The sequence below is a fragment of the Emydura macquarii genome, unplaced genomic scaffold (genome assembly GCF_026122565.2).
Source record: "Emydura macquarii macquarii isolate MOO-44397 ecotype Brisbane River unplaced genomic scaffold, CSIRO-AGI_Emac_v2 contig_1253, whole genome shotgun sequence".
Lineage (NCBI taxonomy): Eukaryota > Metazoa > Chordata > Testudines > Chelidae > Emydura > Emydura macquarii.
In genome coordinates this window covers 4,307,478-4,368,425 of record NW_027131390.1, presented here as the reverse complement: position 1 = coordinate 4,368,425, position 60,948 = coordinate 4,307,478, and the positions used below count along the sequence as shown (strand labels likewise).

The 60,948-nt window shown below is 41.0% G+C and overlaps 2 protein-coding genes and 2 non-coding genes across 4 annotated transcripts; 3 read left to right on the top strand and 1 right to left on the bottom strand.

Annotated features, from left to right (window-relative positions):
* Positions 1-654: 654 nt before the first annotated feature.
* LOC137153043 (P2R1A-PPP2R2A-interacting phosphatase regulator 1-like) lies at positions 655-37,681 on the bottom strand. The gene is given in 11 exon segments (XM_067548031.1): positions 655-5,002; positions 10,828-10,924; positions 12,364-12,428; positions 14,129-14,217; positions 14,896-14,988; positions 15,527-15,581; positions 15,662-15,705; positions 19,067-19,123; positions 30,914-30,992; positions 37,187-37,393; positions 37,395-37,681. Coding segments are annotated over 11 exon segments (1,194 nt in total). The 5' UTR covers positions 37,652-37,681; the 3' UTR covers positions 655-4,851.
* Positions 37,682-41,109: 3,428 nt separating this feature from the next.
* LOC137153041 (PABIR family member 2-like) lies at positions 41,110-56,368 on the top strand. The gene is given in 11 exon segments (XM_067548030.1): positions 41,110-41,489; positions 41,491-41,664; positions 42,985-43,063; positions 44,559-44,615; positions 45,044-45,087; positions 45,168-45,222; positions 45,434-45,535; positions 46,987-47,075; positions 47,848-47,912; positions 52,250-52,346; positions 53,571-56,368. Coding segments are annotated over 11 exon segments (1,293 nt in total). The 3' UTR covers positions 53,722-56,368.
* On the top strand, positions 50,680-50,810 carry LOC137154273 (small nucleolar RNA U109). The gene has a single exon (XR_010920193.1). It is a non-coding gene; the product is annotated as a small nucleolar RNA U109 (small nucleolar RNA).
* On the top strand, positions 53,348-53,492 carry LOC137154272 (small nucleolar RNA U109). The gene has a single exon (XR_010920191.1). It is a non-coding gene; the product is annotated as a small nucleolar RNA U109 (small nucleolar RNA).
* Positions 56,369-60,948: the final 4,580 nt, after the last annotated feature.

Below are 60,948 nucleotides of genomic sequence, written 5' to 3'. Positions count from 1 at the left end.
AAGAGTGTCAGCTATCCTCTTTATGTCGTCTTGAAATTGCCAAAAATCATTGGCCATGGATGGTGGCAGAAGCATAATCATCTTGTCTGGAGACAAGATGAAATAGGTATTTGAGGGGTGGCCTCTTTATCCACCCTGACCTGCTGCTCCTCAGACATCACTTCATGTGGACGGGAGGTGGCTGGTTGGAGAGGATAGGACTGTGCAACTCTAGGCTCCCTATGAGATGGGACCATTGGGCTGGTGAATTGCTGCTGATAGGCGGCCCAGCGGTCCCAGTATGGCCACTGGGAGCAAGGGGGACATAGGGGAGTGGGGATGACAAGCAGGGTTGGTCCCACAACCCTTGTTAACAAGTGAAATCTACCCTGTGACTGTCAAAGAAAATGTTCCTGAAAGGATATGTTGGAGAACTCTGAACCTAAATAGAAGAGACCGACTAGAAGTCTCATTCATCCTCCTCAATATCATCCAATGCAAAAACACCTCCAGAAAAGGGTGGAGAGTTCTGTGGTACCAGAGGATGGTGGTGGTCTGGAGATCAGAGTCTCAGTAACAGAGAGATGCCTGAATACCCAGGAGGAGTGGGGGACTCTAGTTCGTCTGTTACAGTTTGGATCTTACGCAAAATACCACGCTACCAGCCAATTCCTTATAACTAAAACTGAAGGTTTATTATAAAAAGAAAAACAAAAAGAGAGATGTTAAATGGTCAAAGCAATCAGATACATACAAATGACTTCAAAGTCCAGATTCTCAGCAGAATTGTGGAGTTTGCAGGCTTGTACTGTTCCCTCTGGAGTATATCCAGTATTTGGATGGGTCTCAGTCCTGTTTCACAGCTTCATCAGTTGTAGATGAGGTAGGAAGCAGGAATAAAGACAAGATAACGATGGTTCAGCTGCCTTTTATAGATTCTGCCATGAGATTTGTACTTCGTCTCAAAAATGGCATGGAAAAGCCTCACAGTCCCCTGTCCACGTGCATGTTCCTACATGTTCTGGTGATTCATAAGGTGCAGCCCCTGGGTTCTTTCACTGGATTCATTGTACATTTGAGTTCCCTTCATGGGCCATTAAGCAGGCTTAGTGCTGCTGCCATCCTGTCTAGGGGTGTCACCCAGAAACACAGCACAAGTTTGAAATACAAATATACCAGACATATTTAGAACTCATAATACAAAAGTGATACATACATATAAACATGCTTATCAATCTTAGCAAATTATAACCTTTCCAATGGTACGTGACGTAGCATATCTTGTAAGATTCATTGTAATTTTGCAATATTGAGATCAATAACATTATAAGTGATCACTTATATTCCAGACAGCGTCACAGGATGTTGTACAAGTCCAGAGACAGATAAACGGGGGGCAGGGGAGTCTGCTGAACTGGCTCAGAAGCTGGTAAATAAAGCTTTCTGAAGGGAGAGAAGAACAAAACAATCCTCTTACTACTTACCTCTAACTAACTATAAGAACACTAACAACTTACTTTACTACCTGAACCTAACGAACAACTGCAGGAAAGCAGAATATAAGATAGCTGAGGCATGCTCAATGCAGACACGCTAAGGCTCCATCTCAGGCAAAGGCAGTTGAGAAGGAATTGAGGGCGGTTTGCCCCCCCCCCTCCACTATATAGCTTTGGTGTCCAGCATGAGGAGATATAGGGAGCATATGCAGTCCAAATAGACACTAAAAGGAAATCTCCAATCAAGGCCTTGTGAGGCACATGTGCATCTGAAGTGGGAGCACCCATAGGGTCAATACTCTCAGACGCAGCTTTGTTCCTATTGCTAAAAATAAAATTTTAAGAAGGCTGTGATTACAGTTTGCCACTGGTCACAGACTCCTGAAAGCCGGAACTCCAGGTGTCCAAACTCAGTTGCAGCTGCAGCATACTGCTACCCCAGGCCCAGACTATGAGTGGGAGAATTACACTTTTGGGTAAGTAAAGGCACGAGTCCTGACACCTGAGAGAGTGCATTCGGAGACCAGAAATAGGAAACAGGTGCACCTATCCCTAGAACGATGATATCAGTCAAATCAAGCTTTAAAATTCACAACGTTCATCAGTATTGATATTTACATAGAGAATTAGTAAAAGGCAAGTGCAACACAATATGGGTTGACATCACTATTAACACCAACTTAAGCCATGTAACACCATTATATGTGGATATGTAAATCAGCACATAATCACCTTATTTTCTGAATTTGAAGCATGGTTGTGCTCCAGATCTTAATCCTTCATTTAAAGGGGAAAAATTATCCTCTCTGTTTCTCCAAGGTACGTTGCAGCTAGCTGATGGCATGAACAGTGAGGAATCTAAGCACCTCTTTCTGCACCAATTTGAAATGATTTCTGCTTTTCCACAAAGTGGGGCAGGGGAGGAGCACACAGAGAAGGGGAGATTTCTCTCTTCTTCAGTACCAAAAGTATTAACTACCTTTTGAATGCCAAACCACAAAGGCTTCCCTACTCCTTCTTGGAAGCCAAAGGCCTGTGTCTATTACCCAGCTGTTGAAGCTTCTAGAATGAGTTATGCATTTTCAGTACAAACATCTATAGCACACTGAACATGGATAATTTTGGGACAGCATACCCATGCATTTTATTTAATATCTAAATAAGTTCAAGGAAGAGACTGTGCTTTTGCATTCCTTCTAATCACTAGAACCTAGTTTGTTTTTAAACGTACTTAAATCTGTCAAGAACTTCCAGTCTGCTGTGTGGGAATGTTTCAGAAACTAGGAGAAAGTGTTGTAGAATTTAGGTCCAGCTTGCCACCAACAGGATGGAGCATTGGTTGAAATAAGCACTTTGACTGAAGGAAACAAAAACATCAAATGCTCCCCATGTGAAAGTAACAGAAAAATATGGTTAAAATCCTGGACACAGTGCATGATCCAGAAGAAATAACAGCTTTGCTTATTTTTTTCAGTTCTGTTTATTGGCACTTATTTGGAAAACCAGCATAAATATTTAACAGAGAAGAGACAGGTTAACCCACATACAATACAACTATTGTAATTACCCTTCTTCTGTTCATGCATCTTTTAAAAGGGCTGGCAATCAGATATTGCGGCCCATTTATGAAAAATGAGATAAGCAAGATAAAAATCTATAATTTTGCCCTCACCACAGAAGTATGAATGCACAGTAAGTCTTTGGCATATGGCTGAGATTATAAAATATAGCTATGCTGTATTAAAGCAAGCAAGCAGATGTTAAACACAATTTTGTCTGTCTGCCGTTGGGAAAGAACTGAATGAGTCTCTGAACTTTATGAAAACTGATTTGTGGAGTAAGGAAGCTAACCTGACAATTGCAATAATTTAGATAAACAGAGAGAGTCAACAATAAACCACATTCACAGTGTTTGAGTTAAGAGTGAGACTGCCACATAGATCCCATATCTCCATATTATACAGGAGAATTAAGGCCTTAGTCCTCACTCATCCCAGGTCTTCACATCTTCAGCTTCCTAACCTTGTATGCTGCTGCCTGTCAGTTTTGTCTCTGTGAAAGAGCCATATGACAGGGTACAGAACTACCATCACATCTTGTTTTAGGAAAGACTCACTACATTCAGCGCCCTGCATTACAGTTTTAATATTTGGGAAGGAAACGCTTTGCTTCATTAAGCTCTTGGGGGTTGGCAGACTTTTCCTTCTATCTTGGGTTGCTATCATGGTGCTTCTGTGCTTACTAGCTTCTTCCAAATCTATTATAGGAATTCTCCAACCTCTCTACATTGATAGATTCTACACTTTTGATCAATAACTTTTTAACTTTATAACCGCAGAAATTTCTTCATGCTATAATATTGAGGAAGTGAAGGCTTCTGCTATTGGGCTGCTATTACTATACAAGAGATTAAAACACTGTATATGGTCACATAGTAGAGTTATATGTTCATGGATTATCACTTCAGTCTTGATATACTCACTCAGGGTCCCGCCTTAGTTTCCTTTCTCTGCAACTAAAACCAAGTGTTAAGACTCTACTGCCTGTTGTTGTCTTATCTAAAGCATTTAATGTAGGGATTTTAGCATTTCATGCACTGTCCCTTCCAACACACTATTAAAGTTCTGTGGGAAAACAGTGCTAAGAGAGTGCCTATGCCTCTAGATAGTCATAAAGGGGAAAAAAAGGAAGCTGGTGATTTTGTTCCATGTTAAATCTGTATTTAGTCACACCAGCAATTATGGTTATAAATAAAATGCGACACATAAACATACGGACAATTCATCCATTCTGGCTCTTTTCACATCCAATCAGAACATAAAACTGATCAACAGCCGAACACATTAGGACTTAGGCACCAATTATATTTTGATACCCCCATTTACATTTAAAAACAGCAAATTAAATATCCAAAGCTTGTGGAGTAAAATGAATATTAATACATTGATCAGTTGATTAAGTGTGATAAAAAATGATAGAATCTGATAAAGGCAGCTATGTTACCTAGATCAGCATCATTACAAACTACTCACAACTGAAAAAATGTAGTTTAAAATGCCTTGTAGAGTAATATATGTCTTTGTAATTTATTATGCCAATCAAGATGATCTATTGTAAGTTGATAACACGTATGCAGATATTCACATATTAAAGAGAACGTTTGCAGTTTAAACACTAACTGTATTTAGTAAATGTCATACAAATCACTATAAACTTCCTCAAGGAACTATTATGGAAGTTTTCTAGAAATAAAGACATTTCTGGAAGTTCCTATGAGGAACAGGATCAGATACGAAACTCAGTCACATATTGTAGAACGTTGTCTTATTGCTCTTCAGCTTGGCCGTTTGCCACCCATCAGAGGAGTAATAAAGTCTCAATTTGTGGGTAACTTAGCTGTAAGATCTATGGGCTTAAATTGAGATCTGGAATTGGAAAATGAGGCTGGAGAATCTCTGGTGGTGCCAACTTCAGCTGGTGAAGAGCCAGCACTGCTTTGATTGCCATCAAGCGCACCTGAAGTCAGACTGAAAAAAAGTGGAATGTAACAGAAAGATATGAAAAACACAAGAGCAGTATTTTGGGGGCAATGCATTTTTTTAAATAGGTTTATTTGTAATCATCTCAACACCTTTGACAGATATATTTGAAACACCTAGCTTTAAACATACACTTACCTGTCTTTTAAAGAGACCTAACTCTAGACCAGTGGTTCCCAACTTTTTTGGCTCGAGGGACACTGATATTTTTTCAACCCTGAAGGGCCACCAGTCTCTGCCAGCAGGGCCCGAAGGAGTTCAGAAAAGAGGCTCCACGCTGATCTCCCGTTTCCCTGGCTGCAGCAGGAAAACTGCACGCATCCTGTAGCCCCATGCGCTCCACCTGGGGCCCTAGGCAATGGCTCCCTTCCGCAGCCAGGGGACGAGAGATCAGTGCTCCCCTCCCTCTGGCTCCAGCAGGGACTCTACCATGTAGGAACCCAGGCAGAGTGCTTTGTTCTCTGCTGGAGCCTGGGGAAGGAAGCACTGATCTCCCATCCCCTTGGCTGGAGCAAGAAGCCTGCACCGGTTTTGTAGCCACCAGGAAACACGCTCCGCCTAGCTCCTTAGGCAGCAGCTCCCTTCTGTAGCCACCAGGAGGGGAGCTGCAGCCACTATGAAAGCCCCCGCGGGCCACTTTTTGCCCCTGGGCCACAGGTTGCAAACCACTGCTCTAGACTCTAATTTTACCTGATGGCAAGTAAATAGGGTTTCATGGGACTTTATTGCAGCTTGAATTCAAAAAAGAAAAGACAGTTACTTACCTTGTAACTGTTGTTCTTTGAGATGTGTTGCTCATGTCCACTCCATTGTAGGTACGTGCGCGCCCTGTGCACGGTTACTGGAAAACTTTTCCCCATAGCAGATCCCATAGAGCTGGCTTCGGCGCCCCCTGGAGTCCCATGCACATGGTGCGGTATATGAGGTGCTGCCAGCCCTACGCCCCCTTCAGTTCCTTCTTGCCATCAACTCCGACAGCGGGGACAGGGGGCGGGTCATGGAATGGACATGAGCAACACATCTTGAAGAACAACAGTTACAAGGTAAGTAACCATCTTTTCTTCTTCAAGTGCTTGCTCATGTCCATTCCATTGTAGGTGACTTGCGAGCAGTACCTTGGAGACGGGTTTGGAGTTCATAGGTTGGCTGACTGCAACATCACCCTACCGAATTTGGCAGCATCCCTAGCCTGTTGCACAATAGTATAGTGGGACGTAAAGGTATGAACTGACGACCTCTCTCCTCCTGTAGGTCCCGAAGCGCTGAGCCGGGAATCTGGGCTGCTACTGCTGCTGGCTCTGCTGGGGCCGAAACTGCCTCCTGGAAGCTTGCGGCATGTACAGACCCAACGAGCGCAGAGTTGCCCATGAGTCCTTAAGTTCATGGAGCTTTGCATCCATCTACTCCGAGAAGAGGGCAGCCCTGTTGAACGGTAGGTCCTGTATGGACTGCTGCACCTCCTGGGAGAGACCGGACGACTGGAGTCACGAGCAACGGTGCATGGAGATCCCAGAGGCCATTGCCCTTGCCGCCGAGTCAGCCGCATCTGAGGCAGCCTGTAAGGCCGCTCTGGCCACTGTCCCGCCCTCCTCCAAAACTGTGGAGAAGTTTTAGGCCTGATCCGGAGGTATGGCCTCCCCAAAATGCTTGAGAGAGTCCCACAAGTTGTAATTATACCTCCCTAATAACGCCTGTTGGTTGGCGATGCAAAACTGGAGGCTGGCAGTAGAATACATTTTTCTCCCTAACAAGTCTTGCTGTCTTTTTTTAGGAGTTGAGCCAGGCTGACCCTGCCTCTCCCTTTCATTTGCTGCCTCCACCACTAGGGAGTTTGGTGCAGGGTGGGTGAACAAGTATTTGAACCCTTTCGCAGGAACATAATACTTTTTCTCCACCCTCTTCGAGATCAGGGGCAGAGAGGATGGAGTTTGCCAAACGCCCTTGGCCAATTTTAGGACCCCTTCATGCACCAGCAGGGCAACCTGGGACAGTGCCACCACTGCCATTATGTTAAACAGGTCATCCATCTGCTCCTGCTGCTCTTGTGCCTCTAGTCCGAGGTTGGAGATCACCCTTTTTAGGAGCTCCTGGTGCACCCAAAAGTCATCCGGGGAGCAAATGGGTTTGCCACTAGTGCCCTGTCTGGGGGGGAAGAGGATGACTAACCTGGTGCCGGAGGAACCAGCACTTCTGCTCAGTGTGTGGGAGCCCCCTGCAGATGTACCCTCCATAGGTTCTGACCCCTCCCCTGACTCGGAGCAATGGGCCTCCGCCGGCGGTGCTGGGGCCCCCGATTGCTTCCCTGAGGAGACAAGGGAGTAGGGTCCTGAGGTCATCTGTACCCCCCAGAGGTTCCAGTACTGCCACTGGGATGGCCATTGGCCCTGAGGCCACCCTGAAGGGGCTGGGCAGAGACCTTGCCCTTGTCCCTCAGGTCGGGGAGGCTGGGTAGGGGGAGCCACTGGGTCCTTTTCCCCCTGGAATCACCGGATCCTCCTGCCGGTGACCAGCGTCGCCCAGAGCTCGACTGTCTCCGTCTCCCAGTACCAAAGGGCGAGGGAGCGGCATCTGTGCCTCCTATCCTGACGCTCCCTTGACTGATATCTTAGGAACGAGGAGTATGATTCTGGTGAGCGGCGGCATTGCTGCCTGGACCGACTCGGTGAGGAAGGCCGCCTGTGGTAAGAAGAGGAGTGGGAGCAGCGTCTGGGCCACTGGGAGCCTCTCGGTACTGAAGTCTGCGGTTGGTGGGGTTCTTCCCTGGATGAGTACTGCGATGCCGGCGACTGGGTTCTGCGCCACCCATGTGCGGGTGAACTCATCGGTGCCGGTGACTGAGAACAGTGCCGGGCTCCAGACAGAGTGTCTGCTCAATACCAAGCGGGACTTGCATCGACTCGTCAATGCCGCTGCTCTCTGTGCCAGCGATTCCAAGTGACGCTTCAGGCTGTCTGGGCTCCTCCCCGGAGACCGCCTTGGTGCCGGGAAACGCCCCAGGGCATCGGCCTCTTGGTGGGATCAATCTCCTCTGCAGTGACCCATTTTGCAGAGAGGTGTGTCGGGGTTCCGGTGAGGTATGCAGCCACTGGGGGGGACCCATTGGAGGTTTTCCCCTCGATGTGGGTGCCCTATCCCTCACCCTTTCCGTCCGGGCCAACAAGGTGCGTGGGACAGGCAGGGCCAACAGGTCGGCCGCCGCCTGAAGCATCTCTGGTGTCGACAGCACCGCAAGGTGAAGAAGTCCCCTTCCACACTCTGGAGTCGGGGGGCGCTCTGCGGAGGGGCTCACTGTCCCGGGCGAAACCTGCTCCAGCAGGGGTTGCTTGGCACACTGGCTCTGAGCTGCCCCGGAGCTCAGTCCCACGTCTTTAGCCTTCTTCTGCGTGGGGGAGCGGTCGTCTGCTGAGCACCATTTTCTGGGCTTCTTCCTTTGTGGTGAAGAGGAAGCCCGGTGCTGTGATGGAGCTGGTGCCAGCGAAACACTCTGCACCGACCAAATACCGAAAGGGAGCGGGATGGCTCCAACGCCGGTCTCCAACGCCACCTCCATTAACAAGGCCTTCAGACAGATATCTTGGTCCTTTTGAGTCCTCGATCTGAACGCCTTGCAGATGCGACACTAGTCCTTCTGATGAGATTCCCCAAGGCACTTTAAACAGTCCTCTTGCGGGTCGCTAAGAAAGGCCTTCCTGCAGGATTTACAAGGCTTAAAGCCTGGAGATCGGGGCATACCCCGACATCGGGTGGACGTCCCTAACAGGACTACCTTATCTACTACAATAGTAACTACCTAAACAACTACTTAACAAGTACTTATAAAACAAAAGGCTATAGCAGGGATGTCAAACTAACTTCCAATGTCGGGCCACATTCCAATAAAATGAACTTACAGTGGGGGCCATACCCTCACTGCATCTTATCCTGAGCTGCGTCCTTCCTTTCGGCGGCAGCTTGAGGCATCTGACTTCCCCGCCACTGAGAAAACTCACGGCATCCTGACTTTCGGTGGCAGCTTCTGAGGTATTGCCGGGTGGCAGTCGCCAAATGCAGAACAAAAAGGTTGTCGGGCTGTATCCGGACATCAGGGGAAGGACCAAAAAGCTGGGCTACAGCTAAGAGGCACTTGCAGAAGCAAGCAAGAACACAGTTTCAGTAACCGTCAGTGGTGGAAAGAAGGAACTAAGGGGGCATATGACTGGCAGCACCTCATATACCGCACCATGCGCGCGGGACTCCAGGGGGAGCCAAAGCCGGCCCTACAGGATCTGCTATGGGGAAAGGTTTTCTGGTAACCATGCACAGGGCGTGCATGCACTTACAATGGAATGGACATGAGAAAGCACTCGAAGAAGATAATATATATATTTTAAATGACATTAAACAAGCTTTATGGAAAAATAACTGAAATATTGATTGCTTTAAGATATTAGGAACAGGTATATTGTTAATACAAAGCAGTCTTATTTCCTCAAAGCAATTATCTGCATTTTAATTAATCAAAATGAGATATTTTAATTCTTACTAATTCTCAGATGTTTAAAATATCAGTTTTGATTAGCTATTAAGTGGCTTTAAAAACAAATATTAGTTATCTTTTAAAACAGTTTTATATTTCATATAAAAATACAAAAAGATCTACAATAATTTTGCTCCCCAGCCAAACCACAATATTTTGTCAAGTAGTTAACTCATTCAATTGACTCAAATAATTGCTTCTAGATTAGAAATGGTCAGGCAGCGGAACATATGCAAATAAAGAAATAAAGTTTGCAATGAATCAGTCAGTCAACTCTATCATCATTTTTATCTTCTATTACAGGAATTCTCAAACTGGGTGCCCTGAGAACAACATACTGCCAGCAGACTCAGTGGCAATGGCAACTTATACCTCACAACATGTGGTACTAGTAAGATCCTACTTAACTTGCAATACTGCAGATTCTGTAATATTAAGCTTCTACTGCAATTTTGACAGCAGGAGGCCCGGCCGCGCCAGGGCTCACAGCAGAAGCAGCAGATGGCCAAGAGCAGAAAATCGCGGAAAAATAATAATGAACTTTATTACCACAAATAATAAGATCCATTTTTTTTTTTCCTGCAATTTTCCATGGCTTGTCCACAACTCAGCCACAATTGTTTGACAATCACATCGCTATTCAAGTAGGGCTTTAGGTATAAGGCAAAAAAGTGCGCTAAAACTTATCTACTGATTACATGTTTTACAGTATATATCATAGCAAAATTATAACTATGTATGGTTATTACTGTTATTTTCTTCTCTAAAAGAAAATTCAAAATAAAAAACTCCTCACTCTTTTTACTTTAAACCGGATGTTCAATATAATTTGCTGCATAATTCATTTTCTCTATCTCAGCACAATCACTGTTCATTAGCAAAGAGATCAGACTAGCATTCACCATATGTAACTAAGAGCAACAGAGTGTAAAAAAATTGGTATTAATATGCAAAATTAAAATGCAAATGATCTTAAGACCTGAAGCTATTTGCTCCAAAATAGCCAATCAAAAGGTCTCTTCTCAAAACATGCATAATTCCCCATAAATGCTAAGCATATCAATAGGAGAACAGAAGTAATTTATATTCTGTGAGAAGTCCTTAAATTATAGTCACTGGTACCAAATATCCAGTGTGTTTGCAATACTTACCTGGAAAATGCTGCAAAAATGCAAGGCTTATTATATATTACACTGTATGACTTTGAGCGTGCTCACCCATGCTTGAAGTCTAGAAAAAAATACTGAAAACATTTGCACAGTTTCTGAAGAAAGTTACCAGGCATAGTAATGCTTACCATGCACCAAGGTCCGTCAGATGTGAAACTTCAGGAGAAAGCATGCTAGTAGTTCCTTGAAAAAATCTCTTTGGCTCATCTTCAGTATCCATTTCACCTTTAACAAAACCATTCAAATCAGATTCATATTATGTGCTAAACAGTTAAAGCACAACTCAGTTCAGTTTTAGAAGAGTCATTAGCACAGCCACTTTAGATAAACTTCCATCTTAGATCTGACATAAATGAACATAATAGATTATGACACATTTATGCACATTCTTAATATTCAGATCTTCCCCCTTCTCTAAAATACATATTAATTTCAATTTCCAAATACACCTCAAAAATGCTTTACTATGCCACGGTAAAATTATTAACCTAAATATAATGAAACATAATATAACCTCAAAAGATAACATTAGCAAAGAGACACAGACAATGATATTTTGAAATGCCCAGAGGATTAAAACTGTCAACCCCATTAATAATTATTAATTTGAATGTGTAACTACTACAGATATATGCAAATATTAAAATATTTACTTGCTTAGTTTCATTAACTGATTTAGCAAGTGCTTTGAAAATCAGTGAAAAACCATCCTCCATTCAATTATCCATTAGGTTATTGTTCTGAGATTCTCTCCTCAACACCCCCCCAAGTAATTTATAAAACTCCCTCAATAACAATAATTATTTTTTCATTGAACTCCATTTTGAAATATCTGCAGTTCAAAGGGGCAGAGAAAAATGAAAAGGGAAGGTATCCCAGCAGCAACTTCCAAATCACAGATTCTCTCAGAGAGGCAGATGAATCTTAAGCGTGTTTCACACACAACCCGACCCACCACATTCCCTTCCTTCTATGGAACAATATAGCTCAATTATAAGTACTTTAAACATGACTCAATGAGCCAAAATGTTTAAATGGGGGCTAAGAGATGCAAGTGTAGGTATACAGATTGAAGCACAGCTTCCAATACTTAAACAATTTCTAAATAAAATTACAATACGAAGTGGCCATGCTTTTTCTGGACATCTGGATGTTGATTTTTGAGGCCTGTAGTGAATCAGAATGCAGAGATTTGAATACCTGTTTGCAATCACTGTCTATGGTTACCAAGAAAACAGTGTGGCTACCAAGAAAACTATATGCTTGTGATCTTATCTCCACAGCATCTCCATGCTTCAATTAGCTGGGACCTTTCTATAAATGAATTTAAGTATACCAAAAATTCCTTAATATTTTTAGATTAAATGTTTCACTGGTTTCTTACCAAATATGTAATCGCACATCAGTGGATGGGTATCAGGCCAGAGTGACCATTTTAATTATAGATGTATTCTATGTTTAATTTCTCAACTATTGTACTTTCTCAGCCCAAACTCAGAACCATTTCTTTACAGCATTTCTAATACCTTTTGCTAAAACTCAATTGTTTCCTAGCAAATATTAGTCCAAAAAAAAAAAAAAAAAAAACCTATCAAAAAAGCTATATGAACTATTGTAAAGTTAACAGTTATGTCTAGAATTCTAGTTAGAAACACATGCTGTACCTTTTCTTTTCATTGGCCCAAGAACACTTGGGCGAATGCAGTGGATAGGACTCTGACTTCTCCTGCTAAAAGAATGCAGACAGTGTATTGGTACATCATCAGTGGCATAAATAGCATGGAAAACAACTGCAAATGAGGAACCAAAGATGTTCAGTGCAAGTTTCCCTGTTTAAGGCAAATACCAACATGAAGGGCAGTAGACAATAAGACAGGATAGCCCCAACAACGAACTCTTTTAAAAGACAAACACAAGACATGACTGACCCTTAAAAATTTAACCAAAGAATACTATACAGAAAGCCTGGATCACATATTGAAGTCTTCAAAAAGCGTTCCCAACATTTCCTCTAATACTGTAATCTATACAAGCAAGCTAAGTTTCTTTATAATGTGCTTTTAGCGCTTGCATCCAACTTAAATCCGTGAGCACCCAAATCTGGTCAGGTTCTAAAAACATTTTTTATGAGTACTCCAACTGAAGGTGGGTCCACGAGAAACCCTAAGTAAACCCATCCCTCTAAACACAAACCTAACAGGATTCTCTGTCCTTTGTGAGTCTGTAGATTAGTAGCGGGACTAGTTAGATTCACCATCTGTTTGCATTATGTTGCTTGACAAAACACTGAGGGCCAAAATATTTTGTCTTGCAAAGACTGGTGAAGACTCTGAATGGCTCAGGAATTTCAGGACAGAATGGCAACCCTGGCAACTGTTAAAGAAAATTAAAAATGTTGAAGGGTCCTGCAGTACCCGTCACTTCTGCCAGAAATACAAAGTCACTTATAGCAACAGATATGGCAGGTCAGTTTTCACCTGCACTCAGAACCACACTCGCCGCAGCAGAGCCTGAACAGTGTCCTCCAGCAGCTTGACCACTCACAAAAGTTATCCTATTTCTGGCAACATTAAATTAAAGCAGAAGAAAGACAGTAATAATAAATGTCTCTTATAGGCTGAACAACTTAAAGTGATTCTGTTTTCAGCAAGCTCACAGGCCACATTTTTAAGGGTCACTCGAGGCTAACACACCACCTTCCCTTGAGTCATGCTAATGAGAGTTAGTGGATTAAAAAGCCAATTAGCCACAATCACAATACTTAGAGTTACTGTAACATTTGAGTGACATCAAACTCCTACACCTGAACATGGCTACACAAATGGCAAGCTGTGTAACTTTTGCCTACTGTGTAAAAGTTGCTTTTTTCACTGTTTCCTTATCCTTCCCACTCTCACACTTTCCCCTCTCCCAGTCAGCTGGATTGTCCACTTGATCAGTGGTGCCACAGCCAAGAACAGATGTGTTATCTGTGCAATACCGAACACAATGAAACTATAATATCTAACTGGGTCCTATAACTGCTATTATAACAAAAGAAATTAAATCTTTCTTCTTAATACTTAATACTAATCTACACAGGCTGGTATTGTCTCAGTTTCAAAGCTTGGGAATTAATTTATCATCTTTTCCTAGAAGTTCATTCTACTTTGTATGTGATTATGTGCTAAATAAAGCATATTGAAAAATCTGATACAGGCTGCATTGTAACCCAGCTTCCTGATGTCAGGAGTACCGAATATATATTTTGATACTTTATAAACTCTAGAATTTAAATTGTATGGATTTACTATGTGATTTGGAGATCTGAATCACCAAAAACATGGGTCAGATTTACTATCTATAAGTTAAATCCTGATACTTCAGATGCCTCAGGTGAACAATCCATATTAACAGTATGCAGAGTCAGTTTGACAGACTTGTACGTACTTTAAGAATCGTCTTGTTGGACTGGGGCTAGGGCTGGGAGGTAATCCACTGCTACTCACCAAACTTTGCAAAGACGGTGAGAAACATTGCTGAAAACAAAATATATTGCAATATTTAAACAAACAAACAAACAAACAATCATGCTCCATTCCTATTGCAACAATCAAACTAATCAAAATTCCTGACATACAGAGGACTAAAGAGACTTGAGGAACATAACTAGGGCCTTAATACAGGCTAATGCTATATTAGCCCATGCACCTCATCATTCATCTAAAATGACTACCTGGTCTATTTGGCTGGGAAAGTATCACTTTTGGTTAAGTCTTGAAGAAAGTTCTAGGACCATTTAGACTGATTTATCGTGTACAATCAAAGTGCATGCAAACTGATAGTATTATATTCATCAGAGTATGTAAGTATCTCTTTATCTTTGAGCAAACGAGCTGATTAGCTCATAAAAAAATCCCACCTCCCCCAAAGAAAGGCAGACCAAGAATATGGCTTTTATTTATCACCAATGTACCAACAATTTATCAATAAATATATCTGCTTGGTATTAACATTTATGAGATATTCTGTAGATAAATTCATGGGTGGTACAGCTGCTACCTGGTCTTTTTAATATTTTAGTTCCCTGTCTGCAGTGAATGGCCATGCAGAGGTCAGGGGTTGGGAAGTTTCATCCCTTGTTAATGTTAGTGCTAAACAAAAATCTAACTATCAGTACTCATGAAGGAAGACCTCTACCACTTCATTTTTCTTACCTTCCCTATTCCTCTGGTGGGTGAAGGAGCTGGAGAAACTGGGACAAAGTCTATTTGCTTGGGAGAGGATGATTTCTCAAAATCATTGTCACTCTATAAGTATAACATATCATGTAATTACAGCCAATTGCTTTAATGCAATATGTCATGGGCCAGACTATACATTAAATATTATACAAAGAATTACTTTGTTGTGGAATGGAACCACATAATGGAAGTCACACTGACAAATGGCTACATGTAAGAATTTGTTACTATGAGTATGTAGAGGACAAATTTCATACTTCTGATGAAACTAAAGATGTTAAATTTTATCTATTAAATAGAAAGAATATAGACATGAATAGAACTACCTTTTGACACATCAGGCAAACTACATCTCAATAGCTGTAGTGACAACCATGTGTCATTGAGCTACTGGTGATTTCATATCTTATTAGTACAAAACTTGTTACAGGCAGCAATAAAAAATAAGTTACTAGACTTAAACATTGTGATGTTAAATAGCAAGCCTAATCTGTTTGATTTTCCTCTAAAAGAAATGTAACATATTATGGACAAAAAAATGCAGCAATATGAGATGTTAGAACATTGAAGATAGAAACTCAAATATAAAGCATAAACACATTACCAGGCTCAAGCTTTCCTCCCATGACTGGCTGATCTGCATTGCTGTTTGCACTTCCCTATAAAGAAGAAAAAAATCCATTGTCACTGACCCAGAGATACAAAGTTTAGTTATTCTCTTTTGCATATTAACACTCACCGTTCATGTACTGTTTCTCTGTTCATCAAATCCATTCCTTCTTCCTGAAAAATATTAATAATAGAGAAACAGTTAAGAGTTGGTTTATAGAGCTCTCTTTTGCTAAAATGAGTCATACAAACTCTTCCTTTTCAGGTCACAATCTGGATGGGAATCTCATCTCATTCCATACACGGTTTATGTCCCCACTGAGTGTACAACTTGTGCAGAACAGAGCATTTTATTGATTCTTAGTAAATTGTCCCACATTATGGAATTTTTTATTGTTTCTTCTAAAAAACTAAGAAAAATCTACAAAAACCTGGTTAAATTGTATTAAGATAGCAAAACAAAGCTTTTTTTTTAAAAGGAAAAAGAAATACCACATTTAAAATTGCACGCACAAACTTAACTCAGTCCATATATGTATGAATTACAATACTGTTTTTTAAATACACACGCATATACCATTCCTCAGAACTCATTCAATGCATAGGTTGGACAGTGTACAGTGAAACATGGTAGGGATCCACTTATTGAACAGAGGAGGAATAAAACATAGGTTAGATGATTCATCCACTGCACGCTATCATCCTAGACACTGAATGATGCAGAAGTCTATGTAATTGAAGACTATGAAGACATTTTTTTAAAAGGCACAAATGGAAGCTATATGCCTTTGTCAATCTCCTCCTATTATAATACATGTTTACAAGGGGTGCAAGCTTTAACTCTGACATTTCCTGATTTAACTTTAACCTTCAGTGATTCACAATTTTGAATGGAGATTTTGTATTGAATAATTACTATGGCTATGCAACAATGTAGTCCTCACATTCCCAGAAATCTGAAAGTTAGCAAACAATTACTATACTACTTTACGTGGACTCTCAGCAGCCTGAAAGGCCTTAGCTTTAGGAGTGTGGGTCTCCGGGAGCAGAGGAGTTGCCTCAACCGAGGGGCAGGGGTGACCGAACAAGAATGCGAACAAGGTCTCAACCGAAGAAATATTGCTCATTTATTTATTCATTAGTAAAGAACAAAGTACATAGACATAACTAATACCAACACAAAATCAGAAAAAGATACAAAGGCCTAATACTCTACCATGCATGTATTCTTTTTTTATGGTGCACAATTCTATTACTTATTTCCTTATGCTTACAGACAGACGGTCGCTTGTAAACTATGTTTACAGACAGATGGTCATTTGTGAACTCCTTGTTACCTTATACGGACAGTTGGTCGCTTGCAAACTCTCTCTTATAGTACACAATTCTATTACTTACTACCTCGTGCTTACAGACAGATGATCGTTTGTAAAATCCTAGTTACTCTTCACAGACAGATAAACAGACAGATGTTCGTTTGTTATCTTAAAGCAAGTGTACTTTCATACATTACCAAAAACACTTCTCTCCTTAAGCCCCTTGGGCCGAGTCAACTCTGATAAGTGTTAGCCATCCCTTGGATGCTGCTGGTTCATAGAAGGGCTCAGTCCAGCTATCGAGGATCCCAGCGGGCTGCAGTCCAAAGTGCAACTGACTTTCTGGGTTTAAGTACCCACAGGCTGATCACCAAATTGATCAGCTTGATCAGTATGTAACCAACCAGTGAACAATGTCACTTTTGCGGTCAGTTTAACCAATCAGTGAGCATTTCTGCTGAGTCATCCTGGCTTGTAGGCACTTTCAAGTGTTACTTAGCCAGGTGTAGTCAGCTTTGGTCAACTTTTGTTTTTATGTTTGCCCTCTATTTGTGCTGTGCTGTGCTAGCGCCCAGACAGCCCTTATCAGGTCCTTCCAGCCCTTTTCCCAAGCTATATACTCTACTATTCTATCTTAAAGCACAAAACCCATTAACTATTCTTTTTATATTCTACGCTTTATTGCTTCAAGCATTAATAGAAAGACAGTGCCAAATATGAAGTAATATCTATTGTGCCGCCCCTGCCCCGCTCTCCCATCCCATCTATGTCTATATCTTAACATTAGTCCTTTCCTATTTTAAGAATAAAAGGAACTCTCTGATGAAATCATTAGCAGTCAATGTCCTTGTTAAAGCTAGTAAATGAATAAATTACACAATAAAAACAAAATAGGCAGTGCATTTCTTCAAGATTACTATGTGCCTTCAGTGTTTGAGGAGGCAGGAAGCTGGAGACCAAGTACCTTCAATCGCTTGCAACATGCAATAGTACCCTGGAAATATAATGCCTGGAGAGTTAAATTGCTTTTACAAAATGAGAAAAATAAAAGTCATATGCACTTGAAGATTTACAAGCATTTGGAAATCATGTGTTTTCCAAAGTCATTTTATGAACGCCTTACACTTAAAAAGGCAGTCTATCATACCGCACAGCTTTAACTAAACATTTATTTTAACAGCTTAAATCCCTTTTACAGAGTTTATACCATTGACCTTTCCTTCTGGAAATTTACATTTTATGATTCTTCCTCTTCTTCCAAAAGAAAACCAAGATAATTGTATTTGTATTAAATCTAACTGTACTTTGAAACAGGTTTGTATTCAAAACAGAAGTACATTCTTGCTTCACAGTTTTAATATACTTCCTGCATTAACAGATTTGGGGAAGATATGCTAACCATTTTTTTAAAAAAAACAAGAGTGAACAGCTCAGCACCACCAATGTTGTACAAGAAGGAAGATTAGGTGGAACAGAAACTGTGAAGGCAGTGGGACACATGGCCAGGTGGACCACATACCACTGTCCTGTTATCTCTCAACTTCACATTAGCTTGTCATCTTTGAGAGTCTCCAGCTTAACATGCAGGAACCAGCAACATCCCTCTTCTTGCCTTGATGGATGCTGGACTCAACTGCTTCTGTGCTGAACACTGGTTTATCTCCTGTCAGTTTCTCTGACTGATTAAATATTGTGTGCTGCACTGCACAAGACTTTTAGATGCTACAAACTTTTAAGTGTGCCAGATAATGAGACTGAGACTTGAACACCCCAGACTCCTTTGAATATCATTTTATGACCAATTCAATTGAGAGAAAGGCAGGCAGTATATCTGAGCCCAGAAATATGTCACTGACCCCAAGTTCTAAACTGCAAATGGGGCTGCAAGAGATAGGGACCACCAGCTTTGTACGTGGGGAGAAAGATGTCTGATGGCTACCTACTTTTATAAATGGGACAAAATCTTTGTTTCAGTATAATACAATAGGACACTTATTCTGTATTTTCTGTACACTTTTGTATCTTCAGAAACTGATTCAACCTTTTACTATTAAATCTACTTTCAAGTGACAGATTTTTGTTGAAGACTCTTTACAAACCAGCTATTACTTTCAAGTGAAGTCATCAAGGATCATTAATAGGATACAACAGCTTGTGTAAATAAATAAAGCAAGTTTTCTACATCTTATTTACAAAACAGAACTAGAATCTTCTTTTACCTGTTTGATTTGATGAAGGCGGCTGGTAGGAATACGAACAGGAGAGGATGGCACCAACTGCAAAGCAAATACCATACAACTGAAACATTCTTAAAAACTGCAAAAATCAGGAAGGTTAGACACTACCTTTGTTCTAATACGTTATTTCATTCTCAGAAAGATAACAAATAGCCACTTCAATATCAACAAAACAGCACCTAACATTTTGCATAATGTTAAATGCACTACATTTTGCATACAATTATAAATATATATTAGCTTTATAAGTGAGAGAACACTAGATAATTTAATTATTAAATTGTTCCATATGCTCAGAAATTACTCCTAATTACTGCGTGCCAACCTCCATCCAACTTCAGACTACTAAAAACCCTCATCTTCCGTGAACTATACTGGCAATACTGGTCACCCATTGTGGTTGCAACAGCACAATAGATAAGATGGCATAAGCACTTCCATCTTAAAGGTGTTGTAAGTTGATCATAATGCTAAATATAAAAATCTATTGTGCAAGAGCTTTCCAGGGCTGGTCTCTGCCTATAGATGAATTTTTTCCCCCCTTCTCATGACAGAACAAGAGAGATTCAGCCATTAAAGTGCTAAGAGAGTGAAAACATTTTTCAAATTCTTCTCCCCTCAACAGCTCTGCAGTTTAAAATGACAGAAAGTTGAAATTTGACAAGGAACAGTCCTCACTGAGTAGGAGTGCCTTTGAACATCCTGTTACCATTTTCTTCTTTGCTGCTGCATGTGACAAATCAAAAACAAAACCTATAAAATGCTATCTATTAAGGAAAAATCTGAAGGATCAAGTACAAAGCCAATCTGGCACAGACATAAACCACACTCCAAGGACTCTAACTAGATTCTTTAGTTTTATACTTGACTTGCCTGCTAGTTTGACAAAAATGATAATTTATTAACTCTTAGGTATCAAGCCAGCAATTTACTGTAATTCATCAAAGAAAACAAAATTTTCATGATGATTCTCAGCATATACCATTCTCAAGTTGCAGGACAAGGACTTACTTATTAAATCTTTTTATTAGGATTACTTAATCCATCACTATATGATACAATTAAATGTAGCAAATTTACTTTGAATAAATTATTTAATTACTTGTTTCCTTACTGTTACACATTTGAGTGACTTATGGTGCTCATGACAGTCCTAAGCGTGAATCACATAGTTCTGCTAATGACCTATTTTTCTTGAAGAAAGATCAATTTTGTCAAGTTGTGTTGTGGCTTTGTAATGAGGATGAGTGCTCAGTACGGGTGATGGCTTCATTCTTTAACTGTTCGGCATTTTTTCATACTGCATGGAATCCGACAGATGAAAAAGTAATTGTAATGTATGCTATGTAATTCCATGCACTTTCTAGTCCTTAAACTCCACCCTGCAGATAGGGCTTCCTCTATTTCACACAAAACATGCCTTACATTCCCACAATTCCCAAGTTACAGAATGAGGATTAGCATTCATTCACCAGCCTGCTGCATTATACTTCAATTAGTGCCATGCAGAATGCAAATTGATTCTCCTAGAGAGACAAGGTGGGTGAGGTAATATCTTTCATTAGACAGTTCTGTTAGAGAGAGACAAGCTTCTGAGCCACACAGAGCTCTTCTTTGGAGGTCCTCCTGTCTTTCTTAAGAGTTAGAAGAGTCACACAGAGAACAGAACTTATACAGATTGCTTTATAAACTTGGACTGCCTCCACTCAATCAAAGCACCAATCACTTCTTGCTCGAGGGATCAGCATATTTAACAGAGAAGTTCACACACACACTCACTTCCAGGATGATATCTCAGGACAATAAGCTGAACACAAGATCAACAAAGCAGCCTGCTCACAACTAGTCCTGGAAGCAGGACTCAATCGATGCTGGATATTAGGAAAAAATTTTCACTAGGGGGATGGTGAAACACTGGAATTGGTTACCTAGGGAGGTGGTGGAATCTCCATCATCCTTAGAGATTTTTAAGGCCCAGCTTCACAAATCCCTGGCGGGGATGATTTAGTTGGGGATGGTTCTGCTTTGAGCAGGGGGTTGGACTAGATGACCTCCTAAGGTCCCTTTAACCCTAATCTTCTATGATTTTATGAATCAACAAAGAAATAAAGGAAGGTAGAGTAATTAATGCCAATCAACACTTTTATTGAAAAAGATCTCACCACACAAACTATTGTTTTGCAACCAGAAAGCAAGTAACTTGAGTTCTATAAAGGTGTTTGAAATAGCACATGAGATTCTGATTAAAAATTTAGCAGTATACAAAAAAAATGTTGCACATTAAATGAATTAAGAACTGGCTAAATGATAGCTCTCAAAATGTAACTGTTAATGGGAAATCAAATAATGATGTTTCTGGTAGGGTCCTGCACTGGCCCAATTTTATTTCTTTTCTTTTACATTTATCTGGAAGAAAATGTAAAATCATTGCTGGTAAAGTTTGCAATGACAGATTGATGAAATGGAAAATAAGGACAAGTCAGAGATCTTAGTAAACTGAGCACAATCAAATAAGCATTTTTAATACTGCTAAATGCAAGGCCATACATTTGAGAATGTAGGTGACAGTTACAGGATGGGAGACTATATCCTTGGAATAAGTCACTGTGAAAAGGACTTAATGTTCATGATAGATAAATAACTGGCTGAACATTAACTCCCAGTGTGATGTTCTGGCTAAGAGGGCTCAGATGATCCTTGGATGTATAAATGGATGTATGAGAATATCAATAAGATGTACGGAGATAGTATTACCACAATAAATGGCCTCAGTGAGATCATTACTGAACTACTGGTTTCAGTGTAGGTGTCCACATTTTAAAAGGGATGTGAACATATTGGGAAAAGTTCAGAAGAGAGCTACAAGAATGGTTTGAGGTATGGAAAATCTGCCTTGCCTTAGAGAGAGACTTAAGAAGCTCAATCTACTTACCTATCAAAGAGAAAGTCAAAAGATGACAGTCTGTAAAAAATTACAGAAAGATTAGAGCCTTCCACTATCAGAAATCTTACTTAGCAGAAGGACAACAAGATCCAATGGCTGGAAGTTGAAGCAAGACAAATTCAAGCTAGAAATAAGAAGGTGTATTTCCTTGCTCCCCCCACAAGAAAGGATAACTAACCACTGAAACAATATTGGGATGTGGTGTTTTACCCATCACTTGAAGTCTTTACATTAAGATTTATGTCTTTCTAAAATATACGCTCTAGTCTAGTTCAACCAGAAGTTACGAGGTTTAACACAGAAATTCTATGGCTTGCGTCATGCAGAAATTCAGACTAGATGACTGTATCAGTCGCTTTTGGGATTAAGAATCCACGAAAGCATTAATGGTCACCGGGGTACCACTTGCAACTCTAAAGCTCCTGGTCCTGGCTGGCGAAAGACTCAAAATCCTGCTACTCACCTAGAACTTAAAACCACTTGCTCAGTGCAACTGACTTCACAAATTACTGCCTAGGATCTAATTTTCGTTTTCATATTAGCTGATCATAAAGCTCACAGGGAACAGTCTCCAATTTCAACTGTCCACTCAGTTCTGAACCATTCTCAATCATATTTTAGGCCAAGGAACAGACCACTGAGTCACGAAGAACACCAAAGTGAGGGCTTCAAAGGTGAAGGAGCCAATTTCCCATTATAATCCTTTGGGTGAGCAAGGAAGAGAGGGTGCTGCTATTTTGTTTTTCTGGTACTTATAAGGCACTCAAAACAACATTTGGCACAGCCTGAAAACCAAGGCAAACAGAAATTGGGGAAGTTATTAACAGAGAATGTGCCCTCTGCTCGATGTAAAATTAAACTCTCTCCCAGAGTAAGCTAACCATTATTTGCCACCTACCAATCATGTAACACTGTTACTGTCCAGGCTGGCTGTACAGTTTAGCCAGGATAACACAATCAAAAAGTTGTATCAGTTCTTATTAGTTATTTTAGAGCCAGCCAAACACATCCTTACAAAGACACAGAGCTCCTGAACTGCTTGTGCAACAAATAAGAATCTGCCCTCCAAACTGCAAAGAAAACCCTGTTCCAGCCCAAAGCCTATTCCTGCAGAGCAAAGGAACTGAGCAATAGCAGATCCCGTTCCACCTTCTCTCTGCCACTTCCTCCATGCCACCCCATGCAGTGGGCTCACATAAAGCGGAGTGCCAATACATATGAGGAACACATTCCCTCCCTCCCCCATGACACATACTCAATCTGCTTCATACAGCACAGAGAAATCACACTTGTTCCACTCCCTAGGTAACCTCTGTGGCAGATGTGCAGCTGCTATGTAATAATTTCAGTAAGATTCCAGGAATGTCACTCTAAAACCTAAAATACCTGTTGAGTTAGTAAGAAGCAATGGAAGCAGCTACAAGCGTGATTGAGAGCTCTTTTTGATCAGAGGATCACCAGGTTCAGTCATCACTAGAGCTTGTGAGAATCAGATGGGATATTGGGATCCGAATGTTCTGTGCAGATGGAATGTGAAAGCTGATTGGAGAAGGTGGGAGAAACAGCTATGTAGAGTAACAAAAAGTTGGTTGTGCCTCCAACTAAGAGGGAGCTCTGTGCACAAACATTGGGGAACAATGTACAAACAACAGCACTGCTCGCTATCACACAGAGCATGGAAACAAGAGACCCAAATACCACCTACCTACGTGGCTTTATTGTTACTCTAATACACGACTCTGTTATGTTAGCACATTAACTGCAACAGTGTTCAGTGAAACTGTACACAGGCATACTGGTGTGAAGGCCAGCCACAAGTATGGAAATCATTTGATTCTAAACTAAACAGAATTGAGCACAAATAAAAACAGTTCCCACATGTACTGATATACAGTGGCACAATTACCACTATCACCCTAAGCTTTGGTAACACACAATGCCAAGAAAGACAGTTAACTTCATGGCCACAGAGAGCCTAACAGATGGAGAATACTAATGTAAATATGGTAAAGGGGCTCAACTCTGAATGGGGATATATGATTTAGGGTGTGTTCAGTATGAATGCACTGTCACTTTTCTATGGAGAGGAGGTAGCTCCTCACTCTGTCTTTCCCCTCAGTGGGAGGGGAAATTACAGTTGGAGAAGAGGGAGACAGCTGAGACACAGAGGGGAGGCAGCATGGACCTTAAGAGAGAGAGAAAGACAGGCTATGACTGACCTGAAAAAAATAGGGAGGGCAGACCAGGGAACAGAGGGAAATCAGGAGAGAGAGAAACAAAATAAGTGGAGAGACAGAGATTGAACAGGACAAACATGCAGAAGAGGGTTCCTTTAGTTTAAAGCTGGCTGGTCATGTCAGTTCATTCTTGAGCATCAATTCCTGTCTGTTCCTGATCATCAGTTTCGGTCATGTCCTATCATTGATTCATGTGATTCCAGAGATCCAGAATAGGAGTACCTAAGGGCCTTCAGATTGCATAGGTCTGGTCTAATGCCCACCCCTACAGGGAGTCCAGGCCATCCCTTCAGCAAGTCATGGCACTTGAGGCTCAAAGACTGACTTGGGTGTTTACACAGCATCCAGTGAGAGATTTGGGGAAAAGGGAACCTTGAACTAAAATAATAAACAATGACCATCCATAAGATAATAGCCTGTGCATACGAAGAGACACAGATTTCTTTATTTAGTTAAGCACACTAAGTAGTAAGTTATAGTGTGTGTGTATACAGACACAAACTGTTATAAATGTTTTATTATATATATATTTCATTTATTTAAGATTATTGTAAGAAGCTAGAAGTGAGTTCTGTTTGTCCCTGTTATGTTGGGTTTTTTTTTTTTTTTTTTGACAACCAGCTGTATTATCTTGATTACTATCAAATAACCTGTTACACAGTGTAGCACATCCCCAGCTCACTTCTGCTGGGTAAATTATACCAGACCATTACTAAATCTTGGTCCGTGGTTTTGGGGCAATGACTCTCAGATGGGTTTCAAATTCTAATACAACAGCTTTACCCTGAGCAGTCTGTTTACACTATGGGAAAAAATGATGGTGGATTACTTGGCCACACCCATGTGACTGCATGGGTTTTCATCTACTAGTAATTTTATTAATACTGTATGTGACCTTATTATTGAGGTAGACTGGATAACCATATTAGGGTTAGTGGAATGTTTATTATATGCCTAGATTTCCTAGAATCCGGTCTTGGATACTGGCTGCCATCTCTAGAGTTCTCACTTGGAAATTTTGTCTCAGGTCATCCCTCACTGTTCTCTTGTTACAAGGACTCAGCCCCTAGGATCAGAGATCCCTTGATAGATATGGTTAAGTGTTCTTCAAAGGCCTCTGTAAAAATCCCCATCCATCACAGGTCAACTCCAGACTGAATTAATGAACGTGTAATTTATTATTTACAGTTAAAATCTGTGAATGAACCCTGGCACTAATCAACCGGAAGAGCCTACTGAACATAACTTAAGTTGCTGACGTAATCACGGTTAGTATCTGGGGACTGCAGCCCAATGCCTTCTCTAAGACTGGGTTCCACCTCAAGAGAGGTGATGGCTTGAAGTCTGAGAGATGGAGGCAGGTGCACTCAAAGAAACCAGGAGAAGCATAGACTCATAGTTGTGATATCTCTACACCCACAGAGATGGGGCTGGAATTTTGTAGAGAAGCACAATCAAAGCATTAGAAGGACTGATTATAATTGTAGGCTGTCCACACTATCACCTAAGTTAGCAAAACTTAGGGTGCTCAGGAGTTTTTTATTCCATCAGGAGAGCTCTCCCTGGTCAGCATAGAGCACCTTCAACAGCCATGCCATTACAGTGCTGTATATGTAGACAACATGGCTCTAGACATGGTCCAAACTGTTCCCTTAACAGCAGACTAACCCGAACTAGGTAGACAGTGTAATTGACTGCACTTCAATCATAAGGAACTTAAATCTTCTTAATATGCCAAAAAAAGTTAAGATAGTATTAAAAACACTGTCAACGTGATTTAAAATTAAAATACAGCCACATTCCCAGACTCACTTTTCCCTCATTACTAGAATTTAATTTTCATGAAAACTTGGATGAACTTTTCTAAATTCCAAAGGTTAATTATATGAGAGTTAGGAAGAAAGCACTTTTAAAAAATCATTAAACACTCCATTAAAGTTTATCCTACTTAGTATTATTTTAAAACATTTCCCCAAGCAACCTTAGACTATACCTACATCACCTACTATACTCAGCCACTATAATAAGCCACCATAGGATGTAAGTTTCTACATGACTGGTTCTGCCATCAGAAAAGTGCATTAGTAATCCTTTAATGCACAACCTGGCTGATTTATTAATAGAGTATAGCTTAATAGGTTTATTTTACAAATCTTCTTAAAAATGCAAGTTTTAGGGTTTTATGCAGTGTCCACTGAAAATATATATAACGGAACAGTAAGAGTGGTCAGGAAAAGGATGAACAGTATTCTTAATAACTTACTTATTTTCCTTTAAAGTATTCTGGATTAGTTGAGTCCCCTTTCCCTCTGTATATATCTGAGATCTAATGCCATTTCAGTAGCAACACTGATTAACTACTGATCTGATTTTTGTCCTAGAAAAGGAGAGTTTACTCAACAATATGTGGCCAGAAACTGCTATCTGGGATCCTCTGGTAGGGACAATTTAAAACTGCAATTGCCCCCACTCCCTCTTTTTCATCTCCCATCTCTTCCCCTGCCAGCAATGCTGTTTCTCTTGGGATCTTTAAAATATTAATTTTACTTAAAAGCCAAATTGGTAGCTGTAAACCACATTCCAATTCAGCCTACTTCATATCAAAGCAGCCTGCCCACTTAATCAGAGCTGTTGACCCAGCCACACTGTTTGTAAGACCATGTCGACACAAGAAAAAAGCTGGAAATAATTACTGCTGAATAGCTATTCTGCAGCAGTTTCTTAGCGCAGAATAAGAGTAGACACATGGGAAGCTGGTGTAGAATAGCTTGTTGTGCGCTAAATTCACACCCTAGCTATTTCACACTAAATTCCCTGAATAGACAAGCCCTAAGTGAACAAGGAACTGCCTTAGGCCTCCCAATTCAATCTTTTAAGTAAGATAACCTGAGTGTTAATCAGTTACTGACAAGAGGCAGGTTGAGGGCAGGGGTCACGGGAAGAAGAAACTTTAGAGAATGGGATTTACAAACTTTAGATGCCTTTTAAACTGATACCTTTAAAATAAAGGGTCATATTAAAGATATATCTCCTGTGAAACAAATTGAACAGTGGATGTATAGATTTTTTTTTTCTCATGAGCATTACTGACAACTGGTGAATTGCCATGACATCAAAAAGGCCCAGCTAGCTGATTTGAGTGGGGCTTGGAAAGACAGCATATAACATCATACTGTACACTCAAGCATGCTCCACCATATGTTACAAGGACTGCATACTTCTTAGCCAACTACCATGATTTCTGAGTTAGAGACCACTGTACACAGCCAGACTGGTACAGCATGATGAATGGGGATGGGGCAACTCCTGGTCTATGGTCCTCTGAAGGTGTAAGGAGGGATGTGAGATCCCCAGTAGCATCAGATGTACGGAAAAGGAGAGAGGACTCTTCAGCTGAAGTGGTGACCTGCGTTAGGCCTCTTCTTTAGTCATGAAGTAAAGCTAGTGGTCTTAATAAGGAGGAGTACACTCTACCCCTTTCCTGCAAAGCCACTCTGCTCCCAGCCAGGGAAATGGGATTTCAATCCAAAAAAACAATTAAATTAAAGCTCCATGTTTCCTTGTCTTTAGCAGTTCTTTCTGGCATCTTGTATATACTCTCAATTATCATCTCTCCCTTTCCTGGGAAACATCAGTCTCTTACTAACTAAGCAGATACCTCATTCTCTGGAATATTCTTACTACTGCTGTTGGTATGGCGGTTCATTGCTAACAGTTACTTTTCTTCATTCCCCAACTTTGCTTAGAGGGCCTGCTTCATCTTCATGTTTTGGGCCACTTCTGAGGTCACGAGCATCCTTTTCTAAACCATTGTAGATTTTATTCAAAAGAAAGTAACAAAATCAAAAACGTAACTTCTATGAAATACATGAAATATCCTTGATTCTGTTAATCTTCAGGAATGACTAAAGTACCGGACCACCACACTTGCTCCTATTTGGCTTTTTATCTAGGTCAACTGAAAAAGAATCTTAGTGTTTCAAAACTGTTTTTCTTAAAGGGCTTCTTCCCTCTTTGTAAGGTGCTGACTCTTGTTGACCATTGTTTAAGTAAATCTCTTCAATGCTGAAGGAAACCCAAGTGACTGCTGGAAAGTAAAGCAATTTATCTTTGGTCTGAAAGCAAGCATAGAAATTTCAACCTAAAATGTAACTTCAAAAAAAAAAGTCTGGATAGAAGGGCTTCTGATTAAAAATGTCCTCAGTGATAATTACAGTGTTACTGGTGCTATATCATGTTTTGTTTTTTAAGCAGTAGGCACATTGCTTTCATGTTATGCTCATCTGTTGAGGCCTTTGTTTAAAGGATCTCAAGACTACTACAAAATCAAGTGCTTTCCAAACCAGCTGTCTAGCCTAGTTTTAAAACGGAATTTAGGGTTGTTTTTTTTAATTGGGGGGGGGGGGGGGGGATTGGAAGGGGTGGGCAGGAATTAAAAGTTATCCCCCACTTAAAGTAACCCAAATAGTAACCAACAGTCATCAAGTTAGCATCTGTCTAAGCACCTTGTATATTGTATGTAAAAAAACCAAACTGACATTAACACAAGACATTCTATCCTTCCAGTACATTAGGAGTGAATTGTATGCAATCGACACATTACTGCATCTATGCCAGTTTCTTAAAGTTAGAACACATTTTAGGAGAAATGTAACAGTGTTAGGTTAAATTTTATATTTTTAAAAATCTAGGTAAAAATTCCTCTTGGCTAAAAAAAAAAAAAGAGAACTGTTTTTCCTCCTTTTTGCCTCCCAGAAACGCATCAATTTGTGGTTCTTTCAATATGGACAAGAAATCTTTTTAAATATGCCTGCACTGACTCCAAAATATTACTACTGATCAGTCCAAACCACCTTTCCACCATAATTCAGACTATAAATGCTTTACTTAAAAAATTAATATATTTAAATAGAAATTGCATCTTCTTTGGGTTGATAAATAAGTACCGTACTAAATTTTGAGGCAGACATTTACTAACAGCCATTTAAGTTTACAAAATTGTTATAGTGGAAGATTTTTTATTACGATTTGATGTTTTTCTAAGAAATATGCTCTAGTTCAAACAGGCATTAATTCAGTGAAGTCCTATGGACTATTATGACACCTTCCACCCACATGTTTATCCTTACAGTATAATTGTATATTGTTTAATGCAAAGTATGTCAAATAAGATGTCTTTGGTATGCTCATGATCATTATTGTTATAGTAATATGTTTGTTGTAATGTCATGTGTATAGGTACGAGTCTTCACTATGTAACAGTCCCAAAGATGCGTCCTCGTGGTTTGAAACATAATCAGGCAAAACTCTTTAGGAGCAGAGGGGCACTTCGCACCTCATCAAGGTGTATATAGGGAAAACCTAGCTCAGCCTTCCAGGAACAAAGGACTGGCCTAGACAGAGGATCAACTGGACTCTCAAGTGAGTCACCTCCCTTCCCGTGGGCAGCTTGGCACCCTGAGGAGGCAATGCTCACTAACTCAGGACATGGATGAGTCCATATAAGGACATTGTCACCTGACCCTGGGGGGGGGGTTGTTGGGGGAACAAAGCCCCAGAGAGGAGACGGAACATTATAAAAAGGGGAGACATTTGCCACGCTCTCTCTTTTTCCCCTCCATCTACAAATACCACCAAGCAACTGAAGTACTGACCAAGGGGGGAGCCTGGCTGAAGGAAAACCAGCCAGCCAGTGGTGAGAATTACTTAAGTTTGTAAGGTTGCTGAAAGTGTTAAGCTTAGTTTAGCTTGTGTTTTGTTTTTGTTTCTCTCAACCAAATCTGACTTACTACGCTTTGACTTAAAATCACTTAAAATCCTTCTGTAGTTAGTAAATTGGTTTGTTTTACCTAAAGCAGTGCATTTGGTTTGAAGTGTGCTGGAGACTCCACTTGGAGTAACCAGACTGGTGCATATCAATTTATTTGTTAAATTGATTAACTTATATGAGTTTACATTGTTCAGTGGGCATAACTGAACATTGTAAAACAGAGGTTCCTAGGGTTGCATCTGGGATTGGGGGTATAGCTGGGGTCATTCTGTTGCATAATCCAAAGAGTGGCTGGCTAGAGGCACTCACTCACATAGTTGGAAGTGGTTTGTATGCTGGAGGTTGTGCGTGAACAGTCCAGGAATGGGGGTTCTCACAGCAGAGCAGGGTAAGACAGGCTCCAGGAATGAGGGATTGGGGTGAAGCAGCAATACATCAGTCCAGATTGCACCAGGGGAACGTCACACCTAAGTTATACTGGAGGTCAGCTAAATTATCACAGCAGTCTTTTCTGTTTTATATCTATGATACAATATAAATGTAAAGTCAGGACATCAGTGGGTTTATTTAAAATCAAGCATTCAAGGCAGAGATTATAAAGACCTAGGAATAACTGACTGGTACTTCTGAATATACCAGAATATACCTTTGCAAATTGGTCTTCTTATCCTATCTTAGAACATCTGCTTAAGTAAATTATGAAAGGTTGTCTTCAGAATGACACAAATGTGTTTTTTAAAGCCAGATGATCTTTAAAAGGAATTTCACCATAGCTGCAAATGTAGTGTTAATTTTCAGTTTACATCCTTGTTTATCTTTAATCCTGTTTAGACCCAAAGAAAAAGTGGGCAATGTGTTTGCGCTAAGCATTTTCTTACCAGACTATGACGATTCACCACTGTTGTACTGTTCCTTCGGGTTCGCAAAATGTTGGGCTGGAACACCTGTGAATTATCACTGTGAAAAGAAACACTTGTCAAACGCAAGAGCCATTTCCCCCTCCTTTGCCCCCTAAAAAAATGCCTCCACATAAAGTTATGTAAGTGTGTGCTTTCATTCTCTTAATCCTAAACCAAAAACAAGTCTCTCTCCTCCAAACAAGTACCAACTACCCTAGTTAATGACAATCATGTTGAGTATTCACTAGAGTGGCTGCAAACTTTTTATGGAGATTGAATCTTCTATGGAGATGTCTGAGTTCAGAGTGAAACTATCTATATACAGTCCTTAGCAGCAAATACTTTCAAATTCTAGTGAATGAATTTGTATGTCTAATCAATAGATGGACTGACAAGCGTCAATACCAGTGGTGTCGAGACAAATCGCATTGCAGGTCAAAAACTGTGTCACTGGGAGCACCTTATGAGTCACAACTCCTCTTCATCAAGGTGCTGATACAGCACCCAAAATGTTAAATTAAACACTCATTATCCATTTAGAAAGCCCGAATATTTATTAGCATGTGGGTATCTCGCTAAAGATGAAGAGGAGGTTACTTATCTGTAACGGGAGGTTCTTTGATATGTGTGATCCCTATCTGTATTTCACTGTGGGTTATGCATGCGCACCATGTGCCCAGAGCCGGAGGATCTGAAAGTAGTGTCTACTAGTCCATGCACGGGCCTGGCTCACCTCATACCTCTGACCGAGGGCATAAAGGGTGGGGAGGACCAACCACCTCCCCGGTTTTCTCCACTATGAATCAGAGGAGATCCAAAGCAGAGGGAAGGGACAGATAGGGACCATGCATCACAAAGAACATCCTGTTACATGTAAGTAACTTCTTTTTTGAGTGACGGTCCCTATTGTATTCCACTGTGGATGATTAACAAGCAGTACTTAAGTAGGAGGATGTAGACGGTAGGGCTGACCAAAAGAAAGCTGTTCCAAAGGAGGCATCAGCAGTGTAGTCCTGGACTAGGACACAGTATGTTTCACAAAGGTGTAACAGGAGCCCCACATAGCTGCTTTACAGATATCAAGAAGGGATATCTCCTGAAGCAGTGCCGTAGTCGCTGCTTATGCTGTCATGGAATGAGCTCTTATTCCATGGGGAGCAGGGAATTCAATAGTTAATAGAATAGAATGCAGTCAGAGATCCATTTGGAGATCCTGAGTGGAGACCACTTGTCCCCTGATTCTTTCTGTTATAGAGAGAAATAGTCTCTGGGACTTCCTGATTGGTCTTATTCTGTGTAGGTAAAAGGCCAAGGTGCCTTGGACATCGAGGGTGTGAAGTCCCTATTCCTCTAAGGGAGTACATAGTTTAGGGAAGAACACAGGTACATAGATCGATTAGTTCAATGAAATTCCGAAACAACTCTGGGGGTGAATGTGAGATATAAATGTTCAGATATGATGCATAATGCTCTTCCTTCTCTGAAGGCTCCTGGGGTGAAACAAGTGCCTCTTTCGAGGGGAGGCAAGGTGTGACTCCCTATTGACTCTTCAGGGGGATGCTGCAGAGGGCCCCAAATATGGCCAGCAGAGAGGCTCAAAAGGCAGACATGGCAGCCCCCATGATATGGAGTGCCAGCAGCTCCAAGCTGAATGTGGAGGTTGGTCTCAAGCTGGTGTACGTTTTTGAGGCAATAAAGGATACATAGGGTAAGGAAATAAAAGCTCCTGGAGTGGATCAGAATCTCCTGATGAGGTGAAAGCTGAGTCCTGTTCCAGAGAGGCACTGTCCGTGTTATTAGAAGGAAGCTGTACCTCGAGGAAGGAGTGGGTGATAAACTTCCCCAAATGGTCAACTCCACAGGTGGTGTTATGACATGTCTGAAAAAGAACGGACCCAATAGAAGGGATTTCAGATCTGGGAGTGCAAAGATGTTCTGTGGAGCATAATGGGACCCAGGTCTCTGGATGTCGGAGGGGTTGTCTCTGCCCAGACCACTGCAGCCAGAGAGGATGCTATTGAAGACGGGGCCCATGGCCAGGTGATGAACAGTCTTCATTAGTGCCAATGGATTCCGAGGTTTGGGAGGTGCCAAAGATGACAGTACCGACAGATCACATTCTGGTGCCAATGGAGCCCGATGTTTATGGGCTTTCTTGCCAAGCCTCTGGGACTCAGGATGCACTAAGTCCCCTTGGGCTGAGGTGTTGGGCTTGCTGAATCCATATGCATATAAGAGTGCCTCCTGGGTTCCTGAGAAGACCCCGCCATGGGTTCTATGGGGTAGAGTTTCTGGAACCAGTGTTGGACTTACAAGCAGGAAACTCACTCCTTGCTGAGCCAGGCCTGGCTCCAGTTGAGGCTTCATGGCCTTTTCCATGAGGTGTTTTTGAATGCAGAATTTCTGCCCTTCTCAGGTATGACTGAAGAACGAGCAGCAAATACTGACCTCACTTCAATATGAGCTTCCCTAGGGCAGGACAGGCAGTGCTGGTTGTCATTGTTGGTCGAGAAGGATTGTGGGTAGGAAGCGCAGTTTGAAGCCGGAGTCCTGGGCATAGTCCAGTATTCACAAAGGATAGGGGTGTATAAGAGAAGGGAGTGTTCCCCCAACGATTAGTCTAGCACAAAAAACTGAAAACACTAAAACTATAAACTGTATAAGATGCTAAAAACTATTTACAAAGCTAAATCTTACGTTAAGGGAGGAAGCTGAAGATATGGACACAAAGAGGTTCCAACCTCGACCAAACAGCAATGAGAAGGAATTGGAAAGGTGGTCAGTCCACCCCACCCTTTATCACCTTGTTCAAAGTCACGAGGTGAGCCAGAGCACACATGTGGACCAACAGAGACTACTTTCAAATTCTCCGGCTCCAGGCGCATGGTGTGCGCACACAACCAACAGTGGACTACAATAGGGATCAGGGCAGATTCATTTAAAATTACTGTACTAGATTATTTCATGCAAAGTGATCCCTTTTTAGATGTATTCTTGTCGCAAGTTTTTTCTGCCATTCTCTACATTCCTGATAGCCAAAACTTTGCACTTTATGAATAAACAGATTAAGATCTAAATACATTTTTATGGTAATTAATACTATAGTTTAAAGCCCCCATCTTGCAATCTGGTCACATGCCCACACACAGCCCCACTGACCTCTGAATATGTCCACCTGATTGCAAGATTTGTGTTTAAGTACAAAAAGTCACCTATTTTATCTTTTCCTATCTTAATTTATTTCTAATCTCAGACAGGTGGACACAACTACCACCTTATAAAAAGCTTTTCATTTCTAAAAATAAAAGCTGGACACTGACATTAGTTTATTCTCCAAGGTGGGAATTGAGCGCTAATTTAGAGAAGTAATTTTCAAAAGCTGAAACTCACATTGTTCAAAATGCTTGTTGTATCTGTTAGACTATATGAATTTTAGAATATTTTAACAGTTGTTTGTTCAGTCAGACAATTAATTTTCCTTTTAAAAATCTTACAGGTTTAAGATCCAAACAGGGATCATGCCATACTGATAAATGTAATAAGCTAAATGTTAGATGACAATTACTCCAACTGTAGTGAGCAACATACAAAACAAGAATTTTACAGCATTACAAGTTACACACCCATTTGTTTTCCAATAATTCTCAATGACATTATGTTGGAAATAGCAGATAAAGCTACTAAATAAGGCTTTATATTCAGCAGGAAAAAGCTAACGTCAACTTGTTCATAGAAGCTATTAGTAATTCAGTGGAGTTGTTTCACCAGAATGATACCCCATCTCCATTTTCCCATGTTTGGCAATCACAGGAAATCATGGAGAAAACCCTCTCACCTGTTTCTCTTGCAGGTGCAGATTAGTTACCATCAGATGTAGGAAATGAGAAAGGGAGAAGTTGAAAGGGGCTATGACCCAAGGTTTAGAGACGAGCTTTTTCCCTGGCTGAGGTCAGTGGGAATTATTCTATGGCATCTAATTATAGGTAGGCAGATAGACAGAACTGTCAAACAACGTATCCTAGATTTTAGGAATGGAACTAAAATCCACAGAAAAACAGTTAAGGGGCCATGGCGGGGCCCTAAGTTGCCAGGCTTGGACAATTCTAACCACTTCTCTTTCATTACTTTGTTTCTTTAACTTTTAAATGCTAATCAGAAGACTAGACAAAAAGGCCCTGTTCTGCAAACTGTTCTGCAGAAGCAGCGGAACTGGTCAAAACTCAGAATTTCCCTTTCGTGGGAAACATTTTGGAAATTAATAAGAGTTAACTCTTCTAATAAGATATTCACTTAAAATTAAAGGTGACTAGGAATAAAAATAAATTAGCACAAAATTCTCTACTGTTCTTTTTAAACCAGTAATAACTTCAGTCCCTAAGCATAGAGAGATTTACACTGTCCATTGGGCTAGCCATTTGCTAATAGCTTCCTTATAAATCTCATGTTTATAATCTACAAAATTAATTTAGAAAAAATACTAACGATACACATACAAGGCTGCATTTTAAGTAGTTTAATGTCTACAATATTGTTCCTGAACCTCTCAGTATAGTGTTCCATTTGCCAAAACAAGCTACAATTGTTCAAAATAAAATTCACCAGCCTCTTACCACACACAACTGTCCTCATCTTTAATGCAGAAGTGAAACATGTCTCCCCCCACCCCCGAAGCTAAAGGGCCCAGCAAGCGATGTTCTCTTATGCTTTGACTAAACTCCTCAAATAATTTATTATTCTAACTTTTGTATAGTGCCTTGCATCATGAAGGATCTTCAGAGAGCTTACAATCTTCAACTGATACGCAAATAATAGAGTGATTACTATTCCATCTACCACTGATATGTCACCACCATTGGGGGTGAATGCACAGCTGTTTCAACACCACATAGCAACACTACAAAATAGTTTAGAATGAGAAGTGAAAAATATAGTGTCTAACTGAAACTTCAGGGGGAATTTGAAGTCAGGTAAATTCTAATTAGGTCCCTACATATTTCCAAGGACACAAGGGCCAAATCCCCTATCCTTCAGAATAATAATCAGGGTCTCAGTTTTACATCTTACTCAAAAGATAACAAAGCACTAGATACCACTCTGAAGCATTGGTACTATACCTAGTTTCATATGGAAAATATATACCAAATCATACCACCATTTTCTGCAGCATCAGCATATCTGACCCAAATATTAACTAACTGTGCTTAGCTACTGAGATGCAACTTGATACAATACATACTTCTGTTTTAAAAATGAGAAAGGCTGTAATCCACGACACTGTATAGAAACTAAAGCTGCTTTGTGCAGATACCTTGACATAAGGGCAATTGTGCCCCCCTCTGCTCCCCAAATAGGCGAGAATGAAAGCTCAATTATATGAGCTCAGGTGTTAAATTGCACATTAAATGCACATTAAAGGCAGCTCTTTCCATCTGTGGTTCTGAGAGAAAAACTAATTTGGTGATGATGCAATGGTCATATACTCCTGGTCACTGGGGAATGGTTATGTATTTGACAACCTACGGGGCAGTGAGAAGTGCATTAAAACACATATTCCGAGGAAAGGGAGTGTTTTAAACTTTCATCAGGAAAATCAAATCCTGCGTTTAATCTGAACAACTGCGATCAAATATCAGAAGTGAGCTTGCTCCGAACAGCAACTTCAGGAAAGCAGGGTGAAGGTGGAGCCAGACTGGTCTCTTCCTCCCTGCATTAACTCCTGCGGAAGGACGGGGAAAGGATGCTTGGACCAAAACCTATGTACCTGCTGTTCGGTCTCCTGCTCCTCCATGCAAAAAGGAGGCAAGAAATCTGTGTCCAGAGAACAGGCCCCCTCACTTCACCCTGGAATATGAGAGGATGAGCCCGGGGAATAGGGGATGAGGTGGAGGGGAGGGGACGCCAGGTCCAGGTCTCACCTCAGCCCGTGAGGGGGGGGCAGGGAGGGGCGCCAGGCCCACGTCTCTCACTTCAGACGGCGGGGAGGGGGGACGCCAGGCCCGGACTCACCTCAGGCCGTGGATGAGGGGGGGCGGCGGGCCCGGCTCTCACCTCAGGCCGTGGATGAGGGGGGGCGGCAGGCCCGGCTCTCACCTCAGGCCGTGGATGAGGGGGGGCGGCAGGCCCGGCTCTCACCTCAGGCCGTGGATGAGGGGGGCGGGGAGGGAAGGGGAGGGGGGCGGCAGGCCCGGCTCTCACCTCAGCCCGGGAGGAGGGGGGCGGGAAGGGGAGGGGGGCGGCAGGCCCGGCTCTCACCTCAGGCCGTGGATGAGGGGGGCGCTGTTCGATCTCCTCAGGCTCCCCCCGTCGCTCGGGGCCGGCGCGCTACCCGCCGGCAGCTCCAGGTCCAGCTCCATTTTCTCCTGAGCCATCGCGGCGGCTCCGGGTGCTGCCGCTCCGCCGCGGGGCCCATTCACTGGGGGCGGCCGTAGCGGCTCCTCATGCCGCCGCCGCCGCCTGCCCCGGCCCGGCCGCCCCTACAGAGGCCGCTGCAGGCAGAGTCCGGGGACGCTGCGAGCCCGGCGAGAGGGACGGCACGAGCAGCGCCCCATGCTGGGGGGGGGGGCGGCTCCTTTCCCCCGCCGCCGCTTCCCCGGGGCTCACAGTCACCACGACGTGCGGCCTGGAGCCGGCCGCGCCTCGCCGGAAACGAGCGACTCGCGAGTGCCGACCACCAGCAGGCCCGGAGAGAATCGCTGGGAAGCAGTACGCATGCGCCATAGCGAGCCTGACTGACAGACGCGGCCGCAGAGCCGGGCCGGTCTCGGCCCATGCGCAGTCGAACCGTCATGAGGCGCGGGCTGAACCGACGTTGCGCCTGCGCAGTACATCAACGCCTCCCGCAGAGAGTAAGCGGCTAGAACATAAATGGCTGTAGTGGGTCAGAGCAATAGGGGCCCGTGCCAGACTTCAGGGGGAACGAACAGATTCAGAGCAGTGCAGTTCTCAAGTGATCTGTTCCCTGTGGTGGGACTGCTGCTGCTGCTTACCTGCACATAACCCTTCCCAGTAGGATGGGCTGTGCAGCTCCACTTCCTCACCTGTCACTTCTGAAGTTTGGATCATGGGGGAACTTTGCTTTGTTGTAGGTTGTTGGGAGCTTGTGGGCTGGAGGTCCCAGGAATCCGCTTTAATTTGATTAAATTAAAAAGTGGGACATTCAAAGTCTATAATGGAAATACCTTTGTAATCAATATGTAATTAAACCGTGGAAGTTACCTGGTGGGCTCACTAAACACCTGATGGCACGTTTCATAAGAAGCAAGTGATAACCCCAAGTATCATGGCCATGTTCCCACTCATCTATATGTCCACCTGTCTACTGCCATAGATATCCCTATATCTGCCTATGGCTTCTTAGCATTTAAGGATCGCGGTTGCAAGCTTTTTCCTATAACCATGAAGACAAAAGCCTTTTTTAAAAACTCAGCCATAATCATATCACTCCAGGAGCTGGAGCTTTAAAAATAGCAACCAGCATGGGACTCTCCATGAAATTTTAAGAGTTGACAATAGTGGAAGCTGGAGACAAAGCATTCTGAGCTGGCGAACTATCTTCCAGAGATTAGACAAATCCTGACTCTGGCCATTTTTATTAAATGCTCAAAACTTTCCTCTTTGACAAACCTCTTCCACCATAAACAAAACAACATATGCATCAACCACCTGCCTACTTCAAATACATCGACCCAAATAGATTTTCCTATAACCCAGGGGTGGGCAAACTATGACCCGTGGGCCACATAGGGCTCATCTGAGCTTTTCATCAGGCCCTCCAGCTCAACTAGTGGTCCACAAGCTCCATTCAGATGGTCTGTGGAAAGGTAGCAGAATAAGCTGTGTGGCGTGGTGGCAGCACTCCCTCTCCCAGCCCCGCACCTTTCCCCTACCCCTCTCCCACCACGTGGGCCAGCAGTGCCTTGACTGGAGCCTCTCCCAGAGCATTAATGGCCTTCCATACAATTTCCCTCGGGTCAAAAAGTTTGCCCACCCCTGGTATAACCTGATAAGGAAAAGGAGGTAGACACTCCATTAAGTCCATTAGGGACTTCATTATTATCTATTTCATATGGAGGACACTAAGATACTACAATGATGTTTGGCAGTACAAACCCCTAAAATATCTATCTATCTATGCCAGACTTATTTCTTTCTATATATATTATGATACCTACCCCTGTATCTATATGTACCTACCTATCATCTTATATATCCTTATAGCTATTTATCTGTTTATGACCATAAATATATACTCATCTATGTATATATGGTCATACATAATCCTTTATATATCTGTCTATGAATCCTCATACCATACTATTCATAGTATACATACTCCTTTTGTATCTAGCTATTGTCATGGATACTTATTTATCTATATATCTAATACAGTAGACATGCATAGAATCATGTAAATGTAGGGTGTGCACCTATTTCAATACCTGTCTATAGTCATACATATCCATGTATCTCTCTATCTAATGCCAGTTTTCCATCTGTCTTTTTTTAAATTCTGACTCATGTCCGAAGATAAATATTTTTACCAGCATTCGTATGTATCACTTTCTTGTTACAATCTATATAAAGTATCTATCCCTTATAGCTATACCAGCAAACCCTTTTTACTGTAGACTAGTGGTTTTTCAACCTTTTTTCATTTGCAGACCCCTAAAAAATTTCAAATGGAGGAGCAGAGACCCCTTTGGAAATCTTAGTCTGAGGACCCCTATGGGTCTGTGGACCACAGATTGAAAACCAGTGTTCTATAGTAATGACAACCTTTCATGGACCCCTTAGACATAGTCTGTGGATCAGCAGGGTTTTGCAGACCACCATTTGAAAACAACTGCTGTAGACAAGGCCTGAGTCAACACCTCACTGAAATGAATAAGGCAGTTCACACCTCTCAAAACTGTTGTTCCACGCTTCCTGCAGGTTCAGAGAGATATCTCTGCATCAATTTATACTCGGTTGACATTTTTTTCCACAACCGTGACAGCTAGATTTTTTAGATACAGGAACTGAGATTCTGAAGAAAAAGACAGCATCTTCATAAAGGTGCTGGTAAGCCATACTGCTGCTTACTGGTGGATGTGGCATTCCTCAGTTATCACATTACAGGCAGACAAAGGCTCTGTTTACACTACAATTTATGTTGACATAACTTATGTCACTCAGGGGTATGAATAAACCACCACTCCGAGCGATATAGTTTCACTGACATAAGCACTGGTGTGGACAACACTATGTCTGTGGGAGAGCTTCTCCCACAGACATAATTACTTACTGCCTCTTGCGCAGGTGGTTTTATTATGCCGACAGGAGCACTCTATCCCATTGGCATAGAGCATCTTCACCAGATGTGCAGTGCTGCAACTGCGATGCTGTAGCGCTTCTAGTGTAGACGAGCCCAAAGACAGAAAGGCCAATGAGTTGAGTGTTAGACCTTGCTTTGCTTGGCCAAAAGATAAGACCAAATACAGCCAAAAACTAATTGAGAAATCCTTGCAGGAATCGTATAGATTCTGGCAAATTTTTGTAGCAAATTCCTGAAGAGGAGGGGAGAAATTGTGCACAGATGGTGCCCCAAATCCCTGCTGATTTCTGTTTTTGGCAATCATTTAAACAACTAACAGATTGGATGAATACACAAAGGTGCTCCACTAGACTATGTGACATGGCTATGATCATATTGTAGGTCATATCTATACATACAGCAGGCACAGCTATACCGATACAGCTGTGCCACTGCAGCACATCTGAAGATGCTCTGTGCTGGATGGGAGAGAGCTCTCTCACTGGCATAAAAAACCCCCACCTCTGCCAGCAGCATCAGCTATGCCAGCGGGAGAAGCTCTAGTCTAGCCCCTGCATAGTACATCAAATTGCAGTAAAAATGCTACCAGATGTTGCCATTATGGGTAGCATAGTAGAATTATTGAACAAGCAGAACCTTCTCTGAACCCCCCCCCCCAGGCAATAATGGTACTGTCTGGAACCACCACCACTGTTCAAAGACTAGGGCTCCAGTCCAGCCCCAACCATTCCACAACGGCAATTTTCTTACTGCCTATTGGGTCTTTTCAAATACACGCCCTCCCTGCTCAGCCAATCAGCGCACCCGCCCTTTCCAGGCTTCTCCTTGAAGTCAAAACCGGCCGGATGAGCCTCTTCTACGCATGCGTGGTGGTCTAATGCGGCTACCCGGCCCATGCGCACTCTTCACAGAGCATCTGCTTTGGCCCCTCCCGCCTTCGAGTGGCGCGGCGCATGCGCAGTGCTGCCGAGTGGCGCGTTGTGTGGTGAGTCCGCGGCCGAGTCGCTGGTTTCCCAGCGGAGGCGGCGGCGAGGCCGGTCTCGCGCATAGGGAGCTGAGAAGACTAAGAGCCGAGGAAGAGGCGGCGGCTGGGGGAAGGAGCCGCCCCCTCTCGACAACCCAGCATGGGGCGCTGCTGGTGCCGCTCCCCTCGCCGGGCCCGCAGCGCCCCCAGACTCTCCTTGCGGCGCCTCCTCCAGCGGCCTCTGCGGGGCCTGTAGGGGCGGCCGGGCCGGGGCAGGCGGCGGCCGCCCCCAGTGAATGGGCCCCGCGGCGGAGCGGCAGCACCCGGAGCCGCCGCGATGGCTCAGGAGAAAATGGAGCTGGACCTGGAGCTGCCGGCGGGTAGCGCGCCGGCCCCGAGCGACGGGGGGAGCCTGAGGAGATCGAACAGCGCCCCCCTCATCCACGGCCTGAGGTGAGAGCCGGGCCTGGCTGGGGTGAGACTCGGGGTTGGCGCCTCCGCCCCCCTCAGCCCCGGGCTGAGGTGAGAGCCGGGCCCGGCGCCCCGCCCCCTCTCATCCCCGGGCTGAGGCGAGGTGAGGCGCGCGCCGCCCCGCCCCCCGCCTCCCGGGCTGAGGTGAGACCGGGGCTTGGCGCGCCTGCCCCGCCCCCTCTCATCCCCGGCCTGGCGCCGCCCTCCTCTCCGACCCCCTCATGCCGGGGCTGAGGTACGACCAGCCTCTCCCCCCTCCTCACGCCCCGCGAATCCATGGGCGCGGGTGAGAGACTTTGGCCTGGTGTGCGTCTGGCTGGGTGGGAGCCCTGCCTTGGCACCATCCTGCCATCCACTGACTCTCCAGAGAGCCCAGCCTGTCTTCGCCAGGTCTGAGAGGAAGCCCTGGGTTTGGATGGTTGTCCCTCTCCTGGCAGGTGAGGGGGATGGATCTTACGTTTCTATCTGCCCTCCTTTCCCTTCCCACCGCCTTGGTGCTCATTCAGTGATTCCTCTTCCAGTCGAGCTGGGAGATTGCCCACAAGTGGCTGCTCTTGACAATAGTGCAGTGCACTGAGCCATCCTGGTCAGGAGTCCCAGAATGCATTGGGCTAGCCCAGAAATGGTGTTTTTGTAGGGTGCACTAAGCCTTTGATTGGGCAAGCAAGACATTCACTTGCCCTTTCATAGGGTTAGTAGTGCCTTCATTTTTTCTAGATGCTTACAGACAACTAATTCCATATAATATCCCAGGGTCTCAGTGTAAGCGAGGCTCAGATTAATTGTCACCTCTTCACACCTTTTGTGGTTCTTTGCAAGGCTAGAGTTGTGTTACTGGTATAAACCCTTGCTGGGGGAGGCAAGAAGTGTGGGTGTCAGCCAAAGTCTGTTTGCTAATCTCAGTCCTAGGGCCTGGTCTGCTGAATACCACAGACTAATTAGAAGTATATAACTGCATCTTTTTTGAAGATTTATTTGTAGCTGGTTTAAAAAAAAAAAAAAGTTTAGCGTTAAGGTAGATGGCTGTGTACAAAAGGCCCCTTCCGCTCAGTCTTTGAAATACTAATTTTTTTTGAGATACAAAAAAAGTAGAATGAACCACTAATTTCACTCAACTAGAGAGAAACGTGCATCTAGCTCGTCAAAGATGATAAGCTAGTGTCCTCCGTGCCCTCACATTCTTTAGTTTTTAAAGTAATACTCGAAATAGAATGAGAAAAGTCAATATATTGAGAAATGTAATACAAAAGGATCATAATTAATGTGCCTTAATGTTAATGTAACTATTGTAATTTCTTTCAGTGATAATTCACAAGTTTTTCAGCCTTGTGTGTTGCGAACCCGCAGGAACAGTACAACAGTTATGAACCGTCATAGTATGGTAAGTAGTCTTAAACACAGCTAGTGTTCACACCTCAGCAATGTGTAATTGAGCAAAGGAAATACAAGTCCATTTAAAGCTGTACTGAAATAGTCTTACGGACCTCCTAGCTGCAAAATGGATTTCTTTAAGTTACCTGCAAATGTCCTCTGAAAAAAAATCAAGTAATTTTGTAGATATAAACACAATACCCGACAAATCAAGTGGCAGAGAGGCATTCAGCACATTATTGATTACTAACCTGCCTTTTTGTTTTGATTAAAATTGCCTGTAGTTGGGGCATCATAGCAGAGTGGGACCCAACATCTGTTCTGGTCTCAAGGCTACTATGGAATTTGCCTGTGGGATGGGAGAGAGGGTAACTGTAGTCTCATTTTAAAATAACCTTGCACAGTTGAACTGTGTCTAAAAAACAATCCTCCCATCCTTCCATTTACTTGACTCCCTGATAGAGTGACTATTGCGGAGTAGAGAGAGATGGACAGCAGGCTTCACCAGATTAGATTGAGAAGGTAATTTTAAAGAATTCATTTGCTTAATGTTACTCTCCTCCTTACTCTCATTATACAGTCCGTAATTATTTCACTTTTCAAAGATGTTTTTAGGTTACTCTTAAACATTTCCCAATCAACTGTTAACTTGGACAAATCATGGGAAATAGCATTACTGTTTTCAGCAAAAATCACCTTCCTGTTTTTATAGAAAGTAAAGACTAGGTCTTGATTCTTTAGAGAGATTATAGGACTCAAAAGGTCCTAAAATCTGTAAAACGTCTACTGCTTTTGTCTTATATTCAGCCTAGCAAAAAAGTGACAGAATTCTGGTTCTAAACTTTTTGTTATGGATGTGTCACTTCAATTTCTGTCCTGTGCATAATGTTCTTAGTATTTATAGTAAACACTTATTTTATGGTAGTGCCCAAATTCCTCAATTAGACATGTGCTGTCCAGATATCGCTCCGAGACCATCTTTGCTCCAGAAGTTTTTATTGCAAAGGGCTATTTCTACTATTTATATTACCTGCAACTTTTTCCAATGGCACTTCTAAAGATTTGTGATACCATTTGATTTGACTTAATCTCTATAGATTAAGTGAGAAATTTTTGTGTTTAAGGTTTATGTACAATATTTTACCACTTTTCTTAAATACAGAGTTAGATTTTGTAATGTTCTAACTCATGCTCACATTTTTATTACAATGCCCCACTTTTCTTAATGGTTTACATTTATTACTACTACATTTGAGGGCAATAGCCAGGGGCTTCCTACAGTGCTGAACACTGTGCCATCCATTAATTAACGGAATTAATTTGGTAAGAAGAGAGTATTAGCTGCACTAAGGTCAGCTATCATCTTGCTACAATTTGGTTGAGTTCTGAGCACTTAGACACTTGGCTATTTTAGCTCTAATTTAAAGAGAATGTAGTTGACTGAAAATAGGCTGTATGCAGACTACTGATTTGTGATTGAGAAGTGGATGTTTACTCTTTTCCAGTTGCTATCATCATCTCCTATTCGAATCCCTAGCAGCAGACTTCATCAAATCAGAAGGGTAAACTGCATTATTCTACTTCACATGTGATATTTTATCAATATATTTCACTTTCCTTCTCTTCATCAAATATTTGATCTAGAAAACACTGCTGGAGTTTCTTCTCCATTACACCTATTTAGCTCTGTTTCATCCCCTAACCTAGAGTGTCACCTACAGTCTGGAGTGGTATCCTCTCAAGGCTTGTTCTTTCTTCATATTGAAGTGCCCCAGCACTTATAAAGCTACTGTTGTGGTCTACATATTGGGTTCTGGGATGAACAAGGAGAAGTGGTGAGTTGGGGTGGATGACAGGCCTTTCCTTCTGGAGTGTTATTCCTGCTCGTTTCAACTGTAAAGGCAGATGACTGAACTGGGAATAGTTATTCTGGTTTGAGTACCATGATGAACTAAACGTTGTGAAAGTTTATAGTGCTTATCTTCTGCAGGAGGAAGGAGTAGATTTAATGAACAGAGAAACAGCACATGAAAGGTGAGTGTGACTGAAACAAGATAAGAAAATAGCCAGATTTGTCGCCTTTGTAGCCACTGATGGGATTTTTTGTGTTCTAGGGAAGTGCAAACAGCAATGCAGATAAGCCAGTCATGGGAGGAAAGCTTGAGTCTGGTAATCTCTTTATAGATGTTTTAATTTTTAATTCCACTTCTACAATTAATCATTGGATTTAAGGAAAAGGTGGAAATAACTTTGGAAATAATTTTAGAAAATATAAATTTGGTGTTTTAGTTGCTCCACTGATTTGGCCATGGAAATGTTGTGGCTCAGATTCTAAAACAATGTACTATGTCAGTGTAAGTATGACATTTTGTATTTACAGAGTGACAATGACTTGGACAAGTCTGAGAAATCTTCCTCTCCAAAGAGAATAGACTTCATCCCAGTTTCCCCAGCACCTTCACCCACCAGAGGAATAGGGAAGGTAGGATAAATGAAGAACAAGGAAGAAAACACAAATTTCAGATTAAGATGAACTGCAAAGAATTTTTTTAAAACTCCTCAAAATAATTTACCTTGCCAAAAGAAAAATACTCTGTAACCATTGTTAAATCTAACTACTTTTCTCAATATCTAACACTTACTCCCTAAGCAAAATTTGACCTGATGACTTCCTGGTTCCTTCTCCATGTTATGACTTCAGCAGCTGCATTTTGTGTGCTTTGGGAATGGGGGTGCTAGTGAGGTGACTGTGGTAATCAAGTTGAAAGCAAAGAAAAGGATGGATCTTAGAAATACTATGGAGATTTGGACACAAGCTGGATATATGTGGAGCAAGAGAGAGAGGGAGGAATCCCAAGACCACAGTTTATAGGTCTGAGTGCTGGGAAAGATGATGGTGTCAGCAGTGACATAATGGGGTTGTTGGAGCCTTTTTGGGAGAAAAGATTGAGTTCAACTTTGGCCATGTTAAACTTAAATGAATGGGCCTTTCCCTTTAGCCTGCAGTGCTCCTGAGTCTCTTCATTGCAGGCCCTGGAAGAAGGGAAGGGGTGGAATGGAGACCACGACCCTCCCCCTAGCACCATTTTTTCCCTCCCAGTGAGAAGCAGGTAGAGGTTGAGCTGCCATGATACTGTAACCGTGGAAGAATGTGATGATCTCAGTGAAGACCAGGCCAAAAAGTCTGCCTGTAAACATAGTTGCTGATTTCCACCTCAATCGGTGTTAGCACTCACTATTGCTAGTGTAGAACAGTCACTGATATTTTTACTATTGTCAGGGAAACCTGCCCTGAGCATTTCTGGTGTATGTGATGGTGAAATGCTGGCTGCTTGTCTGTATATTAGCCTTTGTACTGGGAGGTTTGTAACTGTCTCAAAAACAAACTTGACAACAGAATTTGACAAACATCGGTGTACATGCAGCTCCTTGGGCTGAGTTCAGTTCAGCTGCAGGAGTGCAAAGTGGATGCAAAGTCAGATTCTGTTTTGACAAATTCATATTACAATTTTTTCAATAGGTGAAAAATATACAACTGTATTTTAAATAAGCATGGGTTGTTTTTTGGAGAGGAGTGGTTTAAAGATTAATATGGTCCTCTCGACTGATGCTTTTAAAAGTGGGGGCAGAACTGGAACCAAATCCTATTTGGATAACATGCTTCCCTCTGTCTTAAAACCTTTGCTTTCAGAGTCTTTATTTTGAAGCATTTTGACTGTTGCGAATTTGAATGAAGTGATGTGATTAGAATATTTTGTATATTCAGTTTTACAGACCTCTCAGATATGGTTTTATTTTCCTGTTCAAGCTTTCAGTAGGTTATTGTATTGCTCACCTTACTTTCACTGGGGATTTTGTTTGGGGTGTAAAAAAAAGTATCGAATATTTAAAAGGGAGTTGCAGAAGCATTTTACTGTGTAATTCTTTTCCTAGCAATGTTTTTCACCATCCTTACAAATGTTTGTGAGTAGTAATGGATTACCTCCAAGTCCTATTCCTAGTCCAACAAGGCGATTCTCAAAGTAAGTCAATTTGTCTCAAAGTAACAAATGCCTACTGACTTAGTTTCAATAGTATTCTGGCAGTTTAAGACAGTTGAATGTTAAAATTCAGGCCTGGAAATTCAGACTTGAAGCAGTTTTCATTGTTAATGGATTCCCATTGAGATTACTAAAGTGACTGCTGGATGGTTCTAATTTTGTCCAGTTTTAAAAAGGTGGCTGAAGTTTCCTTTCAATATTTTTTTGTCAACAGGTCATTTTAAGATCTTTTTTTTAAAAAAAAAACCTGCCTGGGTGTTGAAATTATAGACCCTACCATTGCCACACCAAAAAAAATAAATAAATAATAAATCTTTGAATGTTAAACTTTGCAAGAGAGAGTTGAATGCTAGTGTTCTTTGAATTTAGACTAAATTTGGTTCTTCTTAGATAATCTCATAGCCCTTAACAGACAAGCTTTTAAAAACCTTTCAGATGTATACCAGTTGTATTATATTCAGCTTACAAATGGATAAAGTGAGGCTGACAGTAAACCAAAATTAAGTGACTTACGAAAGATCATATGGTAGATATCCTGCTCTAACTAGACAAAACACCTTTCAAAAGCTAACTTTTCTGTTTACCTACAATATCAGATTCCCAATTGCCTAAGTATTTGAGTTGTACATGATTGTTTTAAAAAGGAATTCACTTTTTAAAATTGATTGATTGATTGTATATTGGTTTAGTATATAAAACATTTTGTTCAAGCTTAAACTATAGATTTTATTGATACCAGTATTGACTCTTTTAGTAGGAGGAGTCAGAGTCCAATCAACTGTATCAGACCCAGTGTTCTTGGTCCCATTAAAAGGAAAGGTATGTCTACAATATTGGAAGCATTTAAAGATGTTGTGAATTGTGGTCACTAGACAGACTCTGCCTTTAAATCCTACTGCTTAGCTAAGCTGTAGCTTCTCCTCACAAACACACTGGACACTCCTCTGGGATGTATTGGAATTTGCCAATCCAAACTTCCAGCTGTAATATAGAACAAATGTGCTTGCCTAAAATACAAATTAATTTATAAATCTGACTTCTACTACACTTAGTTAATATAGGAGTGAATATTTTAAATGTATTTAAACCTTGGAATGTTTATCAACTTCGACTATTAGTAAAAATGGGCTGGGGACTAGAAAGATTGACTTGCTAAAAATGGGATGCAGTCAACATCTAGGCTAGATGGGCAACCAGTTTTAGTTACAGGAAGCTGTAAATTAAGACTAATCCTAAAATAAAGCCTCACAGAAGGTGAAGCATAGTTATTAGATTTTCTGGCAGGATGGCTAAAAACATTTAAAATCAAAACTGGATTTTGGTTTAAATGAAATGCAGGCTTATGTCTTAAAAATGAACCTATTTAAAATTAAACTGTCTTTGACAACCTGTGTTAAAGCCTAAACTACTTATACTCTATTAAAGTCACTTAAATTAAATGCAGATATTATTAAGCAGTACATGTTTGCTGCCACATTTTAAAGACAGTTATGGCACTGAACTGATGGAAGTCAGATTAAGCACCTGAAACCAGAGTCTGCTGAAGTACTTACTCCAGGTGGGGATGGGCTGTTCTGTGGGTATAGAGAGACTTTATTTTTTTCAGTTTATTTAGTTTAGTTCAGTTACTACTACATTCAAAGTTAAACCAGTTGGGAGCTGAAGAAGCAGGAAAACTTGTTACTTTTTATTCCTAGAATGGAAGAGAATGTGTGAGAGCATGAGATCTATTCGTTCTAAAATCTTGAAGGACATGACCAGAAACAATCATTTCAATTCACTAACTACAGATAATACTTCCTTTGTTTAATAAATCAGTTAGTGTTAAATGCTGTTAACATTATTTGCTAAACATGTTTTGATAAACTTCTCATATATCCAGCATTTTTAAGCTAACCTTAATACAAAAATGCTGTTTATGCATTTAATTGAATTTCCATCCAAATAGACTGACAAACGACCAGTAAAAATTAATCTAGTAAATAGAAAATGATTAATGATGCAATTTTAGCATAAAATGTAAAATCTGAATAAATAAATTCACCTATATAATAGCTAAAATATAGAGTGACCTCCTGCTTAGCAAAAAGAAACACTAGATTTAGTATAAAGGCAATATTTAATTGCAGATCATCATGGTTCATTGGATACCCACTAATGAGAATCAACCTCTCCTTAGGAAAACAACAAAAGTGCAAATGCAAAACAATTAAAAGTGATTATTTAAATCAAGGTTTCCTGTTTGATTTAAATTATTAGAATTGATGTCTGCCCTGTATACTCTGGCTCCCTCTGTATTTAACCACCTTTGTTATACTAAAAGTATCTGGCTTCCATAAATGATGCTCTGAAGGAAATGCATTGTACAGTGGTATATTTTCAGAAGTTTATTCTATTTATAGAAGTATTCCCTTTTATATGTTTATTGAATATCTTTGACATTTTGTACCCAATGGTTGTTTTACACTATGAAAGTTCAGAAGATGAATATTTGGAGAATTAGAGGGATGGAAGTAGCATGGAGTACATGAGTGTTTTCCCTTGAAAATATGCTTTTCTTAATAAGAAATATGGTGTTTTGAAGTAAAATTCAGAAAAATTCTCCATACTATTCATTAATGGACACGGTTAAACTGAAGGGCTAAAATAACTATTTACCAATGCTTCTGTGGCAAGTACTTCTCCACCTACCACCATCCAGTTCTGTTGATCTTTTCTTACTCAACCACACTAGTGACATCTCCTTTTATTCTCCCTAAGTGTGTATTTATGAAATGGCTGTTGTGAAGCTTGTTTGCTTTTTAAAAAAATGGCAAAAATAAGTTGGCCTACTTCTAATCTATAAAATCAGGTCCAATTTGCTTCAGATTTGATAGAAAAACCTTACTTTGCTGCAGATGCCACTTACCTAGTTTTGAGGGGGATGATATTCCTTTGTGGATTTTAGAGAGAGCAAAAATCAGATTTCTAACATATAGTTGTAACCTTATATGTGAAGCAGATTTTGGCACCAATAGTGAAACTCAGAATGTAAGAAGCCAAAGTACATTAGAGTGTATCACTTGAAGCAAAAGCACAGTACAAGTAAAGTCCAAGCAGGAACTGCTTTCCTATTCCCCACTGCACTCTTGTGCCTTTTGGAGCAGTTCTCACAGATAAAGTAGAAATGTGAGTTTGTTCTTCTATTGGAAACAAGACAGTTCATTATGAACACTATTCCTTAGTCATAAAATATCTTGTCACTGTAAATACACCTAATTCCTTCATTTCCTCCTGAAATACATAATACTTCTGTTTCTAACTTAAGAAATTGCTTAATGGTCCCTAGTCTGCATTTATTACATGGTAACATGCATAGTCATAGCCATAACTGAACTAATCCTTAATAGGAAAGACTGGGTATATCGAAGTGTTACATTGTATAACTGTGAAACTCTTTAAATAGCTTAGTGGTAAACATGATACATATTACTATGGTGCAGCCTTCCTATGAAATTTCACATTTCTTGAAAGAGTTGTCTGACTTTTTCTTCTCAGTTTGTATGAGGATCCAGAGTATTTCACATCTGTATTCTTTAGCTTCAATCTGCATGATGGAAGCCATCATTATTTCATCAAAGGCGAATGAACATATTCCTTGCATGCTACAGAAAATGAGTTTTCAGGGCTGCCAGTCTTGGAGTAAAGGCTGAGTGGTAGTGTATTTCTCCTACATTATGTACACAAAGTTCATTTATAGTATGTTTTTAATGTGAAACCTTTCAATTAGTTCCCCGAGTTAACACTAAAACTGCTGTCAGTTAACTGGAAGCTGAAAAGTAGTCCTCAGTTTCAAATACACTTTTGCTGGTAGACGGAGAATTAAACTACATCTGAAAAATTTCATGAACTTGGCAATAAAACACCTGTAAAATACTAAACTATCAGATAACGGAACTTTTTATAAGAAATTGATAATGATCTCGGTATCGTCCCAGAGTACAATATATTAAACATATGGGATCCAGTTCTGTCTTTCACACTTACAATCCCAGAGAAGTCAACAGGTTTACATGGGAGTGAGAACATAATCTATCTCACAATGAATAAGCAGAAGTGATCACATGTTGTGCCAGATGTTTTTTCTGTTAGGCTTTGTGTGTGTGTGTTATGCATGTCAGCATTGGTCTTAATATCCAAACGGGTATTCTTGAGTCCAAAACAGACCCAGGATGTTTAAAGTTCTCATAAAATTACTGATGATATGACAGATTTTCTGCATTTTGTAGTGAACAAAATGCGAGAGATTGCCTGCTTTTAAATATTAATTTAAGAAAATATGTGGATGGCCCGAAACTCCAAGTTCACTGATTTCATTTACTGTGGCAGGAAAACTGTCCTTAGAGCAGCCCAGTTTTAAACCAGTTATACAGCTGGCTGTAAAAACGAGTCCTTTTTAAATCACGAACACTTGAGATATTTATATTGCTTTTAAAAACATGTTTATAAAGCATATACTAGATACATAATTCTAAATATGTAAACTTATTAAGCTTAACATCTGTGATGAATAAGATTTTTTAAATGTTGAGTATATGACACTGCACAAGAGGCCAACTGCCATGCAACATTTCAAACACTGCAAAGCACTCGTGTCTGGGTTGGAACTCAGCACTTGCTTAACAGCACAGAACAACACTACACATTATACTTCATGGCAAGGAATGAAGAATACGGTATGCAAATGAAACTGCAGAGGGAGTTGATAGAGGCAGAATGAATATGGGTTTGAATTTGGCAAGGACACTTACATAAGGATTTAGACTCTAACTTATTAAAAAGTGCTCTGGGATCTTTGTTTTACTGCATCTTCAGTAATATAGTGTCCCTTAAACAGTTCTGAAGCCATAGTTCAGTACAGACTCAAAGGGTGGACTGAATAATCGGATCAGTTCCTGTAGCTTCTAGGGGTAATTAGGCCTTTTAATTAAGCACTGACCTGGCTGAATTCTGCTGAATTAGATATATTGCAAGATCACAGTGCAAGATGTTATGCATGTAGTAACTTACTATATGGGACAAACAAAATAATCTTTAACAGAAAGAACTTTGAAGTTAATTTGCTGAAGATGTTTCACAGAACCAAACAAGTTTGACTGTTAATTACTTTTTTCCAGGTGAAATGGAAACTGAAAGTCAGCCAAAGAGACTTTTCCAAGGAACTACCAACATGCTTTCTCCTGATGTTACACAACTGACAGATCTCAGCTCATGGTAAAATATTGTTTCAAATACTGAAACATCAAAGCAGAAGTCATTTAAATATCCTAAGTACCTTGTTTTTTCAGAGGTATTTTAACTTGTGCTATGTAACTGGCATTTGCAGATTAATAGAAACTAGGGATTTCATCACAGTAGTAATAAGGGCTCCCCACCTCTTTCTGGAATTAATTTTCTTGCTTGCTGTTTGGCTGATTTGAAGAGCTGCCCATAAGCAGTTTACTCTTGGTCACATCTAATCATCTCACAAGAATCCTTTTTCAATACCTGGAATAGGTGTGGAATCCCCGCTGCTCTCATGGCAGAAGCTTCATAGTAAATATAATTATTGTTCTGTGGTGTCCTAACTTTCCCTCAAAGCAGCAATCACTCAATATTGACTATAATTTGCTGTCTGCATCACCTGCTAGGCACCCTGCTATTCCAGAATGGTTTATTAACTAGTGAGCAGACTGATATTTGTGGAATTATAGTGTAACACAGCTCCTAGGCATTCCCATAGGCCAATGTTTGACATGAAGCCGAATTCTTATTATGATATTCCACAGTTGAGATTATATTTGTCACTCACATCTTAATTTTATGTACCCCTGTCTAATATTTGTTTCATTAGAAACAGGAAGGTGACTTGTCTGGCTTCTGAGTCTTGTATCTTTCCAAGGAGATATGGCAGATAAATTAAGTGGTTCTAAAATATCAACACGCTTCTTCCTGAGTTGTAGAATTGAAAAGCCACCTACAAGTGAGAATTCTCCAATTGTGGGAGAATCTTCTTAAGGGAAAAAAACAAACTCCTATTATTTTGCAAGATCCTGCTTTGAACAATGTATTATTTAAGAGCTAACTGGTTAATCAGAGGCATCAAAGTAGCTGCATCATTGGAGTCTTCATCAGAAAAATTATTTTCCTGTTGCCCTTGTAATTGTTAAAGGAGCTACTTCCATTAGCTGGTTTTTCTGTTCTACAACTGGTTGAAGTTTTGGTGTCAATTTATTCTGCATGTTTAAAAAAAAAAAATTCTGCTCCTCTTTCCCTTAAGGAGCATGAATGTATCCATAACATGCTAGAGGAAAATAAGGAGTCTTCAGGGCTGCCAGTCTTGCAGTTAAGACTGAGTGGTAGTATGTCTCTCCTACATGTTTTTTTAAAAGTGCATTAACTTTGTATGTCAGTTCATAGTCCACATGTTCTTAAGTAACCATTTTCCTTTGTCTCCAGTCTGTCTTCAGATATCCTTGATAGGAGTAGCAGCAGTATTGGTTCTTCCTCTGATTCACTGGCTAAAGGCAGCATTACCACAGAATCTCCAGTAACATGCTCAAACTCATGCTCTTCATTCATTTTGATGGATGATCTCTCACCTAAGTGACTTAATCTGTTGTGACTCAGTGTTTGGCTGTGCTTTTTCCTTGCTGTACATTTGTACAGAGAAATGAAGAACTCCGATCCTTGAGAATCATTAACGGGAGGATTAAAATACTAAATGGAAAAATTAATGTAATCTTATTTCTTGGCAACTCTTCCCAGTGGTTTTGATTTAGTCTCTTTAATGGACACTTAGACCATATAAATGTTTGGTTTTGATTTTACAAACAAGTTTTCTGTTCCGATTATACTAACTCCCGTTTGTTTTAAAGAAAAAGCCTCACACTTTTTTTTTATTCCTGAATAGGCATCTACTTACAATATTAGTGTTATTTCTAGGAAAATACTGTGTGCTGTTACTATCATGGTCACTTTGTCTGGAGAAACAAGTGGTGGTTGCAGAGATGTTTGAAAATATTCATTTATTCTTCGACAAAGATTCTTTTTAGTAGTAAATTAGATTACGCTAGGTTATTCTCAAACACAAAACTTCTGGTTGGGGGAAAATATCTAATTTCTCCTACTGACTCAAAGTTAAGTTATTCTCTCCACTTTGTAGTTGCAGCTATCACCAGCCATTTCTCCCAGAGAAGAGGAAGAAATGCTTGGCTGTCTCTAGTGCTACTGGTAATTGCTTCATTGCAGTTGAACACTATGGTTCTGGAAGTTACTTGTGTTTAAGAAATCAAAACACACACTTCTAGGGTAACTGGCATTAGTTATCAGTACGGGAAATACAAATGCCTTGTAAAACACGGTTAATGTAACTGCATAGTTCTCCTCCCACACCCTTCATCCTACAGATTATATGGAATATGGTATATATTCATAGATATTTGGCCAAGAAGAAATAATCCCTGCCTTGATCTAAAATGTATAGTGCAAGTAACTTAAGTTACTTAAACTACTGTGTAAAGAAGAATGTGCATGGCACCATCAATGTCTCCTGTGGCATTGAGGCCATAGGTATTTTTGTGCCTTAGGGGACATTGTTACAAATTAAGGAATGTAAAACGGGTGGGTGGACAAAGGACTTTGTTTATAGAGTGCTTACCAGATGCTGTCTTTAGTGCTGTTTTTTCTTAGTGCTTGCTCTTTTTCAAGGTGTTTCTTCCATTGGGAGGTGCTACGGACAGTCCCAAATAATCTGTGAGATGGCAGTGTATGTGTTCCCCTCAAAGCTGCTGTTTAGCTTTATGCCTGTGTCTGTCTGATAGAGGGCAGGCCACTAAATTAATTTTAATTTCTAAGGAAAGGCTTTAAGGTTGGATTGGATGCTAGCTCTGCATACTATTTAGCTAAGGAGTTACATTTGAGTAGTTGTCTTGATACAGTACCTTGGTCAGTCTGAGTTAATACAATAGAATACTTTTTTAAAAGACCCTAACTGGGCTAAAATAAATCCACTTGTAATCTACTGTTATTTATTATTTATAAACTATGTAAAAAAGTCTGTGGTGATGAATTATAGTATTTTTTTATGATTGAATAAGGTTTTTTTATGTTCAGTAATAATTGCTGGCTGGTTTCTATTTAATATGCAACATTGTCTGCCGGAATCATAAGCTTCCAGTTTTGAATGTTTGTAAGGCAACAGAAACGCTTTTGTTATCTAAAAGTACAACTTCTGATTTCTGAAAGAAAATAGCACTGAATTTAAAGGAAGTGTGCGCTTTAAAGATGAGCACAGTCTCTGGCAATACTGTCTGGCTAAGAAGGGGAGGGAGAGCACCATATTTTTTCCATTCTACAGATGTTTAGTTTCCAATAGACCTGTTGTACATAGCATTTTACTTTTCAGGTGTTTGTTTTAAATTGTATGAAGTACCATAAATGGCCAATAGAGGCACTTATCTGTATCATCACTTTCACCTGTGGAGCATTAGTTTCCCTGCCTCAAATAAATGTGCATATTGTAAAATATTGTCCAGTGGTGCCATTTTTAAATCAGCTCTACAGTATTGAGTGTTAACTTTATTTGTATATGCATAGTGCTATTTCTTGCATTTTGGCTGTATCTTGGATTTCTTTAACTTAATGAATTTTTATCCATGTTCATACTTTGAAGGCTGTTTTTACATTTGCAAAGTACTGATCAGTAGACTGTGATAAAGTACAACTTGTTATCATTGCCCCAATTTCATTATGCCATGCATTTATTGGTACTTTGACTTAGAAACTGCACAAGGAGTAGCAAAACAATAAAGCTTTTGCATGCTTTCTTATAGCTGAGAATACAGCTATTGCTTATTTTTGGCTGACTAATCTGTACAAGTGATGTATTCAAGATTTCTGTTTGTTAGTAGTGGGGAGTCATAAAATGCTGGCCTTTGGCGAATGTAATCTTCATAAAACAACTGCACAACTATTCAATTTTGTTACAGCATTTTTTTAAAAATGGTCTGGCTGTTCGACTCTTTGGAGATCTCTACAGCTCTCTAAAACTGTGTGTTAAGATACTGTCCATTTGTCTCATAGTCAATGTCATTGTGTGGTTCTGACAGGCCTCATCTTAGACACTGAGATTTGTTTCACACAAGTAGCTGTATGTAAGACCACTTTTCCTTTGTAAACTAGACAGGTGAATCTTTCTTTGAAATGCACTTTAGAATAATTGCATATGAGCTACCACCTACACATTCAGTTATGGACCAATTTTGACTAATTTGTAGTCTAATCTTGTTAAGGAAAAGATAAGTGTTTTGGATGTCCACAACTGGAGCTTAGTTAACAGTTTGGAGTGAGGAAAACAAATATAGTGTACTACTTATGTAGTGTCTTATTTCCTATATCATCATCCGTACTTCTCAGGATGGTCAGGCTGTAGTTGTTGAAAACAAGTCCACTAGTCAGAGTACCTGGAAATGTCAGTGTAGATCTGATTAAGCAGCCTTCTGGATATTCTCTTTCAGAATATAGAGTTGTACACAGGACCTTGAGGGCAAGCTCGATGTGGTTCGTTGATGGTTATCCTTAACTAGACACTGTCTTAAGAACTAGCAAGTAGACTAAGCCCCACTCATCTTTATTAACTTATTTAAAAGAGTTTTACAAAAACAACTTTCCTCACATTGTATAAAATGAACTTCTTTGAATATGTGGTTATCAACCACTGCACTCATGTCACTCTTGTAATAGCAAATATTCTGTTACTCCTTTTCTGATTTGGTGAATTGTGTATAATATAGCTCACTTTCTCATCCTAATACTGAATTTTAAATGTGGGATCATGGACAAAAGCCTTTGCTTAAGTGTCTTTCCATGACTGCATTCTGTATCTGTTTAAACTAGTTTTTCTACAGTATAGTGGGTAAGATATTTGGATGTGAAAATGTAAATTGTTGGTGCTGCAGACTTCGCTGGGGAATATAGTCTCTCACAGCATAAGAAAAATGAATCCTACTGCTGAGTAGTGTAGAAACATTGAAGGGAGAGTTGTTGGTCCGTGACCAAACTGGTATGTGTTTATAAGCACTAACAAGCATATTTCACATTTGAATATTTTTCAGAGTGTCTAAGGTCTTAATCCTCCAGTGAGAACTGTGTGGGCAGACTCCTTTGCGCTCAGAGTCTTAATGAAGTCTATAGGACTCTGTGTAGATTCACTTGAGCAAATCTCACTGCAGGGTTGGGGCAAAAATTTTTCTGTTGTCTGTAGATAGGGTGGAAATCTATCTGCTTCATGTGCACTAGTTCACTGATACAAATTGTTGACATTCTTGTAGAGCCCACCACTTACCAGTTTATCGTGCAAAGGCAATAATGAGGGAGCCTCTTTTCCCTGAAGAAATATCAGCCACCTACAACCTTCCTGGCAACTTTAAGTAGTAATTTTGTATTAAAGTTTTATGAAGTTACTATCAAAATTGGATAGTTACAGCTAAACAGCTTCCCTTACTTAAGATTTTGCAGCCTTAATTACTTTGCCTTTAGAGTACAAGCTAAAAATGCTGACTTGGAGCTATTTGGTAAGGCTACTCTAAGAAATGTATACGGTCCTGGGGACCAAGAAGCAACCAGTGTCAGTAGTGGTGTTGCATTTTTCCTCATCTTAAACATAATTATTCCATCTCGGTCTTGAGAATAGCCTTTTAGGCTGTGAGAGGATATTCATCTTTATGCCACATAGTCTCTGGGAACCAACAAAAAACAAAACAAAACAAAAACCTTTTCTATAACAGCAGAGTATATTCTTGTAAGAGGGTTCACTCACCACTACAATGCCTCCAGCAATTAGTATCTTTCAGGTCCAACGCCCCCTTCTGTTGTTCATTTGCACGCCTGCAGCTTCTTTCTTCTACTTGGGGTGCTCCCTCTTCATGGCTTGGCCTTCTGGCCAGCTCACTGTGGTGTACCCTCTCCGGGATATCAGAGTCTCTCCATTCAAACTAATTCAGCCAGCCTTCCCATTCAGTGCCCAGTGACTGCTAGGGGAATTTGAGCTTGCCCTCTACTCCAGGTTCCAGCTCAGGGATCCTCTAATCAGTGGCTAAACTCCACACCATATTAAACCTTGCTGCCATCCCCAAGTCTTTTCCTATATCCTCTCCTCTTGGATGGATGGATTTATTTATTTCCTTCCTTCTCTAATGCCCAGAGAGTGGATATTGGCTCTCACAGCAGCCCTCATCTACTGCCAGCTTCCCGGATTTATCCTAGTCCTGCTTGTTCCTTCTCAGCGGGGCTTCTTCATCAATTGGGTTACTTAAGCCACCTAATTCTCTTCAGCTGTGGCCTATCTGATTAATGGGCCCATACTCAGCTTCATTAATGCCTTATAGGCTAGTGTAGCGTGAACACCTCATGACACTTGTTTAGCAGCTTGATGCTTCAAGGGGACAAGATTGGCTTTGGCTTGAATTTTTGAGGTTCTCAGCTTGGAGTCTATTACTCTAAATGAGTTCAAATATATCATTTGAAACAAATGTTAATAGCATATCTCAACTGGGCAGACTTTAAAACCCCCAAACATTAGGGGCTCTTCCTCTAAAGTGATAGGGCCTATAGAAGTACTGGCGGCTGCAGGGTGCTGCTATAGGGCATTATACTCAAAGATCCTCCTTACTTGTAGGATTTTGAATTTTTTCCCCCTTAAAAGCAGAAACCTTATACCAGCTGAAATTACCTTCTCCAAACCTACATTTTATCTTGTGTGCAGCAGCAGAGACCCCTCCACAAAGGAAGGAAATGGATCCCTGCCACCTGGGCTGGTTTTCTGATAAAAGGGCTCTTCAAAGGCAGACTGCACAACAGCCATGCACTACTTTATATTCATTCCTTGCCTGGAGGCCACTGACTTCCGGAACTGGTGTCACTTCTTTGTGGTGACACCAATGACCCTTTGTCTTCTCAGCATCAGCAAGAATTCAGCTGCCTTCCTGAGCAGGCAAACCGTGACCAACCATGAATGGTCCTTGTATGCATCCATCATAGAAATGATAGTGTCAGTGAGGGATTCCCACAAAAGACTCTCATGCCACAAAGGACGATAAAATGTCAAAATCTTTGCTCAAGTGGCAGCCAGAGTCCAGGGTCATTACTTCCTGCAGTGGAAAAAAGACGCTGTATATCTTTCCACCAGTTCCTCTGATTCCAAAGGGTGACTTCCAAACTCAAGAGATAAAGCTATGATCATTCTTCTGGCTCCATACTGACCAAGGCAGTTCTGGGCCTGATCTCATATCATGGCCAGATACTCCATCAACAGCCAAAGTCACTGCACCTGATGGTGTGGCTGGCTGGGCACTATAGACAGATTGCTTCCAGCAGGTCCAAGAAATCTTGATACAGAGCAAGAAAACACTGATCAGATGGACATATTCTTCCAAGTGAAAGGAATATTTCTTCTCAATATGGCAGCCCAAAATGGCTTAAACCCAGCCCAGGCCTTGACACTAATAGCCTCTCAACCAGGAAGGTCTCTTGATCAGTTCCATTAAGTCCACCTCACAGGCATGAGATGCTGCAATCACTGTGAAATTGTATGTAATCTTTTATCACCCAATGGTATCAAAGTTTCTTAAAGGACCGCTAAAAACTTACCCACCAACCATAGAACTCATTCCTGCCTGGAACCTCAATATAAACCTTCTGAGGCTCATGGAGCCTTCCTTGAAACCCCTCTCAAGATGCTTATGGCACCACTTCACTATAATTCATCTTAGCTGTCACTTCCACCAGAAGAATGAGTGAGCTTCAGGTGCTCATGGATGAACCTCCCTGTACAACATTCCCTAGGGCCAAGATGGTGCTGGGACCTCATCCTAAATTCAGTCCCAAAGTGTTTCAGAATTTCACCTGAACCAGTCCCTCAATTTACCAGTCTTCTTCTGGAGAAAGGAAATTACATAGACTAGCTGTATCCAGGACTTAGCTTTCTTACATTAACAGAACTAAGCCGTTCAAACTGTTGCTCCGTCTCTGGCTAGAGTTTGGGCTTTTGAATGCCCTGCTGTCTCTACATAAAAGCTCAAAATGGATCACACCGTGCATTTTTGTACATTCCCACCAAACATCATGGTTCACCTCATCATGATGTGAGCAGCTTCTTCCACCACTTCAATATCTGCCAGTATGAGATCTGCAATGGGGGGCGGGGTGGACTAATCCACTGTCCTTTGCCAAACACTATGCTTTGGTCTTAGCTGCAAGGCCAGATGCCAAGTTCGGGGGAGCAGTACTGCAATCACTTTTGGACTGTTGCAAATGAAACTCATTCCTACTGTCCTGAGGAGATGCTATCTGCTAGTTACCTTACAGTAGGATCCATGCTGACATGGACTTGAAGAAAGAAGAGTTAACCCCAGTTACTGTCAGGTAATTCTTTGAGTTGTAGTCAGTGTAGGTCCCATGACCCACTCTCCATCCCTGCTTTTTTGCAGTCTTCAGCTACCCTGGGTTTCTAATTGCAATGGAACTGAGGGAGGGTCACAGCTGCTCCACTCTCTATGCCCTTGGCCCTCACCTAGGGCATAAGAGGCACAGGCTGTATGTGTGGCTCCCACAGCCATAATTTAAAAAAAAAAAAATCCCATCTCACATGATACACCTACAGTGAGATGCCCACTAACTACACCATCTTGAAGAACTACAGTTATTGTGTGGCAAACAATTGCTTTAATCATTTGAGAGTATATGGGTCCATTTGTTTTTCATTATGGTGTTATTCCAAAGAGCAATCTTGCAAGATGCAGTTTTAAGAGGATGGAAGTAAAAGAGGTGTTAGAAAAAG